We start from the raw sequence: 72,089 nt of genomic DNA, 5'->3' as shown, positions 1-72,089 counted from the left end.
AAGAAAATTGGTATTGGAGCAAAAGGCCGGTTTAACATCTGAATCTTGCAGCAGATCCAATTCTCAACACACAATCTAGCGGCAAAAGATTCAACAGCTTCTAATTCTTCCCTGAAAAGAAGCCAAAACATTAGTGCATAGAAAGTATATTCCTTGTTATATAAGGTTTGAATGGATAGATTTCTCTATGAACACCAATAAAAAAAAAAAGTAAAATTTATTTTATCAATAAGTTAAAATTAGTTTATATATAAGTTAAAAAAAATAGAGAAGCTAATTTTAATTTATGAAAAAAAAAATATTTTTCCTTCCTATTTCCTTCTCCTACAATTGTTTTTCAGAAGTTTATCCAAATAAACTCATTGTATCTAACAAAATTAGACAAATATTGTACAAAACATTATTGTTTAGAGTGTTTCCCCTAACACCCAAAAAATAACACTATTCACTATGGTAAAAGTATCATTCAAACTGAAATGTATATGAAACTAAAAAATTTCAAGAAAATATAATGACCACAAAATCATGAAACCCAGCTGGGCCATATGGAACAGAAAAATTATTACAATATATCTTAATGAACTAATTGAGATGCTCAAAGCTTCACTGAAGCCAGTGAAGCTTCAACAAGTCAAAGATAATTAACAAACGTTGAAGGAAAATTAGCAAATTTGGCAATTCAAAGATATATTACTGAAACAAGCTAAAGAGTCAGAATATAACCTTCCACCAGGGTGCCCCACATAAACCACTATGCTGATAAGCCCTCCTGGCATTAAAACTCTCTCTGCAGCTTCTAATGCCAGTAGTGTTGTTTCTGATCTTGTTATTATCTCTTTGTCACCACCTGGAAGATAACCCAAGTTGAATGCAACAAGCCTATACAGCACATTAAGATAGCTATCACCCTTAAATGTTAGGAAATTGTATCATAGCAACTCACCATGACAGGCAACAATAATATATAATTAGCGGCATATTTTACCAACCTAAACCCATAATCAACCTTTAAAGCCTGACCATGCATGAGGAATGACATGATATGACAATTTGTATTAATTCATTGTAAATTTTGAGATGACTGTTTACCCTTGGATAAGATTCATGCAAGTGAGATTGTTAGCAGCAGCCCAAGCTCACAGCAACAATAATACATAAATGAAAGAGAAAAAAATTCTAATGAAAGGGATACAGAGGAAGAGAATTCCAACTGTCACAGAACAAAGCTCCTACAGAGGCACTAATACCCTCTGTCCATAACAAACTTCTAACGATTTATTTGAGTAAACTTCTCCAGTAACACATCTAAGAAGGAAAAATAAGATGAAAAAATGGCACGATCTTGTCATAAGCTTATTATGCATAAACTATTTTGTACAAAAAAAAAAATCAACTAACTTTTTCAAAATCTTATTTTTAACTTACGCATAAAGAAGTTTTTAACTTATGAAAAAACTTATTTCAATTTTTTTTTTCTTCTATAAAAAGCTTATGGAAAAGTTTATCCAAACAGACTTTAATTCTATTTGCACCTCTCTCCCCTATCCCATATGAATCTCATTACACAATTGACACTTCTCCCTTGCTCCCTACCACATCACTTTGGCTTCTCCAAATTTTTCTAACATATACCCGCCACACTATGGACTTGGGAATTGATCAGCTAGCTGCTCATTTGGGCCCAAATTCCTATTTAGGGTCCTAACTGAGACCAAGTTGGAATAAGGACTGAAATTATAATTCTTTATTCAAGAAACCTATAAATGAAGAATATAATAGATTTCATTTCAGATAATACAATTAAATTAAGAGTCTATACCCCAAAATCCTAGTCTACAAGATTACAAGCATCAATCACTTTAGTTCCTAACTTTACAAAATTCTTACTTTAATCCTTGACATTGCAAAAGGTTATTTATTTGAGTTCTTTTCTCCCCTTTATTTTCCACCATCATTTCATATAAAAGAGAACTGAAGTGAATGATGTTTTGCAAAGTTAAGAGACTAAAAATAATTTTATAATTTCAAGGACTAAATAAATGCTTATAATTGCAGAAAATGATATAAGGGTTTACGATGAAATTAACTACACCAGTTATTTATTATCATAAGCTTCTAAACACAAAGTAGGAACAGGGGAATGAAGTTAAGGGAACACGAAGCAAGTACCTAACCGAGGCATTCCTTGGAACAACATCCTCCATTTTACTATGGCAGATATTGAACAGCTTGACTAGTTGTTTCTGCACGTATTTTGAAAATATTGATGGTGACATGAAAATTCTTAATTGTTGTCAAATTAACTGTACCAAAACTAAAAGGCTCAAGGCCAGTTCAAGTGCTAAGACTATGTACTGAAAAATTATGCACTGCTGAAAAAAGAGGGTAAAATTAAGACTGAATTATTTATAGCTGCATTCAGTGTTATACGATTAAATTTGTCTATGGCTATATAACAGACAATTATATAGAACTAAAAACTGTTAGCTCATTGGAATTCAAAGTTAAAACTATTAGATCATTTATAGTCCTCACCTCATTGGAATTAAGTGATTTTTCCAGCAAGAGTGAAGTATTATCTATAGCATCTTTCTGAATGTCTAATGCATATACATAACCATAATGAGAATCATCAGCAACCAAATTAAGCATTTCTAAGGTGTCAAAACCATTGCCACAAGTGGCATCAATGACAGTGTCTCCTTTCTGGACAACATGTTTCCACACCCTGGTAGGAACAAGAAATATATCTATTAATTATTATCAAGGCTAAAGCACTACCATAACAAGTCGTATAGATAAATACGAGAATAATAACAAGCATAAGTAGCAAAATATATGTCAGTAAACTTATATGCAGAAGACCTGCCAAATAGAGTTCTGTAACAAAATTGGATATTTTTAAATCAACCCAAGCTCCTCCTATAATCATGGAAACTGAAATGCATATATAACAGAAACCCTCTAAATCAAATAATAATAAAAAAGAATTTTGCTAAAAGTTATTAGGATTTAGGACTACACAAAAAATAAAATTGCTCAGCATTCTATGTCTATGTGATACAAATGCAGCATGAGATGGATTCCAAGTGCAATACTTGCATAAATAATCGGTAATATACAATGTAATTTTCTAGTATCATACTCTCATAAAACATCTGCATATGCATAATTTTAATTATTTAAGAAAAATACACAATCTATATATAATTAGGATAAAACTTATATGCAGTAGTGAAGTACCATAGGTGCTTTGGTGTTGTTCTCCATGTAGGAGAAAAGACAAAACTAAAAAAAGATGAGATTCTTTGAAATTCTTTATTAGTCAAAATTCAAGTTTGAAACTCCTGTTAATAACTTCTTTTTTGTTTTAGTTAACTTCAAAAAAATTGGAAAAAAAGAAAAAAAGAAGAAGAAAGAATTGGCTGTTGAGCCATATGAGACAGGAAATTCTAGAATTAGAATTTTATCTTAGTAATACACATAATAAAGGATTCTATTAAATGTCAACATGTATTACTGAGTTAAAACTCTAATTATAATTGCAGAACAACACCAACAATGTACTATATATAAATTTTGTCCATATAATTACTTGTGACAACAAATAAATCACACAAAACAGTTTTAGAATAGTATTTCAGCCATGGTTATGAGAGAAAAATACAGCACGTAAAAAAGTTTGAAATTTTGAACTGCCCCTTTCCCAGCTCAAAGTCAGACTAATCCTTGGAGGTATTAAGATCAAATATAGAGGCTGACTTCTTTCAGCAAATTACTTTCATACACCCGGACCACGAGACCCAATCCTTGACCACATGTTAAAGGAATACACTTATTTATCAATCATATCCCACCTTATTAGTATATGCCCCTCTACTAGAAGAAACAATAAAAACTCAAAAGTCAAAATTGAAAACTTTAAGTAAACATGAGAAGGCATTTTTGTAGAGAATCAAAAGCAGAACAGCCACAGAGGTTTTAGGAACATAATATTCTTGGGCAACAACTGATTTATATCTCGATCCCTAATCTCAAAAACGGAAAAGCAAGCAATTTTTTTTTAAAACAGAAGCATTTCCAAACGTAGGGTCTTCTCTGAAAGGACTTCTGGAAGAAAAAATAGGGAGAAAAATCCTTTCTTGACTCTGCTGGCATTCATTCTGCCTTCATCTTGAGATAAACTTATGCCCAAAATAAAAATAAGATTTTGAAAAAGCCAATAAGAGAGATTCTACAAATTAACTTATACGTTACTAAGCCAATTTTAGTTTTTTAGAAACTTACTTTATTTTTCTTTCCAAATTTTCTCAAAGTGCTTTGGAAGAAATTTACCCAAAAATTCTCATAATAAGATAAAGAAGTTCAATGAGTGCATACATGTGAGCAACGTCAGTTGCCCTCTTCTTTCCAAATAAATAGCTCACCACAGCGTCCTCCAATCCTGAAAAAAACACAGCAAAGATATTTGTAGAACATTATGCATATGGGTTCTTGACAGTGCCACAAAGAAAACATTTTGAGGCTAACAAAAGGGAAATGGGTACCTGAAAAGGGAGAAACTTTGGGGAAGGAAGAAGAGGAAGATTGAAGGTCACTGGCCACTGGAAAAAACCCATTTTGCTTAGTGGGTTTCCCATAGCAGCAACAAAATTTTCTGGAGCTGTGGCATAGGGTGGTGTTGAGTATTTGACGCGGAACCAAAAACAAGAATCTCCGCGAAGAACATGAAACGGTGCTGTGACTGTGAGTGGCTAAAGAAGAGAAGCAAAGTCTCAGTGACAACATTAGCTTTTAGACTATCAAAGTAATGTTAGTGTAGTGAACCGTAACATCTCTTGGGATAACTTAGTTATGGTTTTAATTTTATATGCTAAAATTTTAATTTACTCCCTTATAATATTTTTAAGTTTTAATTTACTTTTATTTTAATTTTTGAATTTAATTTAGGGGGGTGTATTGGTTTAGGATATCATAGGATTTTAAAAGACTTTTTTTGAGTAAAAAAGTCCATTGGTATTCAATCAGGATTTTATGTCACTTAAAAACAATCCAGTGGTATTTAATCTGGATTTTCAAGATTTTTTAAAGAGTCCATTAAAATCCACTGGTATTCGTTTGAGATTTTTTACAACTTAAAAATAATCCATTGGTATTCAAAAATATAAGGATTTTAAAGGATTGTTGTGTGAGAGGGATTTTGAAGGACTTTCTAGTGTTATCTATAAATACCAGAATCATAAAACAATCCCATCCAAACCCAACAGATTTTGAAGGATTGTTTGAAGTGATTTTTCAAGTGTTTCAATAATTTTCAAGTGAGTTTTTCATCTTTTTTTTTCTATGCTCCTGTCTTCTCTATTTTTTCTCTACTAATAATATTATACTATTATTCATTGCTCATATATAATATTGCAGTACCGCTCTCATCCCATTCTCCTATTTTGTGAAACTCTGATATGTAAATGATAGTGTCATTGAGTTGCTCTATTTTTCTGTTTATTCTCTTTAATTGACTTGCTTTATTTTATTTTATGTAGTTGAATTTGTTCCTTTATATAACAAAAAAAAAATGCTTGAAATTTTAACTTTTAAGTGGTAATTTTTTTATAACACACATCAAGAAAAGAAAAAGGTGAAAGATGAAATTGATATCATAATCTATATATATATATATATATATATATATATATATAAGATGAATTTGTTAGGGTTTCTGTGAGTAGAATGAGATGAAAATGGATCTTAGTTGGGGGAAGAACCCTCTCAGCATAAAAACTATGAACTCTCTCATTCCCTTGAATTTGTTACTCTTATCCCTCCTTTTATGACTCAACAATTATTTTATTTTTTTTACTATGATTTTTTTTTATTTTTATATTGTGAAATTAAGATTTTTTAATATTTTTAAAAAAGAAAATTAACATAAGACATTGTAGTATCTAATTTTTTAGGGTTTAGAATTTATGCCTTTATTAGCTTATTTAAAAAAAATAAAATATTTTTAAAATATTTGTTAGAATAATTTACATTTATAAATATCATTAAAAATTATCATATAATATATAACTAATATATATATATATATATATATATATATATATATATATATTCTCTATATCTAAATACTTCCATTTATATAAAAAGATTATATATCTAAATATTTTCTCAGTATCGAATATACTAATTTTTTTTATATAAAAAATTATCTTTTGTTTCTATATTTTCTTTTTTACATTTTTGTTATAATGATTGAGATATTTGATCCATTTGGATAGCCAAGATATATTCGATCTTGTATATTTGGTGTGCTTCTAAAAATAATAATATAATTTTATTGATTTTGTCTCTTATCTATAATTATTTATATAACTGGTTTTCAACATATATTATTTTACATGGAAATAATAAAGAAAAAGGAAAAGAGAAAGAAAACTATGAAGCTTGGACCAAGGAGGATTCCGATGAATTGTTACAATTGATAGTGGATACTATAAAAAGATGATAGAATATTATGGAGAATTATTATTATTATTTATCTAGACATTATTGTTTTTTTAATTATTTTTATCTTTGACTCTTTTTAAATTTGAATGTATGAATTTTTTTTTAAATCTTATCAAATGTCAAAACTCCACAAAATCCCACAGAATCCATTAAAATCCTGATTTAAAAGTCTTGTAGAATCCATTAAAATCCTAATTTTAAATCTTGTAGAATCCTGCAAAATCTTAAAAGTCGTGAAAATCCTGCAAAGTCTTTTAAAATCCGCAGGATTTTTTTTCACTAAAAAAGTCCTTTAAAATCCTAATCCAATACACTCCCCTTAGTTTTATTTATTAAAAATATTAGTAATGTTTGTTTTCTGTTTAAATTTTTTAAACACCGTTTAAGAGTATCCATGTGATTGAGAATTACGGGCGTGATTCTCACAACTCTTATTTAGTAGATTTTTTTATGTGATTCACACGATAAGAATCATGGGCGTGATTGAGAATCACGGACATGATTCTCACAGCTCTTAAACAATGTTTGAGAAATTTAGATGAAAGGTAAACATTATTAGTATTTTTTATAGGTAGGACTAAATTAAACCCAAAAATTAAAATGAGACTAAATTGAAACTTTAAAATATTATAAGGGACCAAATTAGAGTTTTAGCCTAATTTCTTAAATTAACTTGGTTCCAATAATTTTTTGAATATGAAATTTTTGTGTCTAGATTTTTTTAATTGTAAATTAACTCTTTTAATTTTTAAAATTATGAAATGTTGGCCCACTATTAAAATATTTTTTAAAATTTTAAAGAAATATATTAAGGTACATGTGAGTGACACTGCTCGTATAAGAAACAATATTTTTTTTATTATAAATATGATATGTTTATTTTTTTTATTTCAATTAAGATTTATGATCTATTAAATTAAGTATTTTTTTAAAAAATCTTTAAGACTACAATTTTGAGTATTTTTCTATACATGGCTAATTAGCTGCAAGTAGTATCAATTAATGACACTCGATCAACATTTTTTATTTAATTTTAAATAATATGTTAACAATAAATTAATATATATTGCTTAATTTTAAAAATTAGTAGGCTAAATTTGTAATAATTTTTTTTTAAGTATTGCATGTGAAATGTTGTAGAGTACAATTATTGAGATGATAAATATGAGAAGCGTTACAAACAACATCAAAGTATGTCTTCTCTTCTTGTATGATGTGGTTTGCTCACAAGCTAAGTGAATTCCAATGGTTGATAACATTTTGAACACATCAGAATGAGAGAGATTTAGTGGTTATATATGTTTGAGACTATACAAGTTTGAGATTATGCCGTTGCGAATGACTTAAAAAGATTTAATATGGACTAACTATACCAATAATATATACCTACCTTTTTTATAGTTCATCACTCGAGAGTTCCATAATTAAATGTAATTGACTTGAAGTAATTTAGGAATGAGTTACCTTTTAAAAAAAATTTAGAAAGTGTGCAAGTGAGAACAAAACACATTGAAAATTTTCGTGTTAATTTGTGAGGATAATTGTTGATCCTAAAAGTGATTGTACATCTCAAAAAAGAGCTATTCATGAAAGTTTGTGATTAGTGAAGGATTTTTTTTTTTACTAAAAAAGTTAAATAAAATGTCACTATGTAAAATGTCATGAAATACATTTGTTGAGATGCCGACTTTGAGAGGCATAATGTGAATGTAGCATCCTACATTTTCATAATTAGATTAATAATATATATTTTATTATACAATTTTAAATCTTAGATGTTAGAAAGCATTTCAAGGTTGATATTATATTTTATATATTTATTTTGAGCAAATTATATGACGATTATATTTTATTATAATGTGTATTATTATTATTATTATTATTATTATTACTACTACTACTACTACTACTACTACTACTATTATTATTATTATTATTATTATTACACATAAGTAACTGAGTATGGGTTAGAGATTTTAAAAAGAAGAACGCGTTAGTTTTTTGTTCACGCTCTCATTTTTCTTTTACGTTATTCAGAACCCAGAGGAGAGGAGACAAGAAGAGATAATCTCGGAGACTCACGTTCTTCACGTTTTACTAATAGAGGTAAGGAGGAGTGATAAATCTCACTCTGATTGTATGTTTGTGTGCTAGGTAATGGGACTGACCCCTAATCCAATGTATGATATATGTCTATGTATGAAGGGTTTCTCCTAATGTTTCTGCTTTGCTCTCGTTATTCTTACTCATAATTAATGGCATGAATTGTTGGAATGTATGATCAATTATATGTTTTGGGTTGTAATTGAATTATCTGAAGTTCTTGTGGGTTCCTATGGGAGAACTTGTTGTGATAATTTATGAAATTATTAATTGATATATATGTAAATTGAGTGATTCGAAATGTTAATTGCATGTTATAGAGCAAATTTATTGATTGTATATGTGTTTATGCGTGAAATTGGATTCGTGAGTAACTTGTAATCATTGAAGAGACATGATTTTTGTAACACCCTGAATTTTCTTGTTGATTATTATTTATTAATTAAAGGGGTTTTCTAGAGGTTTGTATTAATTTAAAATTATTTATGAAAATTTTTATAAATTATATTTTTTAGGCTGGAACGGGCTGTTCCAAAAGTGGAACGGACCGTTCCAGATAATGAAAATAAGTTGTTTTTGAGGGACCAGAACGGGCCGTTCCAAAAGTGGAACGGGCCGTTCCAAAGAAGAAAATTACTCATTTTTGTTTTCCCAGAATGGGTCGTTCCCAAAGGGAAACGGGTCGTTCCAAGGTTATGAAATTGCCTAAAGACCTTAGTTGAAAACGGGCCGTTCCAACTATGGTCAATCAGTGTTAACGTGAACTTTAGAACGGGCCGTTCTGCTTTTTGAAACGGTCGTTCCGATTTTGGAACGGGCTATTCTAGTTGCTAAATTTGCCTATGTTCGAAGGATCCGGAACGGTTCCGAATCCAATACGGGCTGTTCCGGGGACCCCAGGATGCCTATAAATAGGGGCAAGGGGGTGAAAATTTTATACTGAGTGAGAAGGTGAAATCTTAGAGAGAGAAAGAGGAGAGAGAGAGAGAGAGAGAGAGAAAGAAAGAAAGAAAGAGAGGGAAGGAAAGAGGGAATCCAGAGGAGGAGGCTCTGCCCAAGTTTCAACTCCGCTTATCCAGGTAAGGGGGGAGTGAGAAACCTCGCTCAGGGGTGTGGGGATAATTGTTGGATAGTTTGTTTGTCGGATTGGCCCCCAATCCCTTGCCGTTGTTCTGTCTTATTTTTTATTTGCTCTACTTTATTTCTTGTTGGAAATAATAAATGATTATGTAATCCCAATCCCTTGCCGTTGTTCTGTTTTATTTTTTATTTACTCTACTTTGTTCTTTGTTGAAGGTGCCGTTGTTCTGTCTTATTTTCTATTTACTCTACTTTGTTCTTTGTTGAAGGTGTCGTTGTTCTGTCTGATTTTCTATTTGCTCTACTTTATTCCTTGATGGAAATAATAAATGATTATGTAATTAACGTTAAAAATGAATAAGTTTTAATATGAATAAGAATGCCCTTTGTGAATTCCTATGCGGACCTTATGAGGAGTATTGATAACATGACCATGTGAAATATGGACAAATGACATGAGACCTAAGAATGGACTATTGAGACAAACTATGATTATGAGACTATGACAAATAATGACATGATGTACTAAATGAAATTATGTAATAAGTTAAATGTTGAGTCAATGAGATTATAAATGTATGACATGCATCATATGCATATATTACTCTAGGTGTGCCGCTGAGGCCGCATACTCACGACTAACAAGGTGTACCTTATGGTCACCCACGATGTAATATGCTAACAAGGTGTACCTTATGGTCACCCACGATGTAACATGCTAATAAGGTGTACCTTATGGTCACCCACGACTAACAAGGTGTACCTTAGGGTCACCCACGATGTAACATGCTAACAAGGTGTACCTTAGGGTCACCAGTGATGATATGTGAAACTTCCTTATGGCGCCACATGCATGCATTTATGAGTCGAGTCCATGACATCATAGCATGATAAATGAATATATATATGATATTGATTATTTATGTATGTTACATGTGACTTATATTTGTTGTGTGTGTGTGGGCTATTTAACCTTTATTTCTGCACCTGAAACTGAGTGAGATGTTTCTCACTCCCTTGTTGTTCTTGTATATGTTTAAATTATGTTGCAGGTGATCATGATGTTGGTAATGAGGCTTAAGGGTTCAGTTGGGCATGCTCTGATAGGATGTGACATCGGGCATAACTAGGCTTATTTTGGGATATTATTGTTTTAAAAGCTTTAATTTTCTCTTCTTTTGTAATTTTGAACGTTCTTGAGAAAAGACCAAAATGTATATCTTTGTTATATTATTTTTATTACATGAATTGAAAGTTATAAATTAATTCCTAACTAGGAGGCACTGCTACCTTTGCTAGAATTAATCTATATTTTCTTTTATATGATTTTCTTGAATCTTAATACTTACATGTCGACTTGTTATGATTTATGAGTTACGAATGTGAATCTTCTACCTTATGATATTTGGAACAATTGTTTTATCCATGAAAGATGTTAATTATGAAAGATTTTATTTACTCAAAAAGAAATAAATTTTTTTTATTATTATATTTATTGTGTATTAATGTTGGGGTAGAGGGTGTCACAATTTTCATGAAGGAAGATTGTGTTCTCGCTTAATGAGACGTGCAAGGTTGCTCAATGAAAAGCTTTAGGGAGCTTAACTCACTCAGCTAGATTGGTCGCTTAGCGAGAAGTCTTAGGGGGCTCATCTCCTCAGTTGGGTGATTAGTCACTTAGTGACAAGCCCCAACTCACTCAACTAGATATAGGTCACTTAGCGAGAAACCTTAGGGGGCTCAACTTGCTTAGCTAGATGACTGGTCGCTCAACTTGTTCAACTAGATGTTGTTGGGCAGGGACTATTAATTGGTTGTTTTACCTTTGTGATCTTGATACTACCTTTTTATTATTGGCTAGCTAATGTATTTGAAAATGTACATGGAATATATGAGGTGGTATGAGACATGTGATATGTGAAGTGAGAGCATGTGTATATTATTGCATCAAGTTTGTTTAACATGCATCATATACACGTAAATCAATAAATCACTTAATATGCATTACGCATATCTTGAGATTGGTATCACATGCATGCAAATCGAGAGTTCATGCATGTCCTTTGCATTCCATACTTGCATGTGAATGAGTTAATTATGATTTGTGTGTCATGGATGAGTAATTGTGTCCATGATAATAAATGAGTTATTGTATTGATCGTGAGAATTATTTATTAATATCATGTTATTGTATAAATGAAGTGTTTATGCTTGTGTTGTTGTATGTTTTGTTTTATGTTTGGATATTTGATTTACATTCCTACACCATGAGTCAAAGCAAAATGTTTCTCACTCACTTTCTTTATATTGTTACTCTTGTGTTGATTCTTCGGGTGATGATCAACATGATGCTAAAGTGTTGGTGATAAGACTTAGACTCCATGTTGGGTTATTGTAATAGGACATGTGATATCGAGACATAATTATGAGCTTTCTATGACTAGATTAGGATGCATGTTTTACTAAATTATTTTGAAAACATTATTTTTATTTTCTTGTAATTTTAGTTGTTTATGTTATCTTGTTAAGTTAAGAAAATGATGTTTTTTTTACCTAAACACATTTAATTTTTATTTATTTAAAATTATGTTATTTACTTTACATTATTTATGTATTATGATATGTAGGATAAAGGATATCACAGTGAACTTTTCATCCAAAAGAAAGTCATCAATACTTATATTTAGTTTCTACCATTTAGTTAAAAAAATTATTGGTGAAGTGTTTTGTAGTAAAAAGGTGTCACATAACTTCAAATGAGATAAAAATTGACTTCATAAAATTAATATAACTTTAGAATTTGTGTTTACACCTTGTTAACCGTGATAAAAGCATAACTACTAGAAAATTGCAAAATAGCGACCGAAATTAGCGACCGAAATTTATCAGTCGCTATTTAGCGACCGATTATGAAAAATCAAAATAGCGACTGATTTAGCGACCAAAATAAGTCGTCGCTAGAAAATCGGTAGCTATTTCGGTCATTAAATAAATTTTTTTGATTTTTTAGCGACGGAATTAAATTCGGTCGCTATTTCGGTCGTTAAATTATAAATTTTGATTTTTTTAGCGAAGGAATTAAATTCGGTCTCTACTTCAGTCGCTAAATTATAAATTTTGATTTTTTTTAGCAACGGAATTTAATTCGGTCGCTAAATATTAATTAAAATTAGCGACAGAATTAAATTCGATCGCTAAATAGTAGTTAACTTTAGCGACAAAATTGAATTCGGTCGCTATTTCGGTCGCTAAATTATAAATTTTGATTTTTTTTAGCGGCGGAATTTAATTTGGTCCTTAAATAATAGTTAAAATTAGCGACGGAATTGAATTCGGTCGCTAAATAGTAGTTAAATTTAGCGACAGAATTGAATTTGGTTGCTAAGTATTAGTTAAAAGTAGCAACCGAATTGGATTCGGTCACTATTTTGGTTGCTAAATTAGAAATTTTGATTTTTTAGCGACGGAATTAAATTCGGTCGCTAAAAATTTTGATTTTTTAGCGACGAAATTTAATTCGGTCGCTAAATCAGAAATTTTGTAGCGACGGAATTAAATTCAGTCGCTAAATATTAGTTAAAATTAGTGATGAAATTGAATTTGGACTCTAAATCAGAAATTTTGATTTTTTTAGCGACATAATTAAATTCAATCGCTAAATATTTGTTACAATTAGCGATGTAATTCTATTCGGTTGCTAAATATTAGTTAAAATTAGCAATGGAATTCTATTCGGTAGCTAAAATATTAGTTAAAGTTAGCGACGAAATTTTATTCGGTCACTAAGTAAAACTTAAAAAAATTTATAAATTGCTTAAAAGTGATGATAATATTTTTGTTGAGTATTAATCCCATTTTTTTTTTGTAAGAGCAAGACATTAATTTATATTAAAAAAATATTTATATGCACTCCTACATAATTAATACCAATAGTTATTTATGTGAAAAAATATTTAGAGATTTTTTTTTACGATTGGAATTTTAGGCAGTTTTTTAATTAGAGTATATGAATTTTAAAATTTCTTATTTATTTTGATCCATATTTATAATATATATTTCTAACTTATGATAACTTTATTTTTAAATGAATTTTTATATTTAAATTTTAAATTAGTATTTTATTAATGGTTCATAATTAGAAAATAAAACAAGGATAAATACATTTTTTGAATTTTATATCTTAGATTTAAGATGAATAAATATATTAAGTTAATTAATAATTTATTTAAAATGTTAAAATTTAATTTATAAAAATGATATTTTAAAAGAGAAGGGTTATAATAACATCGGTGTAACTTTTACTAAGTATTACATCGCTCAATAACTTTATATTAAATGTGAATTTTATAAATTCAACCGTTAGATTGAAAGTTTTTTACTCTTAGATCATATATACAAAATCTTATATGAATTCAAGATGATTTGATACTTCATTCTTGTAAAACAAAATTGACGTAATATATTCATTTCAAATAAAATATGAGCACTTTGATTACTTTTAAGTTGTTGTTTAATTTTAGCAAAAATTGATATAAACATATAAAGTGATATGAACTTTAAATCTATCGGTTGGATTTACAAAATTCACATTTAATATAAATTTATTGAGCGGTGTAATACTTAGTATAAAAGTTATACCAGTGTTATTATAACCCTTCTCATTTTAAAATATATAAATTATTACTTAAACTTTTAAATTTATAATAAATAATTTAAATTGTATCATAAAATTAATTTTAAATAGAAATAAATAGATTGTTAATTATAAAAGTAAGTATATATATAAATAAAAATTAATTAAATATAATATAATTATTATATATATATTATTATATATTTATAACGGTCCAGATATACCAAAATGATAAGGATCCAAAAATAATATAAGTATGAGATTAGATAGTTGAGGATGACTTAAATGAATTAATTTGTACTACTTATACTAACAACATGTATTTGCTTTTCGGTAGCTTATCTCATAAGAACTTCACAGTTAAGCGTGCTTGACTTGGAGTAATGTAGGGATGGGTGACCTTCTGGGAAGTTTCCAAAAATTGTGTAATTAAGGACAAAACATGCTAAAATTTCAAGTATTGTGCAATAAAATCCTTAAGAGGCCAAATATGAGTCGTTCATAGCGACCAAATTTGCGATGTCTATAAAATTTAATAAAATAAAAAATAAATATTTAGCGACCGATTTATTCGGTCACTAATTTGGTCTCATACACTTCAATCATTTCAACCATTTAGCGATCGAATTAACGACCGAAAATTTTTCAGTCGCTAAATAGCTTAGTGTCCAAGGTTTTAGCGACTGATTAAATTCGGTCGCTAAGGTAAATAGCGACCGATTTTTGCAATTTAGCGACCGATTTTGGTGGTCGCTAAATTGCATATTTTTTGTAGTGAGAAAAAAAAATGAAAAAATAACTTACAAAATGATATATATATATATATATATATATATATACACATTAAATATGAATAAATAGTTGTTATAATAGGAAAATAATGTAAATTTATAATTTATTTATTAATGTATGATTTAGTGGGTTGTGTGATTGTGTTGGTATATGTAACGGCCCACCATGGCCGTCTCACAAATTTTTTGCAAATATCGATCTGTAAATTATATTTTGCAAAAAATTTCTGCGAATATTTTTTTGCAGGAAAATTTGCAAAAAAAATTTGTGAATATTTTTTACAGAAAATTCGTAGGAAAATGACAATTTTTTTAGTAGTGAAAAATAAAGGGAAAAAAAACTACACGTAGATAAATGCTACGAAATAATGGGAAGGAGCATGCGCTAAGAAAAAGCATAAAAACTCATAACAGGTACCGACAATCCCCTGATACTGCACAGTAAGCGGAGGGCAACACGCGACAAGGATGAAAGCTACAAGGTAATTTTTCGTAAGTTGAGGATTTCATTGTATCAAAAATGGGTGTGAATTGTAGGAAATAGTTGACACAAGGTTGGCATTGTATCCATATCAGATCACTGCCCGTGTCTACAATTAAAAATGGAGAAATTCTATGGTACCCATCTTATTTGAGAGGGTACCGGTACAGTTTTTTATATTTTATATTTTTAGTAATTTATTTAAATAATATTTATAATATTTTATCCTTTCAATTTTTAAATTATTTAGTCATTTTATTTTTATTTTATATATTCTAATTTATTTGTAATAATATTATTATATATTTAAATAGTTTAATTTTAATAATTTTTTAAGTATATTTTTATCTTTTCACTTAAATTTTTTGAATTTTTATATTTTAATTTTAATTTTTTAAGTATATTTTTTGTCTTTTTGTCTTAAATTTTTGAATTTCTATATTGTAATTTTAATAACTTTTTATTTCTACTATTTATTAATTTTTTTCTTTTTCTTTAATATTTTATAATATTATTGAAAACTTATAATTTTAATCTCTATAATTTTATCTTACTTTTTATTTTATAAGTATAATTTAGATTATTTATTTTATAATTAAATTAATTTTTTTAAAAAAAATTTATGAATTTACATAGAAAAATGTATTGAAACCCTTCCATCTTTGAGGGTACCGTAGCAACTCCTTTAAAAATGACTCCACTGGTGGGGTACCTATGAACATTTTCATGAGGTATTCTCCATTGTTTGTAATTAGTTTAGTTTCAACTTTGTCAAGGTTGTAGGAACGAGAAATTGAGCGCATGGCGGCACGTAAAACTATCTCAGTGTGGTTCAGTGAAGGGTCGTAGAATGGTGACAAAGGTGAGTCACGATGGAAAATATCAACACTAAAACCACTTGATGGTTTAGATTTAGAGTTACATGGGGTTGACAATAGTGTAAGAAGTACAAAGAATACCAACTCCATGATGCAAAAATGTCAAAGATAGAATATGGATGTGTTGAAGGGAGATTCATGTGTTGTGGTACTTATAGAAAGATTTAAGATATTCATTAATTAATCTTATATATCCTTTATTAATGCTAACAATACTCAACATTAATATATGGAGTTAATGTATACAGTATTAGTACGTACGTGAATAATTATATGGGACAAATTATTCTTTAGTATGATAAGAAACCACAACAAAAAATAAAGATTTTATATGTTTATTTCTTAAGATATACGTTTCTAAAAAAATTTAAGACACAAATATATACAGTATTAGTACGAGAATAATCATATGGGACAAATTATTCTTTAGTATAATAAGAAATGATAACAAAAAATAAAGATTTTATATGTTTATTTCTAAAGATACGTACGCTTCTAAAACAAATAAGATACAAGTAAAATATACATTAATGCATAATATTATTTTAAATGAAATTAAAAATATCTTTTTTATGATATGTATTATTACGTTTGCTAAAATATTAAGCACATTTAAATGGGGAAGGCAACATAATTTATAATAAATTAATAAGAAGAACACTAATAAATTAATAATAATCTCAAGAAAAATTACTAAATAAGAAAAGTAAAATATTAATATTCAATTAAATTCGAAGTTATATACATGTAATGTAGCATTTACAATGAATATTTTAACATTTCGCTTTTGTTTTATTGAAATTTAATATATTTAAATTTATTAAATAATGTTCAATATAAAAGATTTAATTGTTTAGAAATATTTAATAGCTACAAAATTTGAAAAATAATCATGTATATATCATTGGAAAATCTAAATTATACATTTATTAATATAATAGACAATACAATCAAGAATAATTTTTTAAAGAAATAATATATATTTTTTAAAATTACCCAAATAGCAATTGTGGGAATTTATTTACCAAACTAGCACTGTTTACTGTTCATATATATATATATATATATATATATATATATATATATATATATATATATATATATATATATATATATATATTGTGTTTTGGGTTTAGGTCATCCGTGAATTTTGCATCTGGAACAGCCCGTTCTTAAACTAGAACGAGTTGTTCTAGAATTGAGTTTTAACTCGTAACCTCAATGTTGGAACGACTCGTTCCAAACTAGGGATTTAGGCATTTTTAGTAGTTTGGAATGAGCCGTTCTAGTTTTGGAACAGCCCGTTCTAGACACTTCTATACACTATTTATCAATGTATTATGAATTTTAATGTTTAGGATTTTTACTTTTGTTGGAACGAGTGTATCTTCCAATTTGTTCCATGGTAATGGCTAGGGATGACAATGGGGCCCCATGGGGGCGGGTAATAGTAGATCCGCCCCCGCTCTGCTAGATGAAAATTGTCCTCATACCCACCGCGCAGGTATCCATGAATTTCTTGAATACCCACGGATATCCATGGATATTTATAAATTTTTAAAGAAATTAAAAAAATTATATTACAAATAATTTTAAGTCTATATTTAATGTCATTAAAATATTAAAAATAAAAATTCAATGTTAATTTGAACTTGTATTTAACGTTAATTTTGTTGAAATAATAATAAAAATGTAAGATAATCAATGACTTAAAATACATCAATCTCACAAGTAAGTTAAAGTCTCATCACAAAGCTACAATAATTCAATCTCATAATTCCAAACAAAAGTAGACAACTTAAAATACATAAATTTTATTAGCCCAATCAAAGCTAGAAAATTAATCAAATTATATCCAACATAATTCTATAACATGCTTAACACATGTTGGTAACTTCATCAACCTCACTTTTGTAAGAAAATAAGACGAGAGAGTGTAGTTTTAGGGTTATGTGGTACAAGGATAGCTAGGATATTTAAGAAATATTATTAAACGGGTACCCGTAGGTGTGGATATCATCATACCTGCTCCCGCCCCATTTATAAACGGGTAAAAAATTATTCGTCCCCATTATCCGCGGGTACCCAATTAGCCTATCCATTTATTATCCGTAGCGGATTTTATTCGCATATACCCGTGGGTGCGGGTATTTTTGCCATCCCTAGTAATGACATAGTGCATTAAAAGTAAAAATCCTAAATATTAAAATTCATATTACATTAATAAACAGACATAGTGCATAGAAGTGGCCAGAACGGGCCATTCCAAAATCAGAATGGCCCGTTTCAAACTACTAAAAATGCCTAAATCCCTAGTTTGAAACAGGTCGTTCTAACATTGAGGTTATGAGTTAAAACTCAACTCTAGAATGACTCGTTCTGATTTAAGAACGGGGTCGTTCCAGATGAAAATTAACACACGACGAGTGCAAGCAGAACGAGCCGTTCTGGTTGAAGAACGGGCCGTTCCAGATGCAAAATTCACAGATGACCTAAACCCAAAACGCAAAAAAAGAAAAAGAATAGTAAACGGTTCTAGTTTGGTAAATAATTATTATATTTTAAAATAATAATATAAATTAATATATTACTTTAATTATTAATTACAATTTAAATGTAAAACTTAAATATAATTGATGAAAAAATTATTAAATCATAAAATTATATTATAGAGATAAATATTATTTAATATATTACTGTTTCACTAAAATTAAAATTATTAATTTAGGTATTAAAATTTTTAAATCTTTATCATTTATGATCTCGAACAAGGAAAGTGACTATGTTTAAATGTTTTCTCAACAAATTGAATTAAAAAAATGTTTTTTCAATATCTACACTTTACAAAAAGGAAAGAAATACATGATTTATGTTAGAAAAGGACAAGCAGATTCCTATATATATAAAAAGTTGTAGTTAAAGTTGTTTCAACACTACATGAACCTGACACAGACATGATTCTATCCACTTGGTATCTAAAATGTGATAAGTAGTTTATTTGATTAAATAAGAAGTAACAATTTGGTGAAAACATTTGATTCAAACACTTACTACACAAACAAACACTTCTCGCTTCAAAAGGAAAAACATGCAGACAAGCGAAGCAAGCCATGTGAGAGAAACTAAAAAATTTACAATGACGGTCTTCTTTGAAGCACCTACATAAGGAAGTTCAGTGATTTAGATATAGATACAACAGATACAATAGAGTTAGAGAACGAACATACAAAGAAATATTATTTTTTCCATTCTTTTTGTAAATTATTTTATACTTCATTGGTTGTATGATGTCTTGAAAGGAAGAAGTAACTTTGTAAGCCACTATATTTGAGTTATTGGGTTTGAGCTCGAAGAACTTTATGTGTAAAAAAATACTTGATATTTGAAGCCTAAAGAGATTTTGTGTAAAAAGAATACTTGTGTAGTTGTTTGAAGTGGTAACTCAAAGAACACTAAGGGTTAAGTCAGAAGTGTCTTAGTAAAGAATAGTTGTATCTTGGATAAAATAATAAAACTCGATTTGGTTGGATCAAGAACTAGACATAGTCTTGGTATTTGAGATGAATGAATATAAAAATATTTTGTGTTCATTTTGTTTACCTCTTTGTTTGCACTCCTTATCGTAACTTTATTATTTCATTGTCTTCAAAAACTTTTGGATGTCATTATTCAACCCCTTCTAATGCCTCTCTTTTCTCCAAACCTGATATATAAATAAATAAATTATATTTTATATCATCCTCTTACTTGTTTCTATATCGGTGCAGATATCAATTAAGCAAATATTTGTGTATTTTTTTCAATATCTGTAGATATTTATGAATATTCATTTAAAAAAATAATAAATAATTTTAAAAACTATTTTTAATAATTTTTAATTTTCATAATTTCTTTAAAAATAATAATTCAAAAGTCAAAACTTAAATTATTTAAATATTATATATAATTTTAATAAATAAAATTCTTAGAGTACGAATATATCAATTTAAATTATTTGAGTCCCTATTTAAGTATCTTATTAATCAAGGAACTGAATGTAAGTGGTTAATTATTGAACCGAAAGTCGAATAGTTTGAGCATTGTCTAAGTTTGATCCTTGACAAAAATAATTCTTCATCATACTTTATTTATTTCTCGATCGAACAAGATTAATCTAAGATGAAACCTTAATACCCTTGTATGATATTTATAGATATTTATAGATCGATCACCATCGTCATCAGAAGACATCAACATCATTAGGGAGCAATGAACTATATTTTTCATTAAAACACTAACTGGTTAGAACTTATTTTTTATGAAATACTTATTATGTACTTATTATGTATACATTATTATATTGAATATGTTTCCGAAAAGTTCTCTTGTATTTTGTATGTATTGTGGACCATTAAAAATATATCAATTGCCTAGTATTAATTTGCAAGTTTTGTTGAGGAACCTTCTCAAAACAAACTAATCATTTTAAAAAAAAATTTACAACTTTTAAGATCGGCTATTATCATGACCGGTCTTAAAAGTCTAGCTTTTAAGATCAGTTATTGACATGACCGAACTTTTAAGATTGGCTATTAGCATGACCGATCTTAAAAGTCTAATTTTTAAGATCGACTGACGACTGATATTAAAAAGTTCTATTTTTAAGATCATCTCTTTTAAGATCAGTTAAAAAACCGATCTTAAAACTAAAAAATGACTAATCTTAAAAGTATTTTTTCCACTAATAAGAGATATTTAAGTATTTATTATTATCCTTGAAAATTTTATCTGCCGATATATAGTTGTAGTTACAAAAGTTTTTTTTTTTTTTTTTTTTTTTTTTTTTTCCATCAATGATAACAGCATAACAAATATTAAACCCCAACCCCCATCCATGGAAACTCGTTACACTACCTACTTCTCAACACACTCTAAAGATCCCACGGCCCCCACCTAAAGCACCTCGTGCACGCGAATCTCCCACGTCATAGCTAGTCACATTTTCCACCACTTGTGCTAATAAAGCTCCTCACCAAAGCCCCCTCAATCCTCACTCCTCCCGATCGACCCCATTCTCTCTCATGTTGCTATGGAAAATGTCAGAATGTAACTAGAGGGAAGAACACAGTGATGCAGTACAAGTTCAAAAAAAAAATATATTACATTATTTATCATTTTAACCAACATAAAAAGCATTTTTTTTATATTGGTCCTATATTGAATCAATGTAACAATCATTTTTTTACATCAGTTATTTATAATTAGTGTATAAAAATGCCTTAAATTGCAAAAGTTCCAGGACGTCACTTTCGTGTAACAATCGATGTAGAAATAAAATGTAAAATAGTGAATAAAGAAAAAACTTGCACTTTCTTCCTATAAAATATTTTTCTTGATTATGTTATTAGCTAGTGTAAATTAAGTTTTCAACGACTTTTGTTGATGACTCATCTTCACCCCGGCAAACTTATTTATCTACCGATAGTGTGATCTTCTCTTGTTTATAAGAAATTTAAACATATATCTACTCGGAACAATGACTTATTATATTAAAGATTTGATGAATATTATGTTGCCATATTATCTTATTTTATATTTATTTTTTTATTAGCTTTCATTAAAAAAATAATTATCAAAATATCTTTTACACACTACGGTGTCTTGAGAGATCGATGCAAGTATTATATACAGTCTTCACTTTTTGTATTAAAATATCTTTTGGTTGTGGACCTTGAGATACTACATAGATCATATCCATAAACTAAAAAAATTCCCTTCCTTCTCATAACATGTTTTTACAATTAACTCTCTTTCTCTCTTTCTCTCTCTATATATATATATGTGTACATGTATATACAAACGTACATATATGACGTTTCAAATGAATAGTAACCTTTAGATTAAAATACATAGCTCAAATAAAAAAGTTGCAAATAAAATTATTATGTATCACCATCGTCATAATTGTTTCTATTATAATCATCATTACAACTCTAATCATCACCACCATCACCACGACCACCTCCATTTCCATTGCACTATCACAATCACCTTCGTTCACTAATTTTATCATAATTAACTTGATTACACAACATCTTTTTTGAGTGATCCCAAAACTCGTTAGTTAGCTTACACCCAAGGCTATATTTCTTATGAAGACCAAAAACTTAATTTTATCATTATTGTGCTTAGCGAGGCATTTCTTGCACTCGATGCCAAGAAGTCTAAAAGATCTTAGGAGTTACTATGTCAGTGCCATAATCATGCATCTACTGTGATTGTGAAGTTTGCACTATAGAGAAATGTGATTTTTTTGCATATTGGAAGCTTCTTATGGCTTCTTATGACCTCTAATAGCTTGAATACCACTCTTTTAACATCAAAGGCATACTAAAAATCTTTTCACATTTCTAAACATAAAATTCATGTACATCAATTCCTAAAGCTTACTAATTAAACAAAATTCTCAATCTACACATACGAACCCTAACACCTAAGTAAATAAACTCATGACATAACACAAATGAATGAAATTAACCATGAATTCACGCATAATACACATTATATACATGAAACATATTACTAGGACTCATCTTGGAGCATTCATAACCCTTCCAAATACATATAATTCAAAACCTAAGAGGCTGAGTGAAAATATCACTACTCACAATTCTCATATATGTCATGTGAAGATAAACCTATTCCCTCTATTACCTCCTAAATTTATGATCATGAAGTCTCTTAGAGCATGATTCACTTGTTTATTTCTCATTCTTCTTACTTTTCTACAGTTTTCTCTTAAGCACCAAAGAGTACAATACCAATTCTGAAGCAAAAAGTGACTAATTCTTCAGTTAATTCACTATTGTGTGTAACATCTTGATTTTCTGAAATAAAAAAAATAAGTGTTTTAATAAAATAATTATATTTTTGACTTAATTAATTTAATTAATTAGGTTATTGATATAATTAATTTTTTTAGATAAAATAAAAAGAATAGTCAATCGTTTAGAAAGGAGTCTCAGGATGGACTCTTGAGCCCAACCTATATGTTTATTAAAAGTAAGAAAAAGAGGTTTACATCATATATATATATACTCATTAGTTTTAAATCTTAAGAGTGTCTATAGAAGAAAAATCTAGGGGAGAACTTCAAGAAGCATGTGGAGTAGCCTAAGAATGACCGAGATTGTGTTTGTTGCCTTGGAGGTCGTCGTCTGAGGAGTTAATAAGGAAAAACAAGTGATTGTTGTTTAGGAGGATGTGATAATAATTAGGGAAGTACCAGAGGCTATGACATAGACGATGAGTAACTTGGTTAATTAGAATGACGAATTGATTTACACAACGAAGAGGAAAACCTAAAAGAGGCTACTAGAGAGAGTGTAGAGTAACGACTATAGCTACGAAAAGCATGTTTGTGTTGTAGAATCATCACTCGAAGTAAGGAGGAGTAAAAATGTCTCATTCACTAGCACTTATGAGAGGTATGGGTAGTGAGGCAATCACTTAGCCTTAGTAGGACTTATAATTTTTTATAGGTGTCATAAGATATTGATGTTCTTATTGTATTTTTCGTAGTTAATTATGTATTGTCGTGCATTTGAATATTTGAGGGTTGAGATTGTATGTATGATTTTGAGTTTTTGGCGTGTTTTGCTTAATCCTGAATTTTTTTGTATGAACATGTCTTAGTATTTAGGTGATTTCTCTCTTTGTGACTAACCAAATAGAATTTTGTTTATTTGTTGGGTTAGAAAATAGATATTTAGGATTATAGTTTAGACTCAAGAATCACATAAAAAATGTTATAAAACAATCAAGTTATGTTAGTCACAATATGAACCCCACGTTCTGTGCATGAAAAGTAAAGTCTTCAACTTGTAAGCTTTATAAGGATCCTTAAATGACCAAATTAAGTTTTGTGGTATTCATAATAGTTGTATCCTTGGATTTTTTAAACTTTCTAATGGTGATAGAATCACTCAAAAAAGAGGTCTATAACTCAAGTTATGATTAAATTAGTGAGAAAAGGTAAAATTGTCATATTCAGACTTAAATATTGTAATTTTAAATTTTTTTTTAAAATAATAGATGATAAAATCAACTCTTTATGTCAACATAGAATGTGACACCCTTACTACCCCAACACATATATTGTAATAAATCTTTCAATTACAGTAAAAAGGGTTCACATGAAAAACTTCGAACAACCATATTGATAGAAATATCAATCATAAAACACAAGAGTTTTTACAAGTTGTTTTCAAAATATTACAATACCAAATTCACATAAATATTTCGTCCTAAAAATCCTCTGCCCCGATGTCACAATATCAGAGCATTTCCCAAAATAAAACGGTTGGCATCCTATATGCCACTTGTAGCCGGATCTTCTCCACCTAAAATATCCACAATTTATACGGTGAGAAAAGAAGATATCTATATGCAAAGTACATCCAAACACACCATATTAAAATCTCATCATATTTCTTTATTTAATAAAATATTTATGAGCATGTATCATAATTTATCAATCCATCACAATCCATTTAGATTTTATAATTAACATTATCATTTTTACCTTTCCTCATTCACATCAATATAACAATTATTTCAACATCTATAATTCATGCCAATTTCACAATTAACACTATGCCAAGACCTCGCCACATTTGACACAAGTGATACAGGTTAATTGCCTCACTCAACCCACACCAGACCAGGGTCATGCCCTCCCTGTAGCATCACTTACCCAGGGGCCATGCCATCCCTAATCATTTGGTGTGAGGAAAACACAATCACATTACAATTAATACAATCTCTTGCAATTAACCCTATGTCAGGGCTGCCATAAACGACATAAGTGGTGGTGTTAACTGTCTTACTCATCCCACACCATGCTAGGGTCACGCCCTCCCTGTAGCACCACATACCCAGGGGCCGTGCCGTCCCTAGTCATCGATGTGAGGCACCACAATCAAAATCAAAATCACATTCACAACAAATAAGTTCAACAAAATAGGGTTTACATACCCCTCAAGCAATTTACATCAATATCATTCATTCTTAACAAATAATATAGCAATAACTTTCATTAATATAATAATCAATAGAATAATTAATATAAACAGTAAAACCCCTGATTATTCCAAAATCTAGCTCACCGCATTTTCTTTACAATTCATTCTTCTTCCCAGATCATCATTCCTACACCTAGGCATATTTATAAACCTCAACACAGCTAATTTTAATAGAACCAATAATTCTCCAAATTAAATAATTGTAAAATCAATCATAATCCTAAGAAATTCTTCCTCTACCCAATTCCCTCATGTACTATACATATAAATAATCCCCTTTTCCCCCGTACCTGGATAATAGGAACTCGGGCAGAATCTCCTCTTCTCTTTCCTTAAAAAGTGACCGGAACTAGGGCAGAACCTCCACCTCTCTTTCCTTACAAAGTGACCGGAACTAGGGCAGAACCTCCACCTCTCTTTCCTTAAACAATAACCGAAACTACTAGAGCAAAACCTCCTCTTATGGATTCCCTCTTCTTTTCTCTCTCTTTCTTTCTCCTTTTCTCTCTCTCTCTCTCTCTCTCTCTAAAAATTTACTATTTCACTCATTTATAAAATTTTCACTCCCCTATGCCCCTATTTATAGGCATCCTGACGCACCCGGAACGGCCGTACTAAATTCAGAACGGCCCGTTCCGAATCCTTCAAATGTACGCAAATTTTTGAACTGGAACGGCCCGTTCTACAATCGGAATGACCCGTTCCCAAAAAGCAGAACGGCCCGTTCTAAAATCAGAACAACCCGTTCTCAATCTCAGCAGAACGGCCCGTTCTCCCTCCGGAACGGCCCGTTCTCCTTCCGAAACGGCCCGTTCTGGGCCCGTTCCCAACTTAAATTTTCAGTATCTTTTTATTGCTTGGAACGGCCCGTTCCAAGTTACCCATTTACCCCTCAAACTTTAATAAAATTACAAAAATGCCATTAATATTTACAAAAATACCCCTAAAACTTACGAAAATACCCAATAATAATATTAAAATAATAGGATGTTACATAGAAGTTGTAAATGATTATCATAAATTTATTATAAAATTAAGATCAACTTGATATCATAGGTGCAACTTTAGATATTGTGTTTAAATCACATGATATCATAGATGCTTAAGCTAAGAAGAGGTAGTTTGTGACATGTAATGGCGAGTTGCTTTATTCTTTAAATGTTTAATATTGAAATTGATTTGAAATACTAATACAATAATTAAGAAAGAGAAAGTGCGAGATAAGATAATTTTGGATGAGTGGTGGATGTGTGAACTTATGTTTATAAGACTTTGTGGTTGAGACTTTGTGCCTATATGTTATATGAAATGTGGATGTTTGACTTAAGAACGATGAGTACAACATGTGAGACATTGGTGAGTTGTATTATAATGATTAATGCTATAATATGTGATGAATGAACAATATAGATGTTTAGATAGTGATGTAGAAATGATGAATGTTGTAATGTGTTACGAATAAACAGTGTTGATATATGAAGATAATATCATGATGATGTATGAGGATGAGATGTGATGTTGAGAATGTAAGCCCACGTTGCAGTTAACATTGTTGTAATCCATGCAAAACTTGATTAATTGTAGAGTAGTCGAGGGCTAGGTCTGACATATATTACTTACTAGTCATTGCATATGTAATGTTGTATTATAGTTGTTTGAGTCCATACATACATTTTTTTTTTTGCAAAGTAGTGTGAATTTATGCAGGAGGGTCTTGAAGGTCATCTACCTAGATCTTGGGGGTGTTATGAGTGGGAACCTTTAATAGGCAATATGAGGTGATCACAATAGACTATAACACTTCGACTATATCCTGATAGACCTCTCATAATTCAGGATGGATCAGGGGGATCACCTATGGTGGGATGGTCCTATTACATAGCTCCTAGCAAGGCTACCTAGAAATGGCAATGATGAGGTGATTGGTACCGTATGTATATGAGTTTGTACATGATTTGTACAAGTTTTATTTTATTATAGGATATTCTTTTGAGAATTTAGGATATGTTACTTGGAGACTTTTGCTCCATTTGACCTTGTATTAAGGGTCATTCATTTTTATATTTTCAGTAGTAGAAGTGGGGTGACAAATAGTAAGGTGTGTAGGTGCAACTAGTAATTGGGCCAGAATTGGGCCTATACTAAATTTTACATATTGGGCTTGTTTCCATATTTTCCAAGGAATTGATTTAGCTAGATTTCACCACCATTTGGTGAACCTAACTAAACCAATTCCAAGTTTTCGGATTGGATTAAATATGAAAATCAAGCCTTGGGTGCCTAGCCTTGTTCCCTTGGTCGAATTGCTTGGCTTGCATTGCACACTTGGGAAGCTTGTGTTACAAGCTTCTAACTTCGCTTACTTCCCAAGCTTCTAAGTTAGAAGCTTGCTCCATAAATCTCCTAAACCAACTAGGTTGGTCAAGTTAAGCTAACCATGGTTCTCTTGAACCATTGTTAGCCTAGCTTGCACCACAAGTTTCCCTACTCTATATAAGTCTTTTTTCTACCTTTGTAATCACTTTTGCTAATATATAAGATTAGAATTTAGAAAATTCTCTCTCTTTCAAGAGTCCTAATCCATGGAGCACACCTTCTCCTTAAGAACCTTCACAAAGGAATCCTTCCTTTGTGCCTTGGTTCATCAACTCTTCTTCTTCTTCAAGAAGAAACTACGCCATTGTTGCTTACATAGATTGGGATTTAGTGGTAAATGGGTGAAGTGGATTGAAGAGTGTTTAATAACATCTAGGGTATCCGTATTGGTCAACGGTAGCCCATCGGAAGAATTCTCACCTAAGAGAGGATTGAGGCAAGGTGATCCATTGGCCCCTTTCCTTTTCATTGTGGCTACAAAAGGGTTGTCAAGGATGATGAGCGAAGTGGAAAGAAGTAATAGGTTCTTTGGTGTGAAGATGGGAACCCAACAAGTCTCTGTTAGTATTTCTCAATACGCTGATGATGCTATATTTTTTGGTGAGGCGAGTTTGGAGAACGTGGTCGCTATAAAAAGTATTCTTAGATGTTTTGAGCTAGTTTCTGGGCTAAAGGTTAACTTTGTTAAGAGTAAGTTTGGGCTGAAGTATTCTTAGATGTTTTGACCTACTTAGGCATGCCGATTGGTGCTAACCCAAGGAAAAAGGAGACTTGGGCACCTGTTGTTGATAAAATAAGGAAGAAATTGTCATCATGGAAGTGGAGAGTATTATCCATGGCTGGAAGGGTGTGTGTCTTATAAACTCTCTCTTAACCTCGCTCCCCCTATATACTACATGTCCTTTTTTAAGGTTCCAAGGGCAGTTAGTAGACTGATAACCTCTATGCAAAGATGGCTCTTGTGGGGGTCTAAGAATGAGCAACGGAAGATTTGTTGGATAAAGTGGGATAGGGTGACTCTTCCTAAAAGTAAGGGTGGCTTGGGCGTGAAAGACATTGATAGTTTCAACAAGGCATTACTAGCAAAATGATAGTTTCAACAAGGCATTACTAGCAAAATGGAGGTGGAACATTTTTATTAGCATAATTCAGGATGGAGCACATTGTTATAGTCTAGGTATGGTGGTGGGTACAATATGTGTGCACAATTGGCAATAAGCAAGGGTTCTATTTGGTGGAGGGAAGTTATTTCAGTATGTGGTGGTGTGGAAGTCAAAAGTTGGTTTGACAAAGTTGTCAAGTGAAAAATAGGGGTGGGGGATAAGGTGAGATTCTGGCTCGACAACTAGGCCAGCCCCGTTAGCTTTACAGTCACATTTTCAAGGTTATTCACCAACTCTTTGCAGCAACAAGACTCGATATCTGAAATGGGTGGGTGGGTGGATGGTAGATGGGAATGGAAGTTGAGGTGGAGAAGGAAAAAATTCGAGTGGGAGGTCTCACAAGAGCATCAACTACTTCAAGCGATTGAGAATACCAACTTTCAAAGAGATCGGGTGGACTCATAGAGTTAGACATGCGAACCTTCTGGCATGGGTCAATTAGCAAACTAAATGTGGAGAGAATCATCCTTCCTCGTCTCAATGCTAAAATTAAATTCCCTAAAATGTATAATCATTACTTGAGTCAAATGAAGTGGTTTAGGAAACAATATAACAATATGTCAACACTTATGCGCAACAACTCTGGCTTTGGGTGGGATCCAATTACAAAGACATTCACCGCTAGTGATGAAGTATGGAAAGAGTACTTAAAGGTGAGATTACTTCGTAATCTTTTGAATATATTAATAGTTTACAAGTTTTAGTGCATTATATTATTTTCAATATATTAATAATGATTTTTTTTCTAATCTCACCCAAGTCACAAAAATCTTAAAGAAAAAGTATGGTTGATTATGAGGATTTTGAAGATTGTTGTTGGGGGTAAAACCGCTAGTGGGCACACTTCCATGTCACTAGACCTTGATGATACTGATGCTACAACTTTTGGAGAAGAAAATGTTGATTTTGGGATGGAAAACTTTTCATATGATCTTAACAATGATGTATTCATAACACCAGATCACTATGACCCATCTTACCAGCCTCCATCACCTCACCCAAGCATTTCACCACCTCAACCCCCTTTAAGCTCAAAGGTTCCCACTGAAAAACTAATTAATCGTAAGCGGAGTAGGTCTAAGTATGGAGTGAGTTCTAACTCAGCTAGGAACAATAGTCAAGCCAAAGTTCTAGAAAATCTATATTTTGGCATTGAGACTATAGCTGCCAATTTTTAAAAAATGTCTAACTTGATGGATAAAAGAGAAAGATACCAAGAGGCAAAGGAAAATATTTGGAGTGCCATAAAAGAGATCCCAAATTTGGATGATCAAACTTGCTACATGGCGGATGATTTGCTCAATACTAATGCAAAGAAATACTTTTTCTTGATGTTGTCAATAGAAGAGCGTTCATACTGGATAAAGTACAAGGTAGGATGAACAATATTGCTTTGATGTTATTTTGGTTGCACTTGATTTGAGTATTTTCTTTATAATTTGGTTGTGTATGAACACATGTTGGTTTATCAAACTATATTGTTTTGGTGTTATTTTAGTTGCACTTGATTGAAGTGTTTACTTTATATTTTGGTTGTGTATGAACACATTTTGAATGGTGGAATTATATTGTTTTGGTGTTATTTTGGTCGTACTTGATTGAAATATTTTAACATATTTTATTTTTTTTATTATATTATTATTTTTAGTTATATTGTTTTATATAGGTACAATGTCATATTCGAGCATGTATGAAGGTGGTGACATAGATGAAGAAGCAATGGGTGACAAAGAGATAGATGACAAAGAATTTTATGATGCCATGTGTAACGACCCACCCTAGGCCGTCACATCAATAACCAACCAAAATAAAATAATATAAAATAAAGAAAATAGAGCAAAAGCCAGCTACGCTAGAGTGTAATTATACAATAACATATAAATTGTTTCCAAAATATATAATATAATCTTCTATAGCAGAGTCATCATCCTTAGTAAAGTTATACAGTAATCCAAAAAGATAATATAATTACAATGTCATGAAAACATCAAAATAAGACACCCTAGGTGCTGGTCAAGCTCTAAACCTAGCCACTTCTCAAAGCAGCTATCCAAAAGACTCTTTGTTATCCCAAAGCCTCATACCTGATCTGCTCCCCCACATAGTGAGACCATCACAGTCCACATCATGGAAATATAAGGGTTAGCACATATAAAACCAATCATAGTACATCATAATAAAATATCATTAAACAAATATTTATCCACAGTATTTATCCAGACCAACAAGTCATTTTCAAGCTAAATATAGACCAACCCAAAATATAATGTATACACGTCCATGCCAATGTATACATATTTTATGATAATAAAATAATCCATAACCAATGTATACAATCCATACCATATGTATACATATTCCATATCCAAAACAAAGTCACACCACTGTATAATCCATGATGTAACCAACACATCCAAACCAAATGTTGGCCTCAACACCATCCAAACCAAGTGTTGATACGGTGAATGATGAGTCATTATTTTCCCTTATTTTCTTACCTTTCTGTGCTTATCTTAATCTCTGATTTGTGCTTAATTGTTTATATTCTGCCCTATTTTCTATTTGGGCTTTAATTGGACCGGTAATTCATATTATAACTAAATTGAATTTTCTGGATCTTATTATCCCAATTTTTATTTTCAGGGCAATTTAATAATTATTTGGGCTTGGAATAAATTTTTGGATTTCAAGAAGATCTGCCACATCGCATGCCATGTCACCATTGCACCACTTATGCCATATCAGCATTTTATTTTCTTTTTCGTTTATTTTTATTGTATTTTCGGGTCAGACCAGTGGGGGCCCATTTTTACACTCTATTAGGGTTTTTCTAGGGAAAGGAGCAGCTACCCACATGCAGACTTGATGTGACCACGTTGCTGTCTCTCTTGGAACTGTGTTTTTTTTTCGTTTTCTGCTGGTGGCTCTTTGTTCTTCACGTTTTCTGGTTGTTTTCTGGTTGATCTTCCTCTTGTATCTGAACATTCACGTTTTGCTATTATTATTCACGTTTTGCTATTATTATTCACGTTTTGTATTCTGTTCCTGCTTCCATTTTCGTTTTCTTCTTCCTCTTCTCTGTTACGTTTTGCTTGCATTGCTGTTGCCACTTTCATGTTTTCTTCTATTTTCGTTTCTGTTGCTATTTTAATGGAGGGCTAAATCCCAGGGTTTGGGCCCTTGGACAGAATGCAATCCTCTGAAAGAGGTTCTCTGTGCGTTGCATTTCTGCTCCGCTTGATCCTCCCTTGTGGGATCTCTGTTCTGAGGCGTTCAACATCTGAGCCATGCTTAATGACTCTGGGTTGTTCACGTTCAGTATCTCAGGTTGCTTAATCCTGGGGAAGGAGGTCTTGCAAGGTTCACGTTTGCTTAATTCGTGTAGTGAGGTCTCATGTTAGTCTTCGCTTAGTTGATTAATCATGGACTGAACAGGATTATGTTGGACAGATTATTTGTTGTGAACCAAGGAAATCAGAGGTGCATTATGTTCAGGGGTCTGACCTATTTTAATTACTGCAAGTAATCCATACTTCTGCTCGTTTTATTTAACTCGATAATCTGAACCAACCCCCCCACTGTGTGTTTGAACCTTTGACTGAGACAATTGGTCCTTGGGAGACGACCTAGGAGTCACTTCCTAGTACTACATTAATTGTTTTTTATTTGACCGGGTACGGCCTCGATCAGTGAAACATGTCAGCAACCCATGTCCCACGCCTAACCTCTCATGGAAAATATACAGTTGGATTACGTCGTCACGTAACCCTGGTGGGGCCACCTCATCCATCGGTATGACTCGGCCTAGACCCATACCGGTAGCAAATAGAATACTTAGAGGAATACTTCAGAATCCACCTAACATCTGAAGTGGTTTATTATATAACCTTTGGAAAAGTTCCACATTGGAATCCTCACCATGGGATTCCCAAATTCCATATTTTTCCAAAGATTATATCCTGATCTCACCAAGAGATCTAATCCATACCATAACCTTACTCCTTTAAGTCCTATTTACTTTTCCAAACCACATACACATAGCATATTCCATAATTAAACATAACCATAACCATGCCAATTTGTCAATATAATAATAATATAAATAATTAAATATCCAAAACAACCAGCAATTGATCCAAATTATATTATGTTAAATGAAAATCTCCACATAAAATAGCATATTAAAATTATACTATTCCTATCATGCTCATACACACTAGATTAATTTTATAAGCACTACCCTTACTTGGATAAACCTGAACTGAAACTCGGGTAAAACCTTCTCCTCTTTCTTGCTTAAACAAGAACCGAAACTTGGGCAGAATCTCCTCTTCTCCCTCCTCTTTTCTCTCCCCTGGCAGAACCTCCTCTACTGGATTCCTCTTTCTCTCTCCTCTTTTATTTTCTTTCTCTCTCCCTCTCCCTTCTCTTTCTCTCTCTCTCTCTCTTCTCTTTCTCTCTCTCTAAGATTTTCACTTCCCTCAGTATATTTTTTTTCACCCCCCTGGCCCCTATTTATAGGCAACCAGAGTCACCCGGAACGGCCCGTATTGAATTCGGAACGGCCCGTTCCAAATCTTTCAAATGTACGCAAATTTTTAGACTGGAACGGCCCGTTCCCAAAAAGCAGAACGGCCCGTTCTAAAATCAGAACGGCCCGTTCCGAGACTCATCCAGAACGGCCCGTTCTTCCTCCGGAACGGCCCGTTCTCCCTCCAGAACGGCTCGTTCCAAAACCAGAACGGCCTGTTCTCCTTTTGGAACGGCCCGTTCTGGGCCCGTTCTCACTAAAAAAAATTAGTATAATTTTTAAGCTTGGAACGGCCCGTTTTGCTTTTGGAACGGCCCGTTCCAAGTTACCAAAACACCGCTTAAATTTTTTTAAAATTGCGAAAATGCCATCAGTAATAAAATTACAAGAATACCCCTATACCTTTATAAAATTTACGAAAATGCCATTGATAATTAATAATAATAAAAAAAAATGGGTATTACAATTCTCTCCAACAACAAAAATTTTCGTCCTCGAAAATTCACTTACTCTAAAAGAGATATGGATATTGATCCTTCATCCTTTCCTCCAACTCCCAAGTAGCTTCATTAGTAATCTCATCCCAAATAACTTTCACCAAATTGATAGATTTACCTCGCAACTGTTTAACTTTCTTATCTGCCACTGAAACTGGCTGTTTCTCAAAAGTTAAATTCTCTTTAACTTGTACTGCCTCTGATTCCAAGACATGACTTGGATCGTGAATATATTTCCTCAGTTGTGAAACATGGAACACATCATGCAGATTAGAAAGGAATGGAGGTAATGCAATCTGATATGCCACTGGTCCAATCCTCTTGAGAATTTGATACGGCCCAATAAACTTAGGATTCAACTTCTTAGCTTTGATAGCTCTTCCCACACCTGTGGTAGGAGTTACTTTCAAAAACACATGTTCTCCTTCTGAAAACTCCAAAGGTTTCCTCCTTTTGTCTGCATAAGACTTTTGCCGACTCTGAGCAGCTCTCATTCTTTCCTGAATTTGTTTCACCTTTTCAGTAGTCTGTAAGATGATCTCTGGCCCCACCATCCCTGATTCTCCCTCTTTAAACCAACACAAAGGTGTTCGACATTTCCTCCCATACAGAGCCTCAAATGATGCCATTCCTATACTTGCATGAAAACTGTTATTATAAGTGAACTCGACCAAAGGCAACATCTCTTCCCAATTCCCTAGATGATCCAAAATACAAGCCCTCAACAAGTCCTCCAAAGATTGGATAGTCCTCTCAGACTGCTAATCAGTTTGTGGGTGATAAGCAGAACTGAGCCTCAACTTAGTCCCTAACGCTTGATGCAAACTTTGCCAAAATCGGGATGTAAAACGAGGATCCCTATCAGAGATGATACTGGAGGGCACACCATGTAATCTAACAATCTCCTTAATATACAATTGAGTTAACTTTTCCAAGGACCACTTTATATTCATTGGAAGGAAATAAGCACACTTAGTTAATCTATCCACGATCACCCAAATAGAATCACAATTCTTAGTAGACTTTGGTAATCCAACAACAAAATCCATGGTTATACTATCCCATTTCCATTCTGGCACTTCCATCATTTGTAACAAACCTCCTGGTTTTTGATGTTCTACTTTAGCTTTTTGACACACAATGCAAGATGCAACATACTCAGCTATCTCCCTCTTCATACCATTCCACCAGAACATTTTCTTCAAATCTTGATACATTTTTGTCATACCCGGATGTACACTCAACTTACTTTTATGACCTTCCTCAAGTATCAACTTCTTCAACTCCTCATCTTGTGGAATACAAATTCCACCCTTGTACCTCAAGATTCCATCCATATCTTGTTCAAATCCTTCAACTTTCTCAGAACCCAACAACTCTCTAACCTTATTCAATCCCGTATCCTGAACTTGTCTTTGTTTCACCATCTCCAAGAAATCACTAGTAATGGTAGTCATACCACAACTAATAAAATCTGAGGCAATCACAACATTAAGATTCATATCCCTGAATTTCTCTACTAACTCCATCTCTTTAACCATCATGTAAGACATATGAAGAGATTTTCTACTCAAAGCATCTGCCACCACATTTGCTTTACCTGGATGGTACATTAACTGAAAGTCATAATCTTTCAAAAACTCAATCCACCTCCTTTGCCTCATATTTAACTCTTTTTGATCAAACAAATATTTCAAACTCTTATGATCACTAAACACATCAAACTTTGCTCCATAGAGATAATGTCTCCAAATCTTCAAAGCAAAAACCACCGCAGCCAACTCTAGATCATGCGTAGGATAATTTCGTTCATGAGTCTTTAACTGCCTAGATGCATAAGCCACAACCTGTCTATCTTGCATAAGAACACATCCTAAACCTTGATGAGATGCATCACAATAAACCTCAAAAGATTTATTAGGATCTGGCAGAATCAACACTGGAGACGAAGCCAACTTTTCCTTTAACTCTCGAAAAATCCTTTCACACTCCTCCGTCCATATAAAAGGATGATCCTTCCTGGTCAGCTGTGTCAAAGGCATAACTATTTTAGAAAATCCTTCTATGAATCTTCTATAATAGCCAGCCAATCCCACAAAACCCCTAATTTCAGTAACTGATTTTGGACGCTCCCACCTCAAAATCGCTTCCACCTTAGTAGGATCAACTGCAATTCCTTGTGCAGAAATCACATGACCCAAGAACTTAACTTCAGATAACCAAAACTCACATTTTGACAACTTTGCAAATAACTGTTTCTCCTTCAATACCTGCAAAACTATCCTCAAATGTTCTCTATGTTCTTCCATAGATTTAGAATAAACCAGAATATCATCAATAAACACCACCACAAACTTATCCAGAAAGGGTCTGAAAATCCTATTCATATAATCCATGAAAATAGCTGGAGCATTCGTCACTCCAAAAGGCATGACAACATACTCATAATGGCCATACCGAGTCCTGAAAGCAGTCTTTGGTATGTCCTCCTCCTTTACCCGAATTTGGTGATATCCAGATCTCAAATCAATCTTGGAGAAAACAGTAGCTCCCCTTAACTGATCCATCAAATCATCTATTCTTGGCAATGGATATTTATTCTTGATTGTCAATTTATTTAACTGCCTGTAATCCACACATATCCTCACACCACCATCCTTCTTCTTTACCAATAATACTGGTGCTCCCCACGGAGATACACTAGGTCTGATCATCTGCTTCTCCAAAAGTTCTTCAACCTGCTTCTTCAATTCAGATAACTCCGCTGGTGCCATTCTATAAGGAGAAATGGACACTGGTCCCGCCCCTGGTATAAGATCAATACTAAACTCTAACTCTCGCTTTGGTGGTAATCTCGGAACATCATCCGGAAAAACCTCTGGAAATTCTCTAACAACATCAATACTATTCAACAACTTTTCATTCTCTACACTAATAAAAGATAAGATCATAAACCCAAGAGCTCCATCCTTCAACAACCCATCCACCTGTCTATTAGAAATAAATCTCTCCTGTTCATCAGTAGGAAAGATTAATTTCTTCTCTGAACAATCTATCAAAATCCTATTGGCAGAAAGCCAATCCATCCCTAAAATCACATCCAAATCGGATAGAGGTAAACAAAATAAATTCACTTTATAACAACGCCCTTCCACCTCCACTGGACATCTCAAACAAACCTCAGAAGTCAAAATAGACCCTGAAGCTGGGGTAGAAACAACTAGATCCACACACAAGGAACTCACAACTAAATTTAACCTTGCCACGCATTCATAAGAAATAAAAGAATGTGAAGCACCAGAATCAAATAAAATAGAAATATCATTACCATCAGCTTTGCCCTTTCCTTTTACCAGCTCAGATGTCGTTTCAGCTTCAGCACCTGTTAAAGCAAAGACACGACCTGCTGCAGTAGGCCGATCCACTTTCTGGTTCTCTCTAGCTGGAATATTTTTGACATTGCAATCTTTAGCCATGTGACCCACCTTGCCACATTTAAAACACGTATAGTTCTTTGTAGGACAGTCCTTCATCATATGTGGGCCTCCACAGATATAACATCTAATACTCTGAACATCTCTTGTGGTAGTAGTCCCCATCGGTTTCTTATTAGCATTTCCAATTTGAAACTGAGATGGTCTCTTTTGAGGATGTTTCCCCCTCCCAAATCCAGATGATCCCTCTAGACCCTTTGCCACTCTATTTCCTCCTTCAAATCTCTCTACTGTTTTTGCCTTTTCAACTAGAACTGGGAACTCCATAATTTCCATAGGGACAATAGTCTTTTTCAGCTCAAATCTTAGACCCTCACTAAACTTCCTGCATCTCCAGGCTTCAGTGATAGCTTGAGAATAATATCTAGCCAAGTGTTCAAACTTGACCACATACTCTTGTACTGACATATTTCCTTGTTGCAATCTCAAAAATTCAGCTTCCTTAGCATATCTGGCGCTATCTGGAAAATGTTTCTCTAGGAATACCTTTTTGAAATTTTCCCAATTTATCGCCTCCCCTCTAGCCTCCATCATAGCTTGAGCACCTTTCCACCAGAAACTAGCCTCACCCACCAACATATAAACAGCATAAACTAGCTTCCTCTCCTCGGGACAATGCATCACCATAAAGATTTTCTCCATCTCTTCAATCCATTGATCAGCAATTTCAGGTCCATCAACACCTGTAAATTGAGGAGGATTCCCTTTTCTGAACTCTGACAAGCCTTTATACTCATCAGGTATCTCAGTCCTAGCTGCTTCAGCTGCAGCCCGGTTGGTCTCCATCTGAGCCAACAAAGTATTCTGTTGTCCAATAGCAGCAGCAATTAGCTCCATAGCCTGAGCAATCTGCCGCTCATCTACACCTGAAGAAGGATGAGAATGGTTTCCCCTACCAACCATCCTAATAAAGATAAAAGATCAAGGAACCCATGAGTTTACACTAAAACACATAAGAAATTCCTTTCAAAAAAATCTATTTCCACTCAACAGAAACATAATAAGACCATTTCCCACAAACCCTAAAGAGACTCGACCAGCTCTGATACCAAAACTGTAACGACCCACCCTAGGCCGTCACATCAATAACCAACCAAAATAAAATAATATAAAATAAAGAAAATAGAGCAAAAGCCAGCTACGCTAGAGTGTAATTATACAATAACATATAAATTGTTTCCAAAATATATAATATAATCTTCTATAGCAGAGTCATCATCCTTAGTAAAGTTATACAGTAATCCAAAAAGATAATATAATTACAATGTCATGAAAACATCAAAATAAGACACCCTAGGTGCTGGTCAAGCTCTAAACCTAGCCACTTCTCAAAGCAGCTATCCAAAAGACTCCTTGTTATCCCAAAGCCTCATACCTGATCTGCTCCCCCACATAGTGAGATCATCACAGTCCACATCATGGAAATATAAGGGTTAGCACATATAAAACCAATCATAGTACATCATAATAAAATATCATTAAACAAATATTTATCCACAGTATTTATCCAGACCAACAAGTCATTTTCAAGCTAAATATAGACCAACCCAAAATATAATGTATACACGTCCATGCCAATGTATACATATTTTATGATAATAAAATAATCCATAACCAATGTATACAATCCATACCATATGTATACATATTCCATATCCAAAACAAAGTCACACCACTGTATAATCCATGATGTAACCAACACATCCAAACCAAATGTTGGCCTCAACACCATCCAAACCAAGTGTTGATACGGTGAAACATGTCAGCAACCCATGTCCCACGCCTAACCTCTCATGGAAAATATACAGTTGGATTACGTCGTCACGTAACCCTGGTGGGGCCACCTTATCCATCGGTATGACTCGGCCTAGACCCATACCGGTAGCAAATAGAATACTTAGAGGAGTACTTCAGAATCCACCTAACATCTGAAGTGGTTTATTATATAACCTTTGAAAAAGTTCCACATTGGAATCCTCACCATGGGATTCCCAAATTCCATATTTTTCCAAAGATTATATCCTGATCTCACCAAGAGATCTAATCCATACCATAACCTTACTCCTTTAAGTCCTATTTACTTTTCCAAACCACATACACATAGCATATTCCATAATTAAACATAACCATAACCATGCCAATTTGTCAATATAATAATAATATAAATAATTAAATATCCAAAACAACCATCAATTGATCCAAATTATATTATGTTAAATGAAAATATCCACATAAAATAGCATATTAAAATTATACTATTCCTATCATGCTCATACACACTAGATTAATTTTATAAGCACTACCCTTACTTGGATAAACCTGAACTGAAACTCGGGCAGAACCTTCTCCTCTTTCTTGCTTAAACAAGAACCGAAACTTGGGCAGAATCTCCTCTTCTCCCTCCTCTTTTCTCTCCCCTGGCAAAACCTCCTCTACTGGATTCCTCTTTCTCTCTCCTCTTTTCTTTTCTTTCTCTCTCTCTCTCCCTTCTCTTTCTCTCTCTCTCTCTCTCTTCTCTTTCTCTCTCTCTAAGATTTTCACTTCCCTCAGTATATTTTTTTTCACCCCCCCTGGCCCCTATTTATAGGCAACCAGAGTCACCCAGAACGGCCCGTATTGAATTCGGAACGGCCCGTTCCGAATCTTTCAAATGTACGCAAATTTTTAAACTGGAACGGCCCGTTCCAAAATCGGAACGGCCCGTTCCCAAAAAGCAGAACGGCCCGTTCTAAAATCAGAACGGCCCGTTCCGAGACTCATCCAGAAAGGCCCGTTCTTCCTCCGGAACGGCCCGTTCTCCCTCCAGAACGGCTCGTTCCAAAATCAGAACGACCTGTTCTCCTTTTGGAACGGCCCGTTCTGGGCCCGTTCTCACTAAAAAAATTTAGTATAATTTTTAAGCTTGGAACGGCCCGTTTTGCTTTTGGAACGGCCCGTTCCAAGTTACCAAAACACCCCTTAAATTTTTTTAAAATTGCGAAAATGCCATCAGTAGTAAAATTACAAGAATACCCCTATACCTTTATAAAATTTACGAAAATGCCATTGATAATTAATAATAATAAAAAAAAATGGGTATTACACCATGTACACATGTGTAATGGCAATTCGTGCATTAATGCATGTGTTGATTCAATTTATAGTTATGATACGTAATGAACAAATTGAGCGTCCATTAAATCGACAACGAATTACTAACATGGGAAATGACTATATACACTGAGCATTAAACAATGATCCTACAATATTTCGACAAGTTTATAAGATGTATCCAAATGTATTTCGAAAGTTATGTGCAATTCTTAGAGTAAAAACACCTCTAGATCTTACACGATATATTTGTGTTGAAGAAATGTTTGCATCATTTCTACAAATTGTTGGTCAGAATACTCGATATTGTGTAATTCGTAACACATTTGGCCGATCACAATTTGCTACAAATGAAAATTTTCACAAGATTTTGAAAGCTTTGAATATGATAGCACCTACTTTGATGGCTAAACTAGGATCAACTATGCCAACTAAAATTAGAGAAAGCACAAGGTTCTTCCCTTTCTTCAAGGTATGTACTAATTATCTTACAATAAAAATTATAATTAAATTTGACACTACTATATTTATATTTTTCATACGATGAAGTGTTATATATGTTAAATTTTAGGATTGCATTGGAGCTATTAATGGGACACATATTCCAGCAATAGTGAGGGGGCTAGATGTAAGTAGTTATCGTAATTGTCATGGAAAGATATCATAAAATGTATTAGCCGCTTGTAATTTTGATTTGGAGTTCATGTACATTCTTAGTGGGTGGGAGGGTTCGGCTCATGATTCTAAGCTACTAAATGATGCTATAAGAAGGAGGAATGGACTTAAAGTGACTCAAGGTAAATGCTTATTCTTTAAATAATAATAATAATAATAATAATAATAATAATAATAATAATAATAATAATAATAATAATAATAATAATAATAATTATATATATATTACATATGTAATTAGGTAAATATTTCTTGGTGGATTGTGGATTTCCTAATCGACACCAATTTTTAGCTCCATTTCAAGGTGTAATATATCATCTACAAGATTTTGCAGGTCAAGGTAATGACCCTGAAAATGAGAAATAATTGTTCAATCTTCGTCATGCATCTTTAAGGAATGTGATTGAGAGAATATTTGGTATTTTTAAATCAAGGTTCACAATTTTTAAGTCAACACCTCCATTTTTATTTAAGACACAAGTAAACTTGTGTTAGCATGTGCAACACTACATAACTTTCTACGTAAAAAATATTGTTCTGATGAATTTCTAATTGAAGCGGTGGACGAACCTTCATCTTCAACATTACCGGTTAATGAAGATCATACTTTTGAGCCTATTATTCAAACCCAGGAGCAAGAGTGAGAAGACGCTAATGTTTGGAAGACTAGTATAGTTATGGATATGTGGGTGAATGTTATTTAAGATGATAGGATATTATGGAGAATTATTATTATTATTATTATTATTTATCTAGACATTGTTGTTTTTTTTTTTATATTATTTTTGTCTTTGACTCTTTTTAAATTTGAATGTATGAAATTTTTTTGAAATCTTATCATATGTTAAAAATTCACGAAAGTTCTACAAAATCTCACAGAATCCATTAAAATCTTGATTTAAAAGTCTTCTAAAATCCATTAAAATCCTGATTTAAAATCATGCAAAATCCTGCAAAGTCTTAAAAGTCATGAAAATCCTGCAAATTTTTTTAAACTCCGCAGGATTTTTTTTTAACTAAAAGAATCCTTCAAAATCCTAATCCAATACACCCCTTAAAACATTTGAACACAATATCTTTTTACACTTTATTACAATATAATTGAGAGTTAAGAATCTTAATTAAAATATAGTGATGGTTAAATATATTAAAAATATAGATTGTCACGTTTAATAACATTGTTTAAATAATAATTATTTAAAAAACCATGCATAGAATTATTTTTAATTGGGTGACATTATAAAACGACTACCCTAATAACACTTTTTATTTCGGTAGATTACCGTAATAACATATTAACATGTAAAATTAAACTTTGTAGTTAGTTACAATAATAATTGTCTAATATTTAATTAAATGCGTAAAAGTTGTGAAAAATATTAATTTAATTTTACCAACATGTTAGCAGCCTAAATGAAATTGGACTTTCGCAAGTCTCGAATTTGATATTTTGAATAAAAGAAATATGTTGTGAGGGGAGATCCTATTAAAAAAGTGGGCTAACTGTGTTTAGTGACAAAAGACTTACATTAACTTGAAGTGGTGCCCTAGATTTGAGAAAAAAAAAAAAATATGCAACTATATATATGGGTGAAGTAATATATATATATATATATATATATATATATATATTTTTTTTTCTTTTCATTTTTATAATTTGCACCCACTATCCTTAATTTTTTAGTTATTGTTAAATTTTATCTTTTTTTTTTAATTAGTTTCATTTTCTTTTTTTCTACTCATCAATTAATTTTATGCTTTATTCAGTTAAACAATTCATTTTATCTCACCTCATGTAGCGTCCGACAAAGTTGATTTTTTATGTTTTTTATTATACCGCAGATCGAGAGAGAACAAAGTTGGTATATTTTAGAGATTCAAGAGAAACACAGTACTTGAATAAAACAAAAGAAAAACAAAAACTTACATGCATTATTAACAAATAAGTACTATATGAAATAATATAATATATATGTGTTCCAATATTATTAGATAATGAACAAGATGACATTGAAACATGTTAATTGGTAAAAGAAGAAAAAATATTTGAATAATTAACTACGAGGAGATTGCTTTCTCAATTCCTCCTTGAATTTCTACGCCAATGAACAATCGGTTTGAGCAAAAGAAATGGTTTTCTTATCAAGATCATACTCTACCTTATGGTTCACTTGTGAAATGCTGCCAAGAATGGAGAAAGTATCCTCCGTAGGTAAGATCGCCAAGCAAACAAGTTTGTCCAACGATATATACGCATTATTACTCGAAGGCAAAGGAAAGGCACCCCCAGAAAAATTGAACGTAATACTAGGCAAATCGAGACTTGTTAAACCCTCATAACACAACTTGAATGGTGGAGGTGGATTAGCTAGTGGCTTATATTCTCTAGAATCAGTGATCTCGTCATAAAGACTATTGAACGTTTCCGATGGAATACTTGTGAACGAAGATCCAGAATCAACAATCATGTCAATTTTAAGGTGATCTCCGATTGTGACGTTGGTTTTGTCGACGGATATAGCATTAAGCGTGACATAGTAAAAGGGATGGTCAGGTTTTGAGAACATAGGGATTGTGAAAACTTCTGTTCCTGATTGTGTTGATTCGAAGCTGAATCTGAGTTTCCCAGAAGATTGTGACCAAAAGGGAAGTAAACAGTAGGAGAATATGCGACCAACTTTGGGACTTACTTGTGAAACTAACGAGTAAGGTGAATTTCCAAGACCAGCTATGCCTGTGGTGCTTTGGACTGTTCGGTCTGGGAACCAACTGTTGTTGTATCCACATCCGAATACGGTGCTTTGAAAACTTACTAGCAAGTTCTTGTCATCGGGACCAAAGCTGATGACATCTGAACCTATTTCTCCAATTGAGAAACTCCCGTCTCCATAACTGATCTTGTAACTAGGTACAAATTAATCATTCCAAAGAACATGTAAGAAGGGTACACAGTGAATGATTGATGCATGTAACTGTAGAGTCATTGTAATTTGTAAATGTACACCGGTTGATGTCACAAGTGATTTGATAAAAAATGAAGAAAAGGGAAGAAAATTACATAAAATTAAAATATAAGAAAAACTAATATTTATTTATAATTATTATGTGATTATATTAGTAAATTATAAGTTTTCAAGTTTATATATATATAATTTGATTTCTCTAAAGTAAGAAAATATGTAAGGTATGAAAATATTTTTTATTTAATCAAAGTATTTATAAAATTATTTAGTATTATATTAACATTTTTCATAAATTGTATACTACTTCTCATCAAGATTAAGTAAAGTAAACGAGTTGGTTGTTTTTAATTAATTATGCCATAAATTTCAATTATAATTTTAATCGATTGATAATTAATTTGCTTTTATTTTCAATTCAAAAAATTTAAAGCAAGAAAAATTGATAACTTTATAATTATGAAAATAAAGGTAAAAAAAATTACACGTAGATAAATGCTATGAAATAATGGGAAGGACTAGGAAAAAGCAAAAAAAAACTCATAACACGTATACCTGCAATCCCCTGATCCTACACAGTAAGCGGAGGGCAACATGCGACAAGGAAGAGAGCTACAAGGTAATTTTTCGTAAGTTGAGGATTTCATTGTATCAAAAATGGGTGTGACTTGTTGGAAACATTTGGCACAAGGTTGGCATTGTATCCATATCAGACCACTGCCTGTGTCTACATCTAAAAATGACTCCTCTGGTGGGGTACCTATGAACACTCTCATGAGGTATTCTCCATTGTTTGTAATTATTTTAGTTTCAACTTTGTCAAGGTTGTAGGAACGAGAAATTGAGCGCATGGCGGCACGTAAAACTATCTTAGTGTGGTTCAGTGAAGGGTCGTAGAAGGGTGACAAAGGTGAGTCACGATGGAAAATATCAACACTAAAACCATTTGATGGTTTAGCTTTAGAGGTACATGGGGTTGACAATAGTGTAAGATGCACAATGAGTAACATTACCAACTCCATGTTGCAAAAATGTCAAACATAGAATATGGACGTGTTGAAGGGAGATTCATGTGTTGTGGTACTTATAGAAAGATTTAAGATATTCATTAATTAATCTTATATATCCTTTATTAATGCTAACAATACTCAACATTAATATATGGAGTTAATGTATACAGTATTAGTACGTTAATAATTATATGGGACAAATTATTCTTTAGTATGATAAGAAATGACAACAAAAAATCAAGATTTTATATGTTTATTTCTAAAGATACGCTTCTAAAACAAATAAGATACAAGTAAAGTATATATTAATGCATAATATTATTTTAAATGAAAAAATAATTTTTTTATGGTATGTATTATTACATTTTCTAAAATATGAAGCACATTTAAATGGGGAAGGAAAACTAATTTATAATGAACTAATAAGAAGAACACTAATAAATTAATAATAATCTCAATAGAAATTATTATATAAGAAAAGTAAAATATTAATATTAGATTAAATTCAAAGTTATATACATGTAGTGTAACACCCCAAATTTTTCTACTAATATTACGAATAATTATTATTTACTTTTGTATTTATGAAGATTATTTCCTTATAATTATTTTTATTAATTAAATGGGTTTGATTGAATTTTGGAAGGTTTTTAATAATAATCATTTATGAAAATTATTTTGTATAATATTATTAATTATGATATTTTTAGGGATGGCGACGGGGCGGGTCAGGTACGGGTTTCATGATACCCGTCCCCGTCCCCGCGAGTTAAACCCATCCCCGTCCCCGTCCCCATATCTGTCGGGTATAGATTTTCATCCCCATCCCCGTCCCCGTCGAGTATCGGGTATACCTGTACCCATACCCGTACCCGTCAATTTTTTTATTTTTTATTTTTTTGTAAAAAAAATGATTTTTAAATTATTTTTTTATTATATTATAATTATAATTAGGTTATTTCTTTATCTTATATTATAATAAATAATCACACATAAAAAAATATTAAACTTTTTTAATATAATTAAATTAAAAGTAAATATTAAATTAAAAATGAGAACGGGGACGGTTTCGGGTACGGGTACGGGGCGGGTAAGTACATACCCGTACCCATACCCGTACCCAATTTAATATATCGGGTTTTACCCGTACCCGTACCCGTACCTGGTCAAACCGGGTATTTCCTGTCAAAGTCGGGACGGGTTCAGGTATTACCCGCGGGTACGGGTATGTTTGTCATCCCTAGATATTTTGTTATAATTATTATTTGTAGAAAATCATGTTTTAAATTGTATTGATATTTTATTTTAATTTGATATATATATATATATATATATATATATATATGTTATTTATTTAATTATTAATTAGTGATTCTAGATTTTCATAGCCCCGGACCGGGCTGTTCCAACTAGAGCTGTCAAAACGGGCTACCCGGCCCGGCCCACCACGGGTTGGCCATTTGGTGGGCCAACCCAACCCGGCTCATTTATTAGTGAGCTCAAAAAAATCGAGCCCGACCCGGCCCACCACGGGTTGGTGGGTTAAACGGGTTGGCTCACCTTAAAAAAAAAATAATTTTTTTCATTTTTTTTAATATACAACTAAAGCCCAAAAATTTAAACTTATTTTAAAAATATGAAATTCTTAATTAAGACATCCTTAAATGAATTATTCATCCCAAACATTAAATGATAATTTTAAATACAATCAAATCAAATCTAAATAATCTCAAATAGATAAATATAATCCAAAATTATCTTAAACTTCAAATACAATCCAAAATCACAAATTACAAATCACAATCCAACATTAAATTATTATTGTCTCATGTTGGACTGCACCATGACCCAATAATTATTGTATTTTTTTCAAAAAAAAAATTTAATCACGGGTCGGTGGGCCAGCCCGGCTCACCACGGGTTCAACCCGGGTGAGCCGGGTTGGTGGTGAGCCGGGTTCAAATTTGACCCGTATTAAAATTTTCAAATTTTTTTTAACCCAACCCGGCTCGAACCCGTGGTGAGCCGGGTTGGCTCGCCGGGCCAAGCCCATTTTAACAGCTCTAGTTCCAACTCGAGCATGTATGGGTAAAATTTCAACCCAGAACGGGCTGTTCCACTTTGGGAACGGGCCGTTCCGGATGTGGTTTTATAGAACAAAATATTGACTCAGAACCGGCGGTTCTGGTTTTGAAACGAGCTGTTCTGGGAGAGGCTTTTGTACATGTTCCACTACAAGAAAAACATAAATTTTCGACGGATAATCCATCGGAAATTTTTTTTCCGATGGATCAAAATCCGTCGGAAAATGTATATTTCCGACGGATCAAAATAAATCCGTCAGAAATTTTCGACAGAATTTTCGTCAGAAATTTCCGATGGGATTATTCCGTCAAAATTTTTTGACGGATTATTCCGTCAAAAATTTCTGTCAGAAATTCCGTCAAAAATTTCGTTGGAAATCATGACCTATTTATATTAATTAATATTAAATCATATTAATTAATAGTGGATGCTCATATTGATTAGTTAGAACCACTGATAACGGAACATTATTCCCTAATTGCTCATTTGTAGCCACAAAAACATGCATCAAATTTAGAGAGCCTTGTACCATAGCAACTCTTCATACATTATTAATTACAATAATATTAGTTATATAACATCTTTTTAGAAATGTGTGTTGACAAGATAATCGATAATATATTTATTTTTAGATAAAACTTAAATGTAATATTAAATGCTAGAGGGAACCGGCCAAGTTAACTAGAGTATCATACAAAGAGGGAGAGTGACACTTAAGTATTCTTAATTAAGATTTATATTAAAGTTTATATTAATATTCTATTGTTGGATTTATTGTATTATCCTTTATCAGATTTTTCTGGTATTAAGTGCATTTATTTAGAGTTTTATAAATTTTACACTCAAAATGTGAGGAAGTGTATTAAAATTTTTATATATATTGAATAATGATATAACTAAAATAAAGTATATATAAATAATAAAAATTCGTACATTACAAATCACTTATATATATATATATATATATATATATATATATATATATATGATTAAATTAAACTTAGATTCATATAGTTAAGAGAAAATTAAAGATTGTGTAAGGCTTAAAAAAGTGTTTAAAATGATCGACTAATTTTTTAATGCTAAAATTAATAAAAATTTATTTGAAATCATCAACGTTACAAGAAAATTAATAAAATCTATTTGCTGAATTATATTTAAAATCATCAACGTTGATGGTAGCTGGCTTTAACAATTTTATCTATATATGGATAAAAAAATGTTAAAAAATATTGATGTTAGTAATATTATTATTAATCGCTTTGCTTCTAGAACGCTATAAAAAAATTTCACTTTATGATAATTTCTATATATATTTTGTTTTATAAGGAATAATAAGTGACATATTTAAGAGCAAATTAAAATATTTTATTGATGATAGATGATAATATAAAAGTATTTTGAATGAAAAGTATAATTATATTTTTTTATATTTGTTAAAATGCTATTTTTCCAATATAACAAAATATGTTTTCTAATATATATATATATATATATTTATATTTGTACATAAATAGTCATCATTTTTTGTTTCACTTTGGACCCATCAAATAAAAGGACCAACCCTAGTAATATACATTATAAGAGTTTTTAATGTTGTTCTTGAATTAAAATTAAGACTTAATCACTTACTTCATCTCTAAATTTATTTATTTGTTTGGATTTGGTATTTTTTTTATTAATAATCGTTGATTTTTAAAATTAATATAATATAATCTTTTCCATCCAATTAAGTTAGCGTCGTTAACTCTATAATTTCTAGTGATTTTAATTTATACTTGATGTCCATTTTTAACCTCCACTATTAATTTTTTTGGATTTTAAACCATGTAAGTTTTAATTAGAGATTCAACGAATCATATTAATATTAAAGATTTTAACAAATTATATTATTATTAAACATCCGATGAATAAGGATATATTTTAAGAAATAACTTATTTAAGATATTATATAATAAATTTTTATGTAATAAGATCTTAATTATAATTAACATTAAACATTCAATGAATTCGAATAATGATATGTTTTAAGAATAACTTTTTTAAGATCTTATATAATAAGTTTTTATATGATAAGATCTTATAATATTATAAGTGTTTAAAATTTAATAAATCTTTGTATTTGTATAATTATTTAAATACTTATAGGATGTTATTTCATTTTAAAAATAATGAAAAATTATTATAATTAAATTTTGATTGAAAGTAAAATAAAAATATAAAAAGTAACTAAATAATTTTCAAAAAAATAATTAGAAAATGAACACGTGCATTAAAAAATAATACATATAAGCATCACGCATAAGTAGTTAAAAAAATCCTAAAAAATAAGAAAAAGTGTAAAACATGAGTTATTAAACGGACTACAGAAATAAGTAATAAAAAATAGTAGAGAATGTTCCAGTTAAGGCAATGTTCTATTTGCCTATAATCCCTCGACTACAGAGAATGTTTGCATCAATGCAAACAGCAGGACATATGACATGGCATCATGAAAACAAAAAAAGTGTTGGAGTCTTAAGGCATCCATCTGATGGCAAAGCTTGGAAGCATTTCGATCGAGTACATCCAGATTTTGCTATCTATCCATGCAATGTACGACTTGGTTTATGCTCTGATGGATTCAATCCGTATATCCAAGCATCATCTTCACCTTATTCTTGTTGGCCAGTAATTATTACACCATATAATCTTCCTCCTGAAATGTGCATGTCTAAAGCTTATATGTTTTTGAGCTGCCTTATACCTGGTCCATCGAATCCAAAGGCAGGTATTGATGTTTATTTAGAACCTTTGATTGATGACTTGAAAAGGTTATGGAATGGGGTTTTGACATATGATGTGTCAAGAAAGCAAAATTTTATCATGAAGGCAGCTTTGATGTGGACTATTAATGACTTCCCTGCATATGGCATGTTGTCTGGTTGGGGCACTCATGGAAGATTTTCATGTCCACATTGCATGGAGCATAAGAAATCTTTTACATTAAATTACTGGAAGAAACCTTGTTGGTTTGACTCACATCGTAGATTTTTACCCAAAAATCATGTATTTAGAAAGAATAAAAGCCTTTAGAAAAGGGGAACAAGAACGAGACGGGCCACCACCTTGTTTGACTCCAGGTCAAGTGTGGCATAGAGTGAAGAATTTGCCAAAAGTTACAGAAAGTGGTGTCTTACCAATAGATGGACATGGAGAGTGGCATAATTGGACAAAAAGAAGTATTTTTTAGGATCTCCCATACTGGAAAGATAATTTGCTAAGGCACAATCTTGATGTCATGCATATAGAGAAAATTTTTTTTGACAACATATTCAACACTGTCATGAATGTGAGTGGTAAGACAAAAGAAAATGAGAAGGCAAGGAAGGATTTAGCTTTGTATTGTAGGCAACCAGACTTGGAGTTGAAGTCGTTGGTTAACAGTAAGATGTTAAAGCCAAAGGCAAACTACTCTTTAACTACAACAGAAGCAAAGCTAGTATGTTCTTGGATAAAAGATCTAAAGATGCCTGATGGTTATTCTTCTAACTTGGCAAGATGTGCTGATGTTGACAAGGGAAGGGTGCATGGGATGAAAAACCATGATTGTCATGTATTCATGGAGTGCTTACTTCCTATTGCATTTAGTTCCTTACCGAAGCATGTTTTAAATCCAATGATTGAAGTTAGTCATTTCTTCAAAGATTTATGCTCTGCAACATTGAAGGAGGATGACTTATCTAGGATAAAAGACAATATTCCAATAATACTCTGCAAGTTGGAAAGAATATTTCCTCCTAGTTTTTTTTATTCAATGGAGCATTTGCCTATTCATCTTCCATATGAAGCAAGTCTTGGTGGACCGGTGCAGTATAGATGGATGTACCCATTTGAAAGGTATTACAATTAAAAACATATTCTATTTAATTTTTTAATGCTTATCAACCATCACGTAGTTATTTAATTTTGTAGATTCATGGGCATTTCTAAACGAGCAGTGAAAAATAAGGTAAGGGTTGAAGGATCAATCTGTGCGGCTTACTTGCACCGAGAGACAACTCATTTTTGTTCCCATTATTTCAATCACTTCATGTTATCAACAAAGAGTAATAGAAATGAAATGGTAAATGAAAGGGAAAATCTTCCACCGATGTTATCAGTCTTTAACCAACCTAGTCGCCATTCTAGTAAGGAGTTGATTAAATGGTTAACCGATGAACAACACAATTCAGCCCATGTTCATGTGTTGATCAATTGCACTGAAATTAAATCGTACCTTGAGTAAGCATTTGACAATGAATGTTTTCATTATTGTACAACTTATCTTGTATTCTAATCTTAAACTCACCCTTCAAGTCATATATTTGGGTAGTTTATTCATGCAAACTCAAGAAAATGCTTTTGTTCGTATACATGCTGATTTTCCTAGATGGTTCAAGGAACAAGTACGTATATAACAATTTATTTTAATTCCCCATTATATATACATTAATTAAAATATAACTTTTCATGTGTCTTACATGCACACAGGTTCACAACGAGCCTTTAAATGGGAAAAACCAACACTTAAGGGATTTGTCAAATAAGCCATTTAGATGTGTTAAAGAATGACACACATATTTTGTTAATGGGTACAAGTTTCAAACTTATGCATGGTGCAAGGAGAAAAAGACCATTAATAGTGGAGTTTATGTAAAGGGCATTACAGAAGGAGGTGAAGATGATTTCTATGGGGTTATTCAACAGATACACTACAAAAAAAAAGTCAATTTAGCCACCGAAATTAGCGACCGATTTTTTTTCCGTCGCTAATAGCGACATAATTAGCGACCGAATTTGATTTGGTTGCAAATTTTATTTAGCGACCGAATTTTTTAGTGGCAAAAATCGGTCACTAAATCGGTCGCTAAAATAATAATGTTCATTAAAATAGCGACGGAACGGTTTCGGTCGCTAAAAAAATAAAAATGTTATTATTTATAATAATTTTAGCGACCAAATTAAAATCGGTCGCTAAAAAAATAAAAATAGTGCTATTTTTAATAATTTTAGCGACTAAATTAAAATCGGTCGCTAAAAAAATAAAAATATTATTATTTATAATATTTTTAGCGACCAAATTAAAATCAGTCGCTAAATGTAAATTTTTTAAAAAATTTAGAAATATATTTCTTTTAAAGGAAAGCAAATATAAAAATATATAATATTATTTTTATAATGATAAAAATATTAATGATAAGAAATAAAAATCAGTACCCTCCCAATAAAATTAATTTGTTTTTTAAAATAATAGAAATTATATAATTTAAAATAGATAATTAATATATCATGATGTATTAAAAAATGAAAAACATAATGCTATAAAAGAAAATTAAATAATAATCTTTTTAATTGAATGTTTTTTAAAAATATTAGACTAATATTTATAATAATTTATCTAGAAAATTTATTTATTTTTCTCTTGAGAAATTTATTTCTCTTTTATCATGCTTAATATTTTATTACATTATTAGATAATATGAAAATACATAATTTATTGTGCTTTCCAATTTTGTTAAGATAAATAAACTTCTTTTCTTAAATCTTATTTTATTTTCATTATTATTTTTTAAATTAACTTAAACATCTAGTTCAATTGATATAAACACGTTAGTTCTATTAAATTAAAAATAATTGACTTATATAAGGATTAATAAAAATTTATCAAACAAATCTAAAATTGATAAAATATAATTAATGTTCCATTAGTTTAATAAATAAAAATTATAAAATAAATTATATATATAAATATATACACCAATAACACATGAGATCAATTACTTAAAATACGTTATATCATCTATCTTCGATTATGCTCGTACTACTTTGGGGTAGATATCGTTTCTTTGAGGAGACATGATTCTATTATTATATATGAATATGATCCCACCATGGGAAACTGATTCAACAATAACCATATTTTGAAATATTTTTATTTTGTTTAATGATAAATTCATTTTTAATATAAAAATATTTATTTAAAATATATCTAATTATACATATATATTTTAAAATTATATTAATTAAATATGTATATAATAGTTTATCTTAAAAATCAATTTGTAACAGCCTAATTTTCAATGGGCCGTAAGCCCAATTCGTTGCCTAGAACGGGCTATTTCAAAAGTGAAACGGGCTGTTCTGGAATAAGTTAAAGGCCCAAATTTGAGAAGCAGAACGGGCCGTTCTGGAGGGAGAACGGGCCGTTCCGATTTGGAGAACGGGCCGTTCCAGAGGGAGAATGGGCCGTTCCGGTTTGGAGAACGGGTCGTTCCGAAGGGAGAACGAGCCGTTCTGCTGGGATTGGGAACGGGCCGTTCTGGTTTTGGAACGGGCCGTTCTAGTTCAAAATTTTGCGTAGATTTGAAGGGTCCAGAACGGGCGTTCCACTTTTGGAACGGGCCATTCCGGTAGGTGAGTCTGAAATCCTATAAATAGCGCTCCTCACCTCTCATTTTCACACATCTCTCATTTTGTCTTCCTATTCTCTTCTGCTCTTTCTTCTTCCCCTCTTCTTCTCTCTGAAGACCATGGGGCACTTAGAGGAGGAGACCAAGAGATCCCTGTTATAGTTTCAACTGCTGCTTATCCAGGTACGGGGAAAAAAGGAATTGTTTATATGTAGAGTTACATGAGGGAATTGGGTAGAGGAAGAATCCTTTAGGATTATGAATATATGATTTATTTGTAAAAATGATGCTCTGGGAGAGAGAACGAAATTATAGAAAAGTGCCTGTAGGCTAGGTTTTGGAAAAATTGAAATATTTCTGTTTGAGGAATTAATGATACCATTAGATTCTGTATGTCTTGAGGATTAGAAATATATATTTAATTTATAAGAAAGATGATCTGAGAGGGAGAACGAAACTGTAGAAAAGTGTCTGTGAGTTAGGTTTTGAAAGAATTGGGGGTTTTATTGTTTATGTTAAAGTTATATTAAATTGATAATTCCATTATTTATAATATTAATTTATGAATGTTATTGGTATATTATTTGATAAGAATTGATGATTTAGATGTGAATTGATCGAAAGGTGTGTAAACCCTTATTTTGTTGGACTTGCCTGTTGTGTATGTGGTATGAAATTGAACTGTGAGATGTTGTGTGGAATGTGAATGAAATGTGATTGTGGTTCTTCACACCTATGACCAGGGGTGAGCACGGCCCGAGATTGTTACATGAGTATCGTGACCTTGGTTAACATGTCAGGGGTGAGCACGACCCTAGGTTAGGGGTAACGTGACCTTGGCATAGTGTTATATCAGGGGTGAGCACGACTCTGGATTGTTACGTGAGTATCGTGACCTTGGTTAACATGTCAGGGGTGAGCACGACCCTAGGTTAGGGGTAACGTGACCTTGGCATAGTGTTATATCAGGGGTGAGCACGGCTCTGGATTGTTACGTGGGTATCGTGACCTTGGTTAACATGTTAGGGGTGAGCACGGCCCTGGGATAGGGATAACGTGACCTTGGCACAGTGTTATATCAGGGGTGAGCACGGCCTGAGATTGTTAAATGGGTAGCGTGACCTTGGCATAGTGTGAAGTGTAAGATTGTGTGGATTGTGATGGATTGATGAAATTGTGGATTGAGATGTGAAGATGATAAAGGATTGTTAATTATGATATATATATATAAATGCTTGTGAATATTTCATTATGTAATGAATAATGATGAGATTATGTTATGTTTTCCTTATGTGTTTTACATATAGATATTTTCTTTTCTCACCGTACAATTTGTGGATATTCTAGGTGAGGAAGATCCGGCTATGAGTGGCATCTAGAATGTCAACAGTTGATTTATGGGTATGCTCTGATATTGTGACATCGGGGCAAAGAATTTCTAGGACATGAATTGTATTTGTATACGGAGTTGAACCTATTATTTTGGAAATATTTTGTAACCTCTTATGTTTTACTTTCCAAGTTTCACTTTCAGAATATTTTGGATATTGAAGACTGTTTCTAAAGGTTTCATGTGAACCCTTTTACCTATTTTGAAAATTTGATTTTCTTAGTTTATTTATATTATTACAATATATGTGTTGGGGTAGTAAGGGTGTCACATTTAATGGTATCAGAGCAGGTCGATCCAATCGGCCGTGAGTTGTGAGTCTACTATGCTTGTTTGGTAGATGAATGATGGAATGCATTGAGTGTGAAGCTTATTGATGTGCTAATGTGATGATTGATTATGTTGTTATTATTTATTTTTGTGCATTGTGTTCTCAGGATTTTTCTGATAGACATGATATAACTTGATGATCTATTTTTGATTGCTCTTTCTTAATCTCATGATTGCTTAATTATTTTGATACTTCTTGCTTATGTAAGAAGTAGTGGTTGGGTGGCATCGCTCGTGTTGCGAGCATAGGTGCAAGTAGGGGTAGTAGACGAAGTATCTTGCTAACCAACTAGAACTAGTGGAAGCTTGGATGTGGGTAAGAAATTGACTTATCGAATGTATTAAGAGTTTACGATTGGTGGCGTTTCTGAAAGCTATAGTGGTAGTGATTGAATCCAAGAGGTTATGTGTCGAGCATTAGAACTTTGAGTGTTCTTGATGAAAGGTCAAAGTGTTGGTGATTTCCTTAAGTTTTGATGCTTGCATATTAATCTTGTTAGGTGTTAGGTTGCATGAGGATTTGATTTCAGCTCTAAGTCTTTTGTGGAATAGGTGAATTATTTTCGTTTAGGGATTGTAGTTGGAAGCTTGGATATGAGTTTAAGGTAGAAAAAAGTAAGTTTGGAAGGGTTGAGGTATTCTGTGGGATGTTAGTGCACTATTGTTGTCTAGTATAGGAGATGTTTTCACTGTAGTTTTGTTATGCTAGTAGGAGTACCGTATTGATAGATTTGGATTTTGTGGTCTTCATGGAAGTTGTAGTCTTGGATGTGATCTTTTCAATGGCACTGGAATCAGGTAAAATGAAGGTTTAGAACTCCAGTTATAGTTGTTTTGATAATCAGAGGCTAGTTATAAGCGTTAAATATATCTGTTGTGATTTTTGAATTGTTAGCTGAGAAGAGGATCTATTCAGAATCTCATGTCTTCATAAGAGTTATAGCTTATTCTTTTATCTTCCTTTTGAGATAGGATTGAGATCGTTGGACAAGTGTAACTCTCTAGGTATCATTTTCCTTGATAGTTATTGATGGGATATGTATGCTATCATGATGTTTTTGAGTTACTAGGCAATGCAAGGATAAAAATGATTTCGCTATGATGTTCTGAGGTGTTGTCATGTGGATTATAAGGTTTTTCAAGGTTTTATGATGCTATGTGGTAAAGTTAAGTTCATGCACATGTTATATGGTGTAAAATAGTGATAGATTTATATATATGATAGGGAAGGATATATATATGAAGGTTTAAATAGGTATTCTAATATGATATGCATGTATGTGGATATGAGGATAGATGACCTTATGGATTAATTAGTGAATGATTGTGTGTTTAGTGAGATTGACCTTAAGATGTGTTATCATCATATTAGAGTTAATTTTGAAGATATATCCAAGATAGATTTAGGCCTTGTAATTTTTTGCGCGGATATAACATAGATCTACCTATGGTAGAAGTTGTGCTTAAGTGGGAGATATCAAAAGTCAATTTGTGAGGTTAGAAGTTTTATTGGGATAGTTTATAGGAAATTTATTGAGTAAATTTTTAAGATAGCCGTTCACGGTTTAGGCTGCTCTCTTTTCTCTCGTCGCTACTACAAGAATTGCTTTTGCTTTCTTTTCTTCTAGCTACTAAGATGTTTCAGTTCACTAAGTTGTCTTTTGCCTACCCATGAATTCAACAGTAGTTCAAAAGGGTAACCTATATCGAGGATCCCCGGACCTATGCTTACTTTCAACTCCCCAAAGCATTTCGTCGTTTACTTCTCTAGGTTGCTTACTATTTGACTAGATTAACTAGGAAAAAGTTGCCTTTGTATGGGACATTAAATGTGAGAGTATGTTTCAAACTCTTAAGGAAAGATCGGATAATGTTACCGGATTTTAGTAAGTCTTATGTGGTATACCGTGATGCTTCTAAGATGAATTTGGAGGTAGTGTAGATACAAGGAGGAAGGGTAATAGCTTATGTTTCTAATCAATTGAAAATTCATGAGAGGAATTACCTTACCCATGACATTGAGTGAGAAATCGTGATATTTACACTAAGATTTGGAGACACTACCTATATGATTCTAAGCTGGAGGTATTTAGTGATCATTAGAGCCTCAAATTTTGTTTGACCCGAAGGACTTGAATATGAGACAAAAGAGATAGTTGGAATTTTTGTGGACTAGGATTTCAATCTTAGTTGTTATTTGCATAAAGTCAATGTGATGGTTGATGCTTTGAGTAGGAACCCTCTACATTATTTTTTCCTTATGCTTAGAGAGATGGATCTTTTTGGCTGAAACTAAAGATTTAAGTTTGACTTATGAGATTACTCCGAGTAGTATGAAACTAGGTATAACTTGAGTAACGAGTGAATTGTTGAAGGAAATTAGAGACGTATAATTAATTGATTAATTTTGGTGACAAGATATGAGGCTATAGGATAAGGTGATGAATAAGAGTTTGACTTGGGTGTAGATGGACTGGTGAAATTAGAGATCTAATATGTATACCTAGTGAATTTACGCTTAGGTGCTTAATCTTTAAAAATGATCATAGAAGTAAAACCAATATTGTGGCAGATGCCTTGATTATGATGACCTCTAGTATATCATTTATGATGATTTAAGGGTTGGATTTGATTGAAGAATTTAAAGACTTATGCTTGGTGTATGAGATTATCCTTAGGAGCATTGAGTTGATTGTGTTGAAAGTGACTAGTGAATTAATGGATGAGATTAGAGAAGCCTAGGAGTTAGATCCTTTCTTAGGGAACCAAGTGGAGAAGATTGGTAGAAGTATAGATAACCATTTATGAGTAGAAATCGACGTTGTTTTGAGGTGCAAGAACAAACTTGGGTGCATAGTAACCTTGAATTAAGGAAGAAGATTTTAGAGGAAGGACATAACAGTACTCTTAATATATATATATATATATTTAGGAGCTAATGAGATGTATCGGGACCTTAGGAGGATGTATCTGAATAGCGCAGCGGGAGTGAAGTGACCTAAGGTGAAGAAAGGAGTAGAGAAATTGTATACTTGTGTTTAGTATGCTAGAAGTCTTTAGGAATTTTGTAGCACTCAGACGTCCCATTTTGGAAGTGAGATGATGAGTGGATAGGCCTTAATTGTAGGTTTGTCTGAGATGCTTAAGAGGTTGATTCTATTTGTGTTTTACTGGATAGGCTTGCCAACTTTACTTGTTTTGCCCTTAGATATCTTTTGGTGAAATTGATAGAGTTGTATATCAATAAGGTAGTGAGGTTGCATAATAATTAGAAAGTAAGAAGCGAGGAGTTTACCATTGCAAAAATTTCGGGGACGAAATTTCATAAATGAGGGAAGTATTGTAACAACCCAATTTTCAATGGGCTATAGGCCCAATTCGTTGCCCAGAACGGGCCGTTTCAAAAGTGAAACGGGCCGTTCTGGAATAAGTTAAAGGCCAAATTTGAGAAGCAGAACGGGCCGTTCTGGAGGGAGAACGGGCCGTTCTGCTGGGATTGGGAACGGGCCGTTTTGCTGGGATTGGGAACGGGCCGTTCTGGTTTTGGAACGGGCCGTTCCAGTTCAAAATTTTGCGTAGATTTGAAGGGTCCAGAACGGGCGTTCCACTTTTGGAACAGGCCGTTCCGGTAGGTGAGCCTGAAATCCTATAAATAGCACCCCTCACATCTCATTTTCACACATCTCTCATTTTGTCTTCATATTCTCTTCTGCTCTTTCTTCTTCCCCTCTTCTTCTCTCTGAAGACCATGGGGCACTTAGAGGAGGAGACCAAGAGATCCCTGTTGTATTTTCAACTGCTGCTTATCCAGGTACGGGGAAAAAAGGAATTGTTTATATGTAGAGTTACATGAGGGAATTGGGTAGAGGAAGAATCCTTTAGGATTATGAATATATGATTTATTTGTAAAAATGATGCTCTGGGAGAGAGAACGAAATTATAGAAAAGTGCCTGTAGGCTAGGTTTTGGAAAAATTGAAATATTTCTGTTTGAGGAATTAATGATACCATTAGATTCTGTATGTCTTGAGGATTAGAAATATATATTTAATTTATAAGAAAGATGATCTGAGAGGGAGAACGAAACTGTAGAAAAGTGTCTGTGAGTTAGGTTTTGAAAGAATTGGGGGTTTTATTGTTTATGTTAAAGTTATATTAAATTAATAATTCCATTGTTTATAATATTAATTTATGAATGTTATTGGTATATTATTTGATAAGAATTGATGATCTAGATGTGCATTGATCGAAAGGTGTGTAAACCCTTATTTTGTTGGACTTGCCTGTTGTGTATGTGGTATGGAATTGAACTGTGAGATGTTGTGTGGAATGTGAATGAAATGTGATTGTGGTTCTTCACACCTATGACCAGGGGTGAGCACGACCCGAGATTGTTACATGAGTATCGTGACCTTGGTTAACATGTCAGGGGTGAGCACGACCCTAGGTTAGGGGTAACGTGACCTTGGCATAGTGTTATATCAGGGGTGAGCACGGCTCTGGATTGTTACGTGAGTATCGTGACCTTGGTTAACATGTCAGGGGTGAGCACGACCCTAGGTTAGGGGTAACGTGACCTTGGCATAGTGTTATATCAGGGGTGAGCACGGCTCTGGATTGTTACGTGGGTATCGTGACCTTGGTTAACATGTTAGGGGTGGGCACGGCCCTGGGATAGGGATAACGTGACCTTGGCACAATGTTATATCAGGGGTGAGCACGGCCTGAGATTGTTAAATGGGTAGCGTGACCTTGGCATAGTGTGAAGTGTAAGATTGTGTGGATTGTGATGGATTGATGAAATTGTGGATTGAGATGTGAAGATGATAAAGGATTGTTAATTATGATATATATATAAATGCTTGTGAATATTTCATTAAGTAATGAATAATGATGAGATTATGTTATGTTTTCCTTATGTGTTTTACATATAGATATTTTCTTTTCTCATCGTACAATTTGTGGATATTCTAGGTGAGGAAGATCCGGCTATGAGTGGCATCTAGAATGTCAACAGTTGATTTATGGGTATGCTCTGATATTGTGACATCGGGGCAGAGAATTTCTAGGACATGAATTGTATTTGTATACGGAGTTGAACCTATTATTTTGGAAATATTTTGTAACCTCTTATGTTTTATTTTCCAAGTTTCACTTTCAGAATATTTTGGATATTGAAGAATGTTTCTAAAGGTTTCATGTGAACCCTTTTACCTATTTTGAAAATTTGATTTTCTTAGTTTATTTATATTATTACAATATATGTGTTGGGGTAGTAAGGGTGTCACACAATTCATTTAGATATTATAAAATATTTTATTTTAAACATCAATTAAATAATACCTTGCTACTTATAATTTATTTAAATATTTATAAATGAATATTACATTAATTTCATTGATTATTTTAATCCTTGTCTTTAATTTTATTATATAAAAATTATTTATCTAATATATTTTGAAATCATTTTCATGAATCTTATTTTAATTAAATTGTTATTTTAAAAGTTAAGCTTAATCATTCAATTCAATTGATATAATTGTGCTAGTTTTATTGTTTAAAAGCAATTGACTTATACAAAAATTAGTAAGAATTTGTGAAACAATTATAAAATGAAATATTTTTTTAGTAATTTAAAAAAATTATTATCCTTTGATTTTAATTTACTCATAGATGTTCATAGTATTTAACTTATGATATATACACCTCCTTTTTATTACAATTACACCTGTTTTATTTAAAAAGGCTAAAATTGCTGACAGTAGAGCTTGAATCCACACACATACTTACGTGGAGAAAATCTTAAGTCTTCCCCCTTAACTAATTGGGCAAACCACCCGCTGGTTCTTTTTTATCAGTTTTTAATATATCACAATACGTTTCCTTGCTTTTTTCTCTATCAAATAGAATACGTGACTGTTTTAACGGAGTTTTTTTATTCCCACATTTATTTTAAAGTTTCATGTTGAAATAAAATTCCAACACAAATTAACATATTTTATAACTAATATCTAGTTTTAAACTTGATATGAAAATATTATAATATAACTTGATAAGATTTTAAATTAGTATTTTATTAATGGTTGATAATTAGAAAATAAAACAAGGATAAATACATTTTTTGAATTTTATATCTTAGATTTAAGATGAATAAATATATTAAGTTAATTAATAATTTATTTAAAATGTTAAAATTTAATTTATAAAAATAATATTTTAAAAGAGAAGTGTTATAATAACACAGGTGTAACTTTTACTAAGTATTACATTGCTCAATAACTTTATATTAAATGTGAATTTTATAAATTCAACCGTTAGATTGAAAGCTTTTTTACTTTTAGATCATATATAAAAAAAATTATATGAATTCAAGATGATTTGATACTTCATTCTTGTAAAATAAAATTTACGTAAAATATATATTTCAAAATATATTAAAATATGAGCACTTTGATTACCTTCAACTTGTTGTTCAATTTTAACAAAACTTGATATAAACATATAAAGTGATATGAACTTTCAATCTAACGGTTGGATTTACAAAATTCACATTTAATATAAAGTTATTGAACAATGTAATACTTAGCAAAAGTTATACCAGTGTTATTATAACCCTTCTCATTTTAAAATATAAAAATTATTATTTAAATTTTTAAATTTATAATAGATAATTTAAATTGTATCATAATATTAATTTTAAATAGAAATAAGTAGATTGTTAATTATAAAAGTAAGTATATATAAATAAAGATTAATTAAATATAATATAATTATTATTATTGGTAATATAATTATTAAATATATTTTTATATTTTTATAATGGTTCGGATACACCGAAATGAGAGGGATCCAAAGATAGTATAGTATGAGATTGTATATTTGAGTATGACTTAAATGAATTAATTTGTACTACCTATACTGACAATATACATATGTCTTTCTGTAGCTTATCTTATAAGAACTCCACAGTTAAGCGTGCTTGACTTGGAGTAATATAGGGATGGGTGAGCTTCTGGGAAGTTTCCCAAAAATTGTGTAATTAAGGACAAAACATGCTGAAAAGTGAAGTATTGTGAAATAGAATCCTTGAGAGGCCAAATATGAATATTTCGTAGCGACCGAATTTGCAACGTCTATAAAATTTAATAAAATAAAAAATAAATCTTTAGCGACCGATTTATTCGGTCACTAATTTGGTCCCCATACACATCAGTGACCAAAATCATTGCAACCATTTTGCGACCGAAATTTTCGGTCGCTAAACCAAAATTTTTGGTCACTAAATAGCGACCAAAATTTTTTTGGTCGCTATATAGCTTTGCGACTAGGGTTTTTGCGACTACTTAAATTCGATCGCTAATTCGGTCGCTAAGGCAAATAGCGACCGATTTTGGTGGTCGCTAAATGTAATTTTTTTTGTAGTATATGAACTTCAGTACAATACTTTAAGTTATCCTAAGAAAGTGGTTGTATTTTATTGTGATTGGTTTTATCCGTCAAGAACAGGTACAAGAGTGGATCCAAAATATAATACAGTGGATATTCGAATTGATGCAAGATATAAAGAGTTTGATCCATTTATCATTGCACATAATGTAAGGCAAGTGTATTATGTCCCATATCCAACAACACGAATGGATAAACGTGGTTGGTTTGTTGCAATCAAAACAAAGCCAAGGGGTCGTATAGAATTTGATGATGTGGAAGATAAAGTGGCTTACCAGGTAGATGAAATGACACATACTAATGAAGTCATTGAAGTTGAAGGTATTTTAGGATTATAGGATGTAGAAGGTGATCTTGAAGAAGTTGATGAGCCTGAAGAACCCCTACAACATGTTGAAGTACAAGAGGATGAGGAGGAAGAAGAAGACAAATCAAATGAAGGGGAATTAGAAGAATACTTTGATGTATATAGCTCTAAAGAGGATTAGGCAATAAGGATAAATGTCTTAAAAAGTTACTAGGACGAGATATTCTATACTTTATTTTTATGTATTTTGTGGTACAACTATATTCATTTATCACAATGATTATATTGGTTTTATCCCTCTATTTAGTTCTCTGATTTTATGATGCATTTTAATCACTTAATCATAATATTATTTATACATGTTAATTTTGATTTTTATGATGCATTTGAATCACTTAATCATAATATTATTTATACATGTTAATTTTGATTTATCACATTATATTTATACATGTTAATTTTGATTTATTATTCACAATATTATTATTCCTATATAGATATGATAGGAGAAGGTTCCTCTCTTGGTAATAAGGGAAAGGAGAAAGGAAAGCCGAAGAAGTCACGTTATGTAATTAAATTATTTCCAAGAAAAAATAGCCCCGGATCATCTACTCGAACCCCATCAAACTTACCATCTCCATCACCATCACCTTCCTCAATTGCTGCACCCACACCATCCCCAGTTATTGAACCCACCCAATCACCATCTCCACTTGTTGCACCTACACATGCACCATCTCTATTGCTGCAACCACACCATCCCCAGTTGCCCCAACCACTCGATCACCAACTTCATTTGTTGCACCCACAAAAGCACCTTCGCTAGTTGTTGAACCCACACGATCACCATCTCCATTTATTACAGTCACACCATCCCCAACTGTTACAAGGGTTCCATCATCTTCTACATCTATAAATGGAGATGATTTAGACTTGGGAGCAGAAGACCCCCCACCCAATGATCGACCAGTAATTGAACCTATTAAGACAGGGTAAGAATAAATTAGAATTTATTTTTCATCATTCACTGTCTTTTTAATTTTGCTAACCTATTTTTTTGTATTTAGGTTTGAACCATACCTTATTGCTACACATGCTATCACACAGACCATTAAGCAACATTTTCTTCATCCATGGCCTACATGGGGAGTAATGGAAGATAGTGATAAGGATGCCTTCTTCCAACGTTTTAAGGTATGAATTGCTTGTTTAATTCTTGTTTGTGAACATTCATATGAATTGCTTGTTTGTGAACATTCATATGTTCATCTAAATTGTACCAATTTTTGAGTGATATATTGTTCATCTCATTTCTTTACTTGGAACTTTGATGCTTAATTTACATGTTCACAAACAATTGAACTTACTTGTTATTGTAGTTTCGATATAAACATTTTCTTTTAACATGAGTTGTAAAAAAACTGAGTTGAAATGCTTGTGTTATTGCTTTTGGTTTGGTTTAATTTATTTATTTGTATCCTCATGTTATATTTTTTTGTTGCTTCACCTGCATGATATGAATTCTATTAATTATTGAAAAAGTTTACAATTTCATTTCCTTTGACATTTTGATGTGTTAGAATTATTATAATTCATTAGTTTTTTCTTCATGTAGTGTAAGGTGGCATGGAGACCCGAGGATAAGGAAAAAATAAAGAAAATTTTTCACTCAAAAACCCCTCATAGATTATCTGATATGTTTAATGAAGCTCGAAAAGAAGGTAAAAGGCCACTTTGGGTTGGAGAAAATGTGTGGAACCAATTGGTAGCACATTGGAATTCAGCTGCTTTTCGAGTAAAGTCTACACAAGCCTCACTAAATCGAGCGTCTAAAAAGGGTGGGAGTCTTCATACAGGTGGCTCAATTACAGTTCATGATCATGCCAAGCGCATGGTGTGTATGGATTAAAATTTTCTTTTCTATTTTTACAACTTTACAACAAATTAGTTTATTTCGCATCAATGTATTATTTGCAGGCAAAAGAATTTGGTCGCCTCAGTGCATATTGATGAGGTCTTTCAACAGACCCATATACGAAAAGATACTGGACAGTTTGTTGATGAAAGATCTAACAAAACATATGTAAGTTATTTAAATAATTATTGATGTTATTTTTAATCATATTTACAATATTAGTAAAACAATGCCTTTGTTGAATAATAGGAAGATTTTCTCAAGCTATGTTTGAGGCTGCATCATCTGTTGATGAATCACATCCTATCAACCCTGGTTTAGAAGATACAATTAGGTCTAAGTGTTGGTCTGATGCAGTTGGTGGCATGACCACTGAGGGGCGACTGTATGGAGCTGGAGACCTTGCTCGTCATTTAAAAGATACACAGAGCAGTCGCGTCGACATCAATCTTAAAAGGAAAGCATCTTGTAGCAGTTCACATGACACAGAAGACATTATTCAATTGAAACAACGACTTGCAGAAAATGAACAACAACTTGTAGAAAATGATCAACGACTTGCAGAAAATGATGTGATTATTCGTTAGTTGCAACAGTTTCAATCAATTGTCTTACAATTCTTACCCATAGAAGCACAAACTGCCATTCAAAATATTTATCAACAACAAAATACCAACCTAGATCAACAAAATGGGGAACAACATCAAAACCAACAACAAGAAGATGACCAAGACAAAAATCAACAAGACTCTCCTAATTATGAAGATTATTAGTTAGCATTAGAAAAATATTAATTACTCTATTTGAATTAACTATATATGATGTTTGAATTATGAATTGTTTTATTATTATGAACATTACTATTATCTTTTAAATTTATTTTGATGAAGCTTCTACAATCTATATATATATATATATATATATATATATATATATATATATATATATATATATATATATTTGTTAAATAGGTAAAAATAATGTCAATTAGTTATATTAAAAAAATTATTTAAAATTAATAATTAATAATTTTCGACAGAAATTTATGTAGGAAACGGTTTTCAAAAATTTTTGACAGAATTTTCTGTCGGAAACGGTTTTCATAAATTTCTGGCTGAAATATCCGTCAGAAATGTCCCAAAATTTTTTTTGACAGAATTTCCATCGAAAATCATCCCCAGAAATTTCCGTCAGAAATGTCCACCAGAAATTTCTAACAGAATTTTTGTCAGAAATGTCTCCCAAAAATTTCTGACAGAAATTTTGTCAGAAATTTCAGGGGGGACATTTTCAACGAAAATTCCATTGGAAATTTCTGACAGATACTTCTGTCAGAAATTTCAGACGAAATTATCTGACAAAATTTTTTGTCAAAAAATTTTGACGGAAATTGGCATTTCTGACAGAATTTTTTTTCCAACAACACTTTTTCTGACGGATTTAAATCCGTCAGAAATTTACTTGTTTCCGTTGAAAATTTTCGTCAGAAATTATTTTTCTTATAGTGTTCTATGGGCCCAGAACGGGCCATTCTGGCCAAATCCTGATGCCTATAAATGCGTTCGGGCACTCCAGAAAAATGGATTATTTCACTTTTGACCTTTTTCTTCTACACTTTCTAGAGATCAAGGGGAACATGGGGGAGGAGATCCTGCTTCAGTTTCAAACCCTGTTTATCGAGGTAAGGTGGAGTGAGAAACCTCGCTCTGGGTGTGAGATTGTATGCTGGGTAGTGGGATTTCATTGTAAGCGGAGGGCAACATGCGACAAGGATGAGAGCTACAAGGTAATTTGTCGTAAGTTGAGGATTTCATTGTATCAAAAAATGGGTGTTAATTGTTGGAAACATTTGGCACGAGGTTGGCATTACTGCCTGTGTCTACATCTAAAAATGACTCCTCTGGTGGGGTACCTATGAACACTCTCATGAGGTATTCTCCATTGTTTGTAATTAGTTTAGTTTCAACTTTGTCAAGGTTGTAGGAACGAGAAATTGAGCGCATGGCAGCACGTAAAAATATCTCAGTATGGTTCAGTGAAGGGCCGTAGAAGGGTGACAAAGGTGAGTCACGATGGAAAATATCAACACTAAAACCATTTGATGGTTTAGCTTTAGAGGTACATGGGGTTGACAATAGTGTAAGATGCACAATGAGTAACATTACCAACTCCATGTTGCAAAAATGTCAAAGATAGAATATGGACGTGTTGAAGGGAGATTCATATGTTGTGGTACTTATAGAAAGACTTAAGATATTCATTAATTAATCTTATATATCGTTTATTAATGCTAACAATACTCAACATTAATATATGGAGTTAATGTATACAGTATTAGTACATGAATAATTATATGGGACAAATTATTCTTTAGTATGATAAGAAATGACAACAAAAAATCAAGATTTTATATGTTTATTTCTAAAGATACGCTTCTAAAACAAATAAGATACAAGTAAAGTATATATAATTGCATAATATTATTTTTAATGAAAAAATAATTTTTTTATGGTATGTATTATTACATTTTCTAAAATATGAAGCACATTTAAATGGGGAAGGAAAAATAATTTATAATGAACTAATAAGAAGAACACAAATAAATTAATAATAATCTCAATAGAAATTAATATATAAGAAAAGCAAAATATTAATATTAGATTAAATTCGAAGTTATATACATGTAGTGTAACATCCCAAATTTTTCTACTAATACTACGAATAATTATTATTTATTTTGTATTTATGAAGATTATTTCCTTATAATTATTTTGATTAATTAAAAGGCTTTGATTGAATTTTGGAAGGTTTTTAATAATAATCATTTATGAAAATTATTTTGTACAATATTATTAATTATTTTGTATAATATTATTAATTATGATATTTTGTTATAATTATTATTTGAAGAAAATCATGTTTTAAATTGTATAGATATTTTATTTTAATTTGACATATATATATATATGTTATTTATTTAATTATTAATTAGTGATTCTGGATTTTCATAGCCCCGGAACGGGCCGTTCCAACTCGAGCATGTATGGGTAAAATTTCAATCTAGAATGGGCTGTTCAACTTTGGGAACGGGCCGTTCTGAATGTGGTTTTATAGAACAAAATATTGACTCAGAACGGGCGGTTCTGGTTTTGGACCGGGTTTTTCTGGAAGAGGCTTTTGTACATGTTCTACGGGCCCAGAACGGCCCGTTCCGGATTCGGAACAGGCTGTTCTGGCCAAATCCTGATGCCTATAAATGCGTTCGGGCACTCCAGAAAAATGCATTTTTCACTTTTGACCTTTTTCTTCTACAGTTTCTGGAGACCAAGCGGAACCCGAAGGAGGAGATCCTGCCTCAGTTTCAACCCCTATTTATCGAGGTCAGGGGGGAGTGAGAAACCTCGCTCTGAGTGTGGGATTGTATGCTGGGTAGTGGGATTGGCCCCCAATCCTGTGTTTGTTGTATGTCATATTTTTCTTGTATGTTCCAATTACTTAATTAATATGCATGTACGAATAGAAACTTTGTTTAGGCTATGATTGTGGAATTTGGTGCTCCTATGGGTTCTTACGGGAAACCCTAAGGGAGTGCATTGGTACTTGTATGAGTAAATTAATTGTGATAATAATTATATACATGAATTGTTTTATTTTAAATGTTTATTGCATAAATTGGAACGCTCTACGGGTTCTTGAGAGAACCCTATGAGCAGCAGACAAAATAGGAATATTTCTGTTTTGCCTTCTGCCTATTCCGTTATATTCTTTATTAAAAGAGATTTGTGAATATGTGTTTAATTTTGAAAATAAACAAGTTTTGATATGAATTAGGGTGCTCTGTGGGTTCCTGTGGGAACCCTATGAGAAACAGACATATTTCTAATATTTTTTGTTTTACGTTTTGATTGTTCTGTTGTATTCCTTGTTGTATGAGATGTATGAATATATGTTTACTTTCGCAAATAGATGAGTTCTGATATGAATAAAAGTGCTCTGTGAAAATTGTGAATATGATGTGATAATGCGAATGTGATGATGAAATGTAATGAGGAGATGTGATGATGAGATGTGTTGAGACATGATAATGTGATATGGGAATGAGACATGAAAATGTGATATGAGAAAAGCATGGAGTCTTGATTGACATGCATCATATGCATAAATGTTTTTAAGGGTACGATATGGAATACACCGCCAGAGAAGGCCCCCTAGTGTAAAATCTTTGGGGATTAGTCCTTGGTGATAGCTCGGTTTGGAAGTCCCAGTCTCGCCCATTGTGTGCATGGGATGTATCTTGCGCGGCTTAGCTATCCCGACGAGACTCTGGTAGTATATCCTTCTAGTGAGAGTGTGTAGAGGGTGTGACCCGGCATGTACTCCTAGACTACTCTTCGTGTATTGCTAGCGGCAATATGCCATGTGATGTTTTACTGGTGACACATGCATGATAATGTGAAGTCCGTGTCCATGCATGTGCATCCTTATTATTAAATGATGATAAATTACTATTTGTATGACTTGGATGATTGGATAAGCTATTGTTGTTGATTGATTTGAGGTAACTGTATTGTTTGTGTTTGGCTATCCGGTGTGCATTCTTACACCGTGAGCCAAAGCAAGATGTTTCTCACTCCTTTCTTTTGCGTTGTTTCTCTTGTTTGATATACAGGAGACCATCAGCAGCATGAGGCTGAGGATGTGGACGATGAAGCTTAGGCTTCTATGTGGGATTTTGCTCTGATAGGACATGTGACATCGGGACATAGATAGAATTAGAATATGATGTTGTTTATGTTTTATTAAAGTATATAATTTGGAAAATTCAATTTTTATTCTTTGTAATTTTATTTGCTATTTGGATTAAGTACATGAATGTGAATTATTACTCACATGATTATTGGAAATTTCGTTTCAATTTTTTAAATATTTTTTTTATCCAATAAGATATTTCTTTTTTATTATTATTATTATATATATATATATATATATGTTGGGGTAGAGGGTATCACATTAAGTGGTATCAGAGCAGGTCGATCCAATCGACCGTGTGTGTTATATGCTTATCATGACTCTGTTGTGTCTCTGACTGTGTCTTGTTTGTTGTGTACTATGATGATGTTTTGCTTTGATAATGATGATGTTCTTCTTGTGTTGATATTGTTGAGTTTGGTATTGTTAAGTTATTTTGTAATTAGAGGAATGATAGTCATGATAGTGTTAGCTAATACCATTATGACCGCTCTTCTTCATGCTTATGATTGCTTATTTGTTTGATACTTCTTGCTTACGTAAGAAGTAGTGGTTGAGTGATATTGCTTGAGTTGCAAGCATATGTGCGAGTAGTGGTAGATGAGATATTGTGCTAATATTGTAAGAAACTATTGAGGCCTTAGATTTGGGTAAGACATTGATTTCTTTTTTTTAGTGTATTAAGAGTTTACGATTGGTGGAACTTTTGAAAGCTATAGTTGTAGCGATTGAATCCAAGGATGATGTATGTTGAGAATTGAAGTTTTGGTATTCTTAAGGAGAGATTGAAGTGTTGATGATTTCTAGAGTTTGATGGTTGCATGTTGACCTTTTATGGTTTAAGTAGCATGTGAGTTTTATTTTCTAAGCCTTTTGTACTGAATATGTGAGTTGTTTTGGTTTAGGATTGTAGTGGAAAGCTTGAATATGAAGTTGAGGTGTGAGTTTGGAAGGGTTGAGGTATTTTTGTAGGCTTAGATATATTGATATATTATTGTTGTTTGGTGTAGAGGATATTTTCGCTGCAATTTTGTTGTGCCAGTATGAGTACCATATTGACAGATTTAGATTTTATGGTCTTCAAAAAAGTTGTAGCCTTGGACATTATCTTTCCAATGGAACTAGAATCAGGTAAAACGGAGGTCTAGAACTCTAGTTATAGCTACTTTGGTGATCAAAGGTGTAGCTGCAAGCGCTGAATATATCTACTGCGGTTTTTGAAATATTTAGCTAAGAAGATGATCTTTTTAGAATATTATGTCTTCGTACGAGTTGTAGCTTTTTCTCTTAGTTTTCTTTTGAGATAGGTTTGAGATCATTTGGATGAGTATAAATCTCTAGGTATCATTTTCTTTAATCGTTGTTGAAGGGATATGTATGGTGTCATGATATTTTTGAATCATTAGGCAATGCAAGGATAATAATTGATTTTGTTAAGATGTTTTGGGGTGTTTTCATGTGGATTGAGAGGTTTTTTAAGGTTGTATGATGCTATGTGGTAAGGGTTGTTCATGTACATGCTTATGGATGGTATATATGAAGGTTTAAAGTAAGTATTCTAATATGATTTAATATGCATGTATGTTGATATGTGGATAGATGACCTTAGGGATCAATTGGTGAATGTCGTGTGGTTAGTGAGATTGATCTTAGGGTGTGATATGATCATATTGTAGTTGAGGGTGGAGATATATCCAAGACGGTTGTATGTTAAATTATCTAAGTATTACTATTTTATTTTATCTTATTTTATTTTATTTTATTATTATTTTTTTGTTGTATGAGATAAGTTTTCTAGTTCCTGTAAATTCTAGTTGAGGTAAACATGGATTTGTCTCAGGTAGAAGTTGTGTTTAAGTGGGCAGATATCTAAGCTAGTTAGTGAGGATAAGAGTTTTATGAGGTTAGCTTATTATTACTGGAGATTTATTGAAGGAATTTCTAAGATAGCATTGCCCTTAACTACATTCACTAGGAGGAGTATTGTCTTTATGTGGGATAGTAAGTATGAGAGTAGTTCCAACTCTTAAGGCAAGATTGACTAGTGTTAATATTATTAGATTTTAGTAAGCCATTTGTGGTATATAGTAGTACTTATAAGATGAA

The 72,089-nt window shown here is 32.0% G+C and overlaps 4 protein-coding genes across 6 annotated transcripts in view; 1 reads left to right on the top strand and 3 right to left on the bottom strand.

The window, feature by feature from the left end:
- Positions 1-4,849, bottom strand: part of LOC109793334 (tRNA (mnm(5)s(2)U34)-methyltransferase, chloroplastic) — a 5,328-nt gene extending 479 nt beyond the window's left edge. Inside the window, exons 1-6 of one of the 3 annotated variants that reach the window (XM_029270331.2) lie at positions 4,548-4,849; positions 4,381-4,444; positions 2,536-2,728; positions 2,170-2,243; positions 724-900; positions 1-111 (exon numbers count right to left, since the gene is read on the bottom strand). The exon at positions 1-111 is cut by the window's left edge and continues 14 nt beyond it. In XM_029270331.2, coding sequence (XP_029126164.1) covers positions 1-111; positions 724-900; positions 2,170-2,243; positions 2,536-2,728; positions 4,381-4,444; positions 4,548-4,788 — 860 coding nt within the window. In that variant the 5' untranslated portion in view covers positions 4,789-4,849. The remainder of the gene's footprint in view (positions 112-723; positions 901-2,169; positions 2,244-2,535; positions 2,729-4,380; positions 4,445-4,547) is intronic. The other 2 variants (XM_029270330.2, XM_020352801.3) reach the window with 2 other exon arrangements.
- A 27,367-nt stretch (positions 4,850-32,216) lies between these two features.
- Positions 32,217-40,063, bottom strand: LOC145952416 (uncharacterized). The gene is made up of 2 exons (XM_083064779.1): positions 35,423-40,063; positions 32,217-32,412 (listed from the first exon to the last, which is right to left on the bottom strand). The coding sequence occupies exons 1-2, from the start codon at positions 38,497-38,499 to the stop codon at positions 32,217-32,219; spliced, it is 3,273 nt and encodes a 1,090-aa protein (XP_082920905.1). The 5' UTR covers positions 38,500-40,063.
- Positions 40,064-40,861: 798 nt separating this feature from the next.
- Positions 40,862-41,353, top strand: LOC145952415 (uncharacterized). The gene is made up of 2 exons (XM_083064778.1): positions 40,862-41,158; positions 41,258-41,353. Exons 1-2 carry the CDS (start codon positions 40,862-40,864, stop codon positions 41,351-41,353), a joined length of 393 nt encoding a protein of 130 aa, XP_082920904.1.
- Positions 41,354-43,315: 1,962 nt separating this feature from the next.
- On the bottom strand, positions 43,316-45,363 carry LOC109794240 (aspartic proteinase CDR1). Its single transcript, XM_020353707.2, has 2 exons — positions 44,877-45,363; positions 43,316-44,265 (listed from the first exon to the last, which is right to left on the bottom strand). Exons 1-2 carry the CDS (start codon positions 45,341-45,343, stop codon positions 43,458-43,460), a joined length of 1,275 nt encoding a protein of 424 aa, XP_020209296.1. The 5' UTR covers positions 45,344-45,363; the 3' UTR covers positions 43,316-43,457.
- Positions 45,364-72,089: the final 26,726 nt, after the last annotated feature.

This window comes from Cajanus cajan, chromosome 10 (genome assembly GCF_000230855.2).
Source record: "Cajanus cajan strain Asha chromosome 10, NIPB_CcT2T_4, whole genome shotgun sequence".
NCBI lineage: Eukaryota > Viridiplantae > Streptophyta > Magnoliopsida > Fabales > Fabaceae > Cajanus > Cajanus cajan.
The sequence above is the reverse complement of the archived record's forward strand: the minus strand, read 5'-3'. Positions and strand labels throughout refer to the sequence as shown.

Bases quoted from the DNA above. Each gene is read 5' to 3' on its own strand.
- LOC145952415 (XM_083064778.1), top strand. From the start codon at position 40,862: ATGTATCCAAATGTATTTCGAAAGTTATGTGCAATTCTTAGAGTAAAA. The intron at 41,159-41,257 runs GTATGTACTAAT...GTTAAATTTTAG, and splicing joins GGTTCTTCCCTTTCTTCAAG to GATTGCATTGGAGCTATTAA.
- LOC145952416 (XM_083064779.1), bottom strand. From the start codon at position 38,499: ATGGTTGGTAGGGGAAACCATTCTCATCCTTCTTCAGGTGTAGATGAG. The intron at 32,413-35,422 runs GTACAAGGGTGG...CTCCTTCCCCAG, and splicing joins GATATGGATGGAATCTTGAG to GATTAAGCAACCTGAGATAC.
- LOC109794240 (XM_020353707.2), bottom strand. From the start codon at position 45,343: ATGGAGTTGGTAATGTTACTCATTGTGCATCTTACACTATTGTCAACC. The intron at 44,266-44,876 runs GTATACGTGTTA...ATTTGTACCTAG, and splicing joins GTAGGATCAGGGGATTGCAG to TTACAAGATCAGTTATGGAG.